This window comes from Prionailurus viverrinus, chromosome C1 (genome assembly GCF_022837055.1).
Source record: "Prionailurus viverrinus isolate Anna chromosome C1, UM_Priviv_1.0, whole genome shotgun sequence".
Lineage (NCBI taxonomy): Eukaryota > Metazoa > Chordata > Mammalia > Carnivora > Felidae > Prionailurus > Prionailurus viverrinus.
The window spans coordinates 197,140,407-197,201,478 of NC_062568.1; the positions used below are offsets into that span (position 1 = coordinate 197,140,407).

At 52.0% G+C, this 61,072-nt stretch overlaps 1 protein-coding gene across 1 annotated transcript; it reads left to right on the top strand.

Moving 5' to 3' along the window:
- The first annotated feature begins 10,211 nt into the window (after nt 1-10,211).
- On the top strand, nt 10,212-59,927 carry ASAP3 (ArfGAP with SH3 domain, ankyrin repeat and PH domain 3). The gene is given in 27 exon segments (XM_047870800.1): nt 10,212-10,532; nt 36,446-36,518; nt 36,618-36,763; nt 39,174-39,248; nt 40,658-40,707; nt 47,555-47,666; nt 47,868-47,953; nt 48,428-48,503; nt 48,685-48,771; nt 48,948-49,057; nt 49,982-50,051; nt 50,366-50,453; nt 51,609-51,657; nt 51,780-51,970; nt 52,073-52,206; nt 52,438-52,532; nt 52,757-52,934; nt 53,879-53,964; nt 54,120-54,235; nt 54,840-54,907; nt 55,002-55,109; nt 55,245-55,440; nt 56,512-56,740; nt 57,266-57,308; nt 57,310-57,357; nt 58,549-58,576; nt 58,579-59,927. Coding segments are annotated over 27 exon segments (2,715 nt in total). The 5' UTR covers nt 10,212-10,403; the 3' UTR covers nt 58,623-59,927.
- Nucleotides 59,928-61,072: the final 1,145 nt, after the last annotated feature.

Consider the following 61,072-nt stretch of genomic DNA (forward strand, 5'->3'; position numbering starts at 1 on the left):
AACTACTGAATCCAAAACCGTGGATGTTGGACCCAGCAGCCTGTGTCTTAGCAAGCCCTCCAGGTGATTCTGTGTGAATCTCAAGTGTGAGACCCACAGACCATTGCTATAGTGGTCCCTGAGCCTCACCTGCCCGCAGTCAGATGGGGACCAACCGGAGTGGGACAAGCCAAATAACTCCGGTCAAGACATTTTAGGATAGAGCCAGGGGGAGGGAGAGAGTTCTGGGGCTTCTGAAAAGGTTTCATGAAAGAGATGACATTTGAGCCTGGCCACGACGAATGGAAGGACTTTAAAGATTATAAATGGAAGAAACGGGGCACCTGGGCGGCTCAATCAGTTAAGCGTCCGACTTCGGCTCCGGTCATGATCTCACGGTTCGTGGGTCTAAGCCCCGCCTGTGTCGGGCTTTGCGGTGACAGCTCAGAGCCTGGAGCCTGCTTCGGATTCTGTGTCTCCTTCTCTCTCTCTCTGTCCCTCCCCCACTCGTGCTTTTTCTCTCAAAAATGAAGAAACATTGAAAAAAAAATTTTTTTTTTTTAAATTTTTTTTTTTTTTCAACGTTTATTTATTTTTGGGACAGAGAGAGACAGAGCATGAACGGGGGTGGGGCAGAGAGAGAGGGAGACACAGAATCGGAAACAGGCTCCAGGCTCTGAGCCAACAGCCCAGAGCCCGACGCGGGGCTCGAACTCCCGGACTGTGAGATCGTGACCTGGCTGAAGTCGGACGCTTAACCGACTGCGCCACCCAGGCGCCCCGAAAAAAATTTTTAAATAAATAAATAAATGGAAGAAAAAGCCTTTCAGGCAGAGCAGAGGCACGGAGGCCAGAGAGTGCCTGTTCGTAAGTGGGATAGAGGTCAGTTCATGAAAAGCTTTGCAGGCAAGGCTGAAGGGCCTGGCCCTTATCCTGGAGGCAGTGGGGGGCCGTGGTAGGTTTTTGAACAGAGGTACGCTCAGTGCAAAGTTCCAGTGTTTCGCAGTATTTTCCTGCTCACCCACTGTAGCAGGCAAAATAATGGTCCCCGAAGATGTCCATGTTCTAGTCCCCAGAGCCTGTGATTGTGTTATGTTACATGGCAGGGGGAAATGAAGATTGCAGGCCGAATTGAGGCTGATAATCAGCTGACCTTGAGATGGGGAGCTTGCTCTGGATTATCCAGGTGGGCCCAGTATAATCACAGGGTCCTAATAAGTGACAGAAGGAGGAAAGTCAGAGCCAGAGTGAGTGAGAGATTTCAAGATGTTGCACTGCTGCCTCTGGGGACGGAGGAAGGGGCCACGAGCCAGGAATGCGGGTGGCCTCTAGAAGCTGGAAAGGCAGGGCATCCAATGACCAGAGCCTCCAGAAGGAACCCAGTCTTGCCGACACCTTGATTTTAGCCCAGTGAGACCCATTTGAGGCTTCTGACCTCCAGAGCTATGGGATAAACCTTCAGAAGACTGCAGAAAACTGTCTTCTTTTTTTCAACCAAAGACAATAACATCCGTCACCATTTTCTGAGTGCTTACAGTGCGTACTTCACGAACATGCTCCCTTTAATCCTCACAACAGCCCCATGACATAGGCCTTATTATCTCCATTTTCCATGTGGGGAAACTGAGGCTCGCCGGAATGAATAAGGAGTACAGCCAGCACTGAAGCCCAGGCCTGTCTCCAAAGCTTGTACCCACCAGGCTGGAGAGGACTTTAGACCATGGTGACAGCTTTCACTTGGGGGTGCCTGGAAGGGCTTCGGCGAAAGGAGGGCCTTTCCTGGCTGGAGCAGGGGCACACTGTTGGAGGGCCCTGGACCCCTGGACATCCTCCCCTTCTAATGAGGAACTCGGCAAAGTCAAACTTGAACTTCTCGGCACAAACCCCCGCCCCCCTGCCTTGGATCTGCTTTCAACTAGGCCATGGAAGACTGACGCCCAGGTTCACAGCCAGATTGCTTGTGTTTGTCTCCTCGTCCCAGGTAAGTCCCTCACTTCTCTCGGTTTTATTTCCTACTCTGTAAAATGGGGATAATAATAGAACCTACTTTTGAGAGTGTTCTATGGGTTATGGCACGTATGTAACAGACTTAACTCATTACCTATACGAAGCAAGTCTAAACCTCGTTATCACTATTTTCTTTTTAAAAAAAAATTTTTTTTAACGTGTATTTATTTTTTTGGGGACAGAGAGAGACAGAGCATGAACGGGGGAGGGGCAGAGAGAGAGGGAGACACAGAATCGGAAGCAGGCTCCAGGCTCTGAGCCATCAGCCCAGAGCCCGACGTGGGGCTCGAACTCACGGACCGCGAGATCGTGACCTGAGCTGAAGTCGGACGCTTAACCAACTGAGCCACCCAGGTGCCCCACGTTATCACTATTTTCATTATCAGTTCATGTCGTGGGAGACCCGCCCCATCCCAAGACTCCTTCTCAGGCACAGTGGCGGTGATCGACTGTGCAGATGAATTCCCACACATACGCTTCTAATATGAATATTTTTACGTGCTCACAAAATATTTCTTTAGGAGCTTTCAACCTTTTGTGGGTTTTGTGGGGACCCTTTGGGACTCTAATGACAACTACAGACTTTTGTATGTGTGGTTAGTCCATACCCTTCTCTGAAAATTGCCCCTGGGTGCACAGGGATAGGTTCCTGCAGCTATGCTTGGACTCTGTGGGTGTTGGTGGGCCCCCACAGCTCGCAGGCAGCCTGGCTCACCCTAACGGGCATCCGGGGCTACTTTATCCAGCTTTCCAGCTGTGCAGGCTGTATACTGCCCCACTCTAAGGGGCGCCATGATGTAGACTACAATTCACAACCCTGGGGTTGTACAACATGGAGTCTTGTGAGCTTCTGATCCAGACTGGGGCTCCCCAACTCTCTCTCTCCCAAGGGAGTTTACGTGTTGAGAGTCTAAGATTAGTCTCTACTGGCAGCTCAAACTGAGGATACGTAAATGAAGACCATTTGGCCCTGGAGAGCAGCTGCTCTTGACTCTTGAGTGCTTTCCAGTCTCTCGTGGGACTCCTGGGTAAGAAAGATCTTGCACAACTTGAAACCACAGGCTCATGGAGCTCACAGTCTGGCAAAGGGTGGGAGTGGGTCCACACACACACACACACACACACACACGTGCACACGCGGGAAGTGAGAGGAAAACAAGGAAACATGAAACGTAATGAGAAAGCTCGGGAGCCTATGGGAAGGGCACCAAACCATCTCACAGCCTCAGGGAAGGTTTCCTAAGGCAGTGATATCTGTGACATCTGGGTCATGAGGATGAAGAGGAAATGGCCAGGCAAAGAATAGTGCAGGGAAAAGTAACAGCCAGAGCGTGAGCAGAGAGGTGGCGGTCTGCTGGCCTTAGGAATTGGGCAGAGGTCAGTTTTCTTCTCCTGAAAGAGAGGATTGAAGAAGCAGATGTGGCTAGAGGGGAAGGGGCTTGTGGTCTTGCAAAACAGTGCAGACTTGATCTTGAGGCGGGGGGCGGGGGGGAGTCCCTTTTGCATCCATTTTCCCTCGGCAATCCTCATTTTCACTTCTGGTCTTTGGTCTCATCCCATCCCACGACATGCGATGTGAATTCTCTACTCCCTGGAGCTCAGCCTCGAATCTTCAGAAGGTAGATTGTAGAGCAGTAGAAGAAACAGGGATTTTGACATTAGATAAACCTGGATTCTAATCCTCAGGAAACTGAGGCCCACAGAGATTAAACAATTTACCCAAGGTAGATAGCAAAGGCAGGATTCAAACCCAGGCAGTCTGGTTCCAAAGCCTGGGTACATAACCAAGCCCTAATAAGGAAAGGAAGTCCCCCCTTTCAGAGAACTTATATTCTAATGGAGGGAGCAAACAATAAAAAAATAAGACAAATAAGAAAAGCAAGCATGTTACAAGGCGTAAATGCTAAATAGGAAAAAATAGAGCAGGGTAAGGGTGACGGAGAGTATGGCAAGAGACCGGTGGTTGCAGTTTTAGATGAGATGATCAGGATAAGCATCATCAAGGTGGTGACAGTTGAGCTAAGACTGGAAAAAAGTGAAGGAGTTGACCACGTGCACATCTGTGGAAAGAGCACTCTAGGCAGGGGGCGCAGCCAGTGCAAAGGTCCTGTGGCAAGAGTGTGCCTAGTATATTCAAAGAACAAGGAAGTCAGTGTGCCTGGAACAGAGGTGGAGAACAAGGGGAAGAGTAAGGGTAGATGGAGTCAGAGTGAGACAGGCTTATACAGGGACTTGCAGGCCATGTGGAAACTTGGCTTTTAGTCTGAGTGAAATGGGGAGCCATTAGAGGGTTTTAAGCAGTGAAATTACATGACATTTTGTATTCTGACATGATATTTTAAAGGATCACTTGTTTCTCTGTTGAGGGTAGACTATAGAGGAGCAAGGGTGGAAGCTGAGAGACCAATCAGAAGGTTCCTGAAGTAATCCAGGCACGAGATGATATGGCTTAAATCAGGCTGGTAGCAGTGAAGTGATGAGGAGTGGTGGATTTGGAATCGATTTCGGGTATAGATCCAACAGATGTCTCGATGTGGGGAAGGAGGTTTGGGGGGGGAAATCTAAAGTTCAGCTTTAGATACGTTAAGTTCAAGATGCCCCAGCTGACTTCCAGGATCTTCAAGGAGGCAGATGGATAGAAGAGGCTGAAGTTCAGGAGAGAGGCCCAGGCTGGCGTTACAAGTTTGGGAATCATCAGGATCTGAATGGTATTTAAAGTCATGGGACGAGGTGGGATCATCAAGGGCCTAAGCACACATAGGAGAGGAGGTGACCAAGGACCAGGGTCCTCAGTGTTAAGAAACCAGAAAGAACAGGAAGAACTGACATACACAGGAGATCAAGAAGAAGTCACCAGTGAGGGAGGAAGAAAATCAAGACAGTGTGGTGTCCTGAAGGCCAAAGGAAGAAAGTAGCGTAAGAAGGCACAAGGAAGCTGCTGGAGGCCACGCAGGGTGAGAACTGAGCATTGACCACTGGGCTCAGCAATATAAGGGGTGTAGCAGTGACCTTGATGAGAGCAGCTGCAGTGGCTGGTGGGGGCAAGATTCTGATCAGAGGGAACGTAAGAGAATATTGAAGTTCAGGCCTCTTTCCAGAACTCCTACCTCTGTCCCCTGTGGCTCCGCGGCGCATGCTTCTGGGCCTCCCTGAGCTCGTCTCTCACCCTCCCCACCACTCAATCCCAGCAATATCCTGGGTTCTCCCGTTGATAGATGCAATTTGCCTGCGACCCGAAATCGATCGAAGTTATTTTACCGGAAAGAAAAATATTGGAGGAGAGGAATTGGGTACGGTGAATACAGCAGTGACTTTCAATCACTTCAGCTGCAAAGGGGAGCAGAGAAATGGGGCAGTGGCTGGGGGGAGAAGTCAAGAGGAAACGTTTTATCATGTGAGCTGTTGAGGCAAGTGTCTGTGCTGATGGGAGTGGTTTTTCTGTATTGTCTTCCTTCCCTGTCTTTGCTCATTCTGTCCCCAGCTCCCTCAGATCCTTCGGGGCTCAGCTCAGGTGCCCTTTCTTCTCTGAAGCCTCCCCAGCTTCCCTGAGCCACACGTGGAAAGTCTCTCTTTTCCCCTCCCCCACCCCTAATTCTCAGAGCACCTCTTTTTTTTTTTTTTTAATGTTTATTCATTTTTGAGAGACAGACAGAGCATGAGCAGGGAAGGGGCAGAGAGAGAGGGAGACGCAGAATCCGAAGCAGTCTCCAGGCTCTGAGCTGTCAGCACAGAGCCCGACGCGGGGCTCGAACTCACGAGCTGTGAGATCATGACCTGAGCCGAAGTCGGGCGCTCAACCGACTGAGCCACCCAGGCGCCCCTCAGAGCACCTCTTCAAGGGCCTTTACAAGTTGCATCTTCTGATTATTTGAGTACAAGTTCCTTGAGAACTGCTCCATATCTTGCCCATCATTGTAGCCACAGCTTCCCCATTCCTCATTTTCCACTCAGGAATACACCTAGAATTGCTTGATGAATGTTGAGTGAACGAGTAAATTCCGGAGAGTCAGATTTGCACAGGCTGGTCCAGGAACCTTGAGACAGCTACTTCATAAGGAGTGTGCCTCAAACGCTTCCCCTGAATAGTCCTAGTAAAGTGAGTGTTTATGTCAGGGTGGTCTGGTAAACAACTTGAAGCAACTGGAAATTTCCTTGAAGGCACATGTTTTCTCTGGAAATTCCCCCAAATTGTGTAATTTATGCTGACACAGCCCTGGGTTTGTCTTATTTCCCCCCAAATACTGTAATTTACCTAATGTTTGTTATTTCGTTTTCTCCCCAAAGTCTTGAAATAAAACTTATGCTTCAGAAAGGGGGCCACCATAGTAGCACGTGTCTCTCAGTTTGAGTATCTGATAGAGGGTTTGACATTTGAAGTAGTTGCTTCACAAAACAGGAAGGAATTTGTTAGCCTGAAAGATATTACGACAGTATTCTGTCGTATATTTTTAAGTTTTATTTATTTTGAGATAGCGCGAGAGAGCGCATGAGCATGGGAGGGACAGAGAGAGAGGGAGAGAGACCAACCCAAGCAGGCTCCATGCTGTCGGCATGGAGCCCCATGTAGGGCTCCATCTCACCAACCATGAGATCATGACCTGAGTCAAAACCAAGAGTCGGGCGCTTAATCGACTGAGCCACCCAAGCACCCCCAAGAGGCAATGTTTTCAAGTTAGGTAACATAGTTTGGTGATTAATAATAAAACAAAACAAAAAATAAACTCATGCAGACCTGGGTTGGGTTGGAATCTTGGTTATATTACTTGTTCATTCTGATTTTATACCAATTAACCTCTCTAAGCTTTAGCTTTCCCACCTGTAACACAGAGACAGCAAGAATAATGTTACCTGCCTCACTGGGTTGTTGGGAGTATTGAGTTAACTATTACTTGTATAGTCCTTGGCATTGTGACCGGTACATAGGAAGTTCTGGATAAATAAATAGGTAGGCCGGAGGCCCAGATCAGCAAACAGGTGGTTACAGTCCACAGTGAGAACTGCTGTAGCGGGGATACCAGGGTCTGTAGGAGTGCCTAGAAGGACATTGGGGAAGACTTCCTGAAGGCAGTGACATTGAATTTGGGCAGTTGAAAGGAGGTCAGGGGGTGTTATGGGTCAGCAGGAAGAATATCAAGAGGGCTCAGATCATATCAGGGATGGGGTGGTGAGAGATAAGGCAGGAGCAGCTAGCCATGCAAAAAAAAAAAAAAAAAAAAAAGCTGGACTTCATCCAGACAGCAATGGGACCATTGAAGAGCTCTAAGCAAGGCAGTATCAGATCAGACCTGTAAGACTGGGGGCAGGCAGACCCGTGAGGAGATAAGAGGTGGTATGGACTGGACTGGGGTTAGCCCAGAGAAGGTGGCCACATGTGTGAGACATTACGAGGCAGTGATAAGACTTGATTGAGTGGAAATTGGTGGAAGGAAACAGGGAGGATGACCCCGAGGGGGTGCATGGTGGTACCTTCCACTAAGACAGGGACAGAGAAGAAGCCAGATCTGAGGGCAGGTTCCAAGATGGCAAGTTCAGTTTTAGACATGTAGAGTTTGAGAGGTCTGCCTGTGATATAAGCATGTGAAACCATCCCATAGGCAGTTGGATGCATAGATCTTAAGCCAGAAAAGGGTCCAACGTGGAGAGAGAGCCTTGGAAGATGTGGTGGGCTCAATAATAGCCCCCAAAGATATCCAGGTCCTAATTCCCGGAACCTGTAAATGTTATCTCCTATGCCAGAAGGAATTTTGCAGACGTGATTAATTTAACGATCCTGAGCTGGAGAAATCATCCTGGATTATCTGGACGGGCCCTAAATATAATCACAAATGTGCTTATAAAATGGAGACTGAGGGAGATCTGACCATAGAAAAGAAAGCAATAGGATATGACACAGAGACAAGATGCCCTTGAAGATGGAGGAAGTCCGCTAGAGGCCAAAGGATGTGAGAAACGCAGTTCTAGAAACTGGGAAACGCAAAGAAATGGATGCCTACCTAGAGCCTCCGGAGGGAGTGCAGCCTTGCTGTACTTTGGTTTCAGCGCAACGAAACTCATTTCAGAGTTTTGACCTCCTGAGCTGTAGGAGAATAAATGTGTGTTGTTTGCAGCGATTTGTTACAGCAGCAGCAATAGGAAACTAACACAGAAGGCGTCAACATTAATGGTGTGAAGGAAGCTGGGAGGGATGGACAAAAGTGTCCAGGAAGCCTGGGTAGAGTGAGAAGAACAAAGGGTCTAGCAGAGAGCTCCCAAAGATCCCAGCAGTTAAGATACATGCAGAGGAAGACCATCTTAGAAAGGGCCCTGAGATGGAACAGCCAGAGAGGGAGAAAGACCACCATGGAAAATAATTGTCTCAGAATTCAAAAGAAAAAAGTGTTTCAAGAAGGACAGCGTGGCTAACAGTACAAAATGCTCCTAGAAGTTAAGAAAAGGGCCTGTTGCATTTTAAGAGAGAGATCCTAGTTGACCTTGAAATAACTCTGTAGGAGTTCTGGCTGAAAACCGACTGGAGTGAGTTGAGAGGTGACTGGGGGTGAATAAGAGTTGTATTTCACAGCATATTTGTCCTATCTCCTCCACCAGACTGTACACATTGTTTCAACTTTAAATTCTATTACACAAGTAGCATATGCTCCTTACAGAAAAGTTAGGATATACAGATTAGCCAAAGAAGAAAAATTACTCATAATGTCCTCAGCAGGTAATATCTTAGTGTATATCTTTGTAGTCCCCCCTCCCCCCAGGTAAAGCATGTAATACTTTCACTCGCCTTGTGGAGTAAAATATTATTAGACCATTTGAAGAGTAGAAAATTCAGGTTTAGAGAAGCAAGCCCTTTGCTCAGCTGCACACAGCTGGTCAACAGCAGCACCGGGATTGGAACTTAGATCTATCAAATTCCAAAGCCAATATTGCTTCCCCGATTTTTTAACTGAAGAAATCTTTTCCGTAGGACTTCAGGCTCCAGAACGAAACCTAAGTAGATTTCTGAACCTCCTCTCTCATCCACCCAAGGACATAGATGGTTTCTAACAGGCAAGGGTTAATAGTGGGGGAGGAGTGGCAGTCTTCAGCCTGGTCAGGACAGTGAGCTGGGTTCCGGAGTGGAAGGCACCATACTGAGCCCAGGAAGAATGAGGGTGCAGCGAGAGGATCGGGAAAGGGGGAGCGGGTTGCAGAGCGCTTACTGGGTACACGCAAGGGTTAGGCTCTTTCCTCGCAACATCACCGTTAAGTGGGCAGCAGGCTTCTCACCTTGCAGACAAGGAAACTGAGGTTCCAAGAAGGAATGTACTTTCCCCCAAATCACACAGCTACCCAAAGGCACCGAGCCACACAGACTCCGCAGGGGCCAAAAGCCAAGGCGGGAGGGGGGGGGGAGGGGGGGGGGAGGGGGGGGGAGGGGGGGAGGGGGGGGGAGGGAGGTGCGGCTCAGAGCCGAGGCTGAGAGCTGAGTGTACGAAACAAGGGAGGGATGGTGCAGTTGGGAGCGGAAGGGGGGCGCCGAGACCGGGTGGGCCTGGGGGGAGAGATGGGGGCCTGAGTCGGGGTAAGGCTGAAGGGGCGAGGTCAAGGGGGCTGGGAACGAACCCATAGGAGAGGAGAGGTAGATGAAAGGCTCACGAAGGGGGGGGCGCGGAGGGGGTGGGAGGGAGGCAACCTGGGAGGCCCAAGAGACGGATGAAAAGGGGAGTAGCTGCAGAGGGGCCGGGAGACAGATGCGGCTGAGCTTCCAGGGAGGCTGGGGCGGGGTTAGTGAGTTAGGGGCGGAGCTATCGGCCTGGGTGGCCTGGGGGCGGGGCCGAGGAGCCGGGCAAGGGGCGGAGCTCCTGGGCCCGGCGGCCTGGAGGCGGGGCTGGGGAGCCCGGCGGGGGGCCGGGGGCGGGGCAGTGAGTCAGGAACCGAGCTCTCAGGGGCTGTGAGGCCTGGGGGAGGGGCTAGGGAGCCCGGCTAGAGGCGGAGCTCTAGGGCTAATAGGCCTGGAGGCGGGGCTGTGGAGCCCGGCCAGGGGCCGGGGGCGGGGCAGTGAGCCAGGGGCGGAGCTCTGGATCTAGGAGGCCTGGGGGAGGGATTGGGGAGGCTAGTGAGGGGCCGGGGTAGGGGCTGGGGAGCCCAGCGAGGGGCTAGGGCCGCGCTGTCCTGGTTAAGGTCGGTGGGGAGAGGCTGGAAGGCCGGGGGCGGAGCCGAAAGGCGGGCGGGGTGGGAAAGCTCCGGGCTCCCAGGACGCGAGGCGAACCGGCGGTGCGGGTCGGAGGCAGTCGGGGGCGGGGCGGGGCGGGGCGGGGCGGAGGGGGCGGGGCGTGCGGAGGCCCCTACGGTGCTCGCGGCTGGCTGTGAGGTCGGCCAAGCGCGGTGCAGCGAGCGCCCCCCGCGCCCCGCTCCGGCAGTCCCGGCGCCCCCACCCCGCGCCCGCCATGCCCGAGCAGCTCAGCGTTGCGGAGTTCTTGGCCGTCACCGCGGAGGACCTCAGCTCCCCGGCCGGGGCCGCCGCCTTTACCGCCAAGATGCTCCGGTGCCGTGGGGCTGCACTGGCGCGGGAGGAGGTGAGGGGGCCCTGGGCGGGCGGGGTCGGGGGTCCCGGCAGGGCCTCTCCTTGACCTTCACCGACGTGACCGGCGCTTCGATGGCCCTTACCCCTCCCCGGAAACCTGACCCCTCTCTAGATCTGTGAGAATCGAGCGCATCTCAAACATCTGCGCCCTCCCCGTTGAGTCCGCGGGGGGGCCCGAGGGGCCGTTTGGGGGGCGGGGGGCTTGAGTTCAACTCGATGAAAGACTTCACAGGTCAGGGTCATAACCCCAGTGCTGTTGTTGGTCGGTCCGGTCTCGTGTTTGCTCAGCGCCTCACTGCATCTGTTTGCGTTTTCATCTTTGGAGCCCCACAGATTTGTTCCCCCAGTCACTCCCCTTCTGGGAAAGAGGCCTTCCCGCCTCAGTCCTGAACTTCTCCTCGGCTGCAGGGAGGCCACCTCCTCCTGGCTGCTGGTTCTGAGATTTGGCCGGCGCTTGTGGAATGAATGCGAATGAGAAGGCGCCAGGAGCCGGGGTTCACCTTGGCCAGGCTGTTGGCAAGTTTGTAGTCTCCCCTCCCCTCCCCTTTCCTCTTTGTCTTTCCCAGCAACGCGTCCCAGGCCTTTTCTTTCGCCCTTGCAGGCTGCCCCACCCCATTCCCGTCCTTCTGGAGTTCCTTCCTCTTTCTGGACCTGCTTGCTGCACTTTCCTGGGCCTCCTCTGCAGGGACTATTCTAGGGCAGACACCCTGTGGCTTTGGGCCAAGGGAGAATAATGTAGTTTTGCAGTTCCCTTTCAGAGGATGCCCCAAACTGGATGGCATTTTGGACCTCAGCAGGGGCTCTCATCTCCCATCCTTCACCTTAAGAGTATTGAGCACCTACTGTGTGGCAGATACAAAGCTCAATAGTTCATAATACCCTGGGCCAATGTCTTGAGGAATATCTCCTTCTCCTCCTCTCCCTGGCAGGCTGAACTCCTATCCCAGAATCTGCGTGCATCTCTTTGCAGGGGTGATAGAGGATTGTGGAAAGGGCACTGATTTTGCAGGAGGCAGACCTGCAAATTCTGGCCCTGCAGTTTGCCAGTTGTGCGAGCTTGGGTATGTGACCTGATCTCTTTGAGCCTCACTTTTGGCATCTATAAAATGGGATAATAATGTTTACCTCACAGGGCTCTGGTATTACATGAGTCAGTGTGTGTTAAGCATGCGTCTTGATGAATGGAATGGCTATCAGGTTAATTGATGGACCTTTTAGACAGTGACTGGGTCCCTTTTGTCCTCATTTCTCTCGCAGAGCCTCACCTAGTGCTCTGTACCTAGTAGGGTCACAGGCTTTAATTAAAATAAGAAGAAGCCAGTGACTTTTTGGCTTCTTTCCTTGGGCAGAGCCAGTAACTTAGAGTCCACTGCCTATGAATGTGGATTCTGTTTTTCTGGGAGGTTCACAGGGAAACTGTCATCTCGAGGGGAGAGACCTTCCTGAAGTTTGTCTTCACAGCCTCCCACGTCAAGACTTGGAAGACTTAGGTGCCATTGGTACCCTTAGGGCTTTCACAGCTCTCCCTCCTCTCTGGGTTCTTCATTAAAATGTTAAATCTGAGCTGGAGCAGGAGAAGGGGCTGTACTATGAACCTTTCTCCAGGGACAGAAATGCCCATTTATCCCTGTGCATCTGGCCTTGCCTGGCTCGGTGTGTGTCAGCACTTGTGTGTGCTGGGCCGGAGGTCGTGGGGGGTGGGGGGGAAACTCTTGGAAGGGGTCTGGAGGTTGTAATGGGCTCTGGTCAGAGCTCAGCTTTGCCCCGGTTCAGGCCGGACAAAAATCTGGGCTCCTTTGCCTTCAGGACTTTGGTTTGATGCATGCAAGCATTTTTTGTTTGTGCGTTTTTATTATTTATTTATTATTATTTTTTTTAACTATATAATTTATTGTCAAATTGGTTTCCTGCAAGCATTTTTTTTGCAGCAGGGAGGCTGGGGCACCCAAACACAGCTTTTCTCTTCAGCATTTCGGTGTCCAAAAAGGTTAGAATCTGACCTTTGGATTGGACTCTGCTGAGGTTTCCTGTTTGATTTTGCATTCATGTTTATAGTTACATGCAGTTTGATGCGGGCATCTGCCCACCTCCACCCTCCACTCCATCCTCCCCCCCCCCCCCCATTCCACCCCTACCCCCATCCTGGGCATGACTAACCCACACCCAGGCTTGAGGTTCCCTTTGGCTGAAATAAAATGCAACAGATTCTTAAAGCAAAGCTTCCAGTCCCCGCTGGTTTCCTGGGAGTAACTGGAGACTCTTTCCCGAAACTTGCAGCCCCTTTTTTTGCAGTCCAACTAGGAAGGACCCTGGGCAGGCCACTGAAAACTGGAATGTCAGCATTGAGCAACCCTTTAAGATAGAAATCGCCTAGGAACTCTCATTGAAGTTGGGGAAACTGATGTCCAGAGAGTACAAGAGACTCGTCTAAGCTCCCATATCTAGGTAATGAAAGAATTGGCATTGGCACCCAAATATTCTAACCCCTGCTCCGATTCTATTTCCTTCTAAAGCCCAACTGCCTGTCCTCCCTATGTAACTTCTCTGAGCCTCAGTTATCCCACCCTTAAAATGGGTTAATAATCCCTCCTTGTTTACCTCTCTAGGTTGTTTGGTTTTGTTTTTTAACGTTCATTTCTTTTTGAGAGAGAGAGCTCGAGCAGGAGCGGGGCAGAGAGAGAGGGGGACAGAGGATCCAAAGTGAGCTCTGCGCTGACCGTAGTGAGCCCGATACAGGGCTTGAGCTCATGAACCGTTAGATCATGACCTGAGCTGAAGTCAGATGTTCAACCGACTGAGCCACCCCGGCGCCCCAAAAGTTTTTTGTTTTTAATTGTGAAACACTATACAAATGTGAGGGAGTGTTAAGACAGATGATCATTCTGTCAACCACTTTCCTGTTCGGGGCCCCTTTACAGCCATCATCTTATTGGTGGTCACAATACCACAGGTGACAGTGGGCCCGAGAAGGTTAAGGCAGTTGTCTCGTGTCACATGGTGGGTCTGTGACTCTGAGTCTGTTCTCTGTCCCGTTCCCTGTGCCATCTCTGGGCTAGGCACCAGGGACATAAAGATGCTACCCTGGTTTGCTGGCTGATTGGGGAGATGTAGCCTATCTTAGGGAGGTCAGTAGGAATCCCAGGAGTCTATCCTGAATGCCCAGAGAAAGGTACAGAGAGGCCAGTGGGGTGGGGAGCGAGAGAACAGTGAGGACTGGTGTCGTCAGGGAGAGCTTCCTGGAGGAGGTGACTTCCAGATGGGTCTTGAAGGATGGAAGAACTCCATCATTCAGTGGAGAGCATAAGTGAGTGAATTTGGAGACTGGTGGAAAGAAAGCATATTCAGGAACCAAGTAAACTGTTTGACCAGTGCTGAGAACTCATGCTATATTGTGCATCTCAAACTACTAGTGAACTTATTTTTCCTATTAGATCTTGGATAAAGCAGTCTTCCGCAAATAGATCTGCCAAGACTTGTGTTTCATATGTTTATTTGAAGGTTAAGGGAGTTTCAGTTGCACAAAGGACATCATTTTTATGAAGTTAAAATTTTTAATTCCAGTATAGTTAACATATAGTGTTATAAGAACATAATCATTTTTAATTAAAAAATTTAGGGGCGCCTGGGTGGCGCAGTCGGTTAAACGTCCAACTTCAGCCAGGTCACGATCTCGCGGTCCGTGAGTTCGAGCCCCGCGTCGGGCTCTGGGCTGATGGCTCGGAGCCTGGAGCCTGTTTCCGATTCTGTGTCTCCCTCTCTCTCTGCCCCTCCTCCGTTCATGCTCTGTCTCTCTCTGTCCCAAAAATAAATAAAAACGTTGAAAAAAAAATTTAAAAAGAGGGGCGCCTGGGTGGCGCAGTTGGTTAAGCGTCCGACTTCAGCCAGGTCACGATCTCGAGGTCCGGGAGTTCGAGCCCCGCGTCGGGCTCTGGGCTGATGGCTCAGAGCCTGGAGCCTGTTTCCGATTCTGTGTCTCCCTCTCTCTCTGCCCCTCCCCCATTCATGCTCTGTCTCTCTCTGTCCCAAAAATAAATAAACGTTGAAAAAAAAAATTTTTAAAGATAACAGAAAAGGCAAAAGTCACCTCTGCCCACGCCTCACAATCCTTATACCCTCCCCGGAGGTAATTGCTGTGGAAATGTGTGTGCTTCCCAATGTACGTCCTCAGAGAAAACACATTATTGTAAGGGGATGGTGGTTACGAGGAATGTTTACCTCAATTAGTATCATGTCTTTTGTTTTGGTTTTTTTTTGAGAGAGAGAGGCAGAGCGTGAGTGGGGGAGAGAGAGGGAGACAGAATCCGAAGCAGGTGCCAAGTATCATGTCTTATATTACATAGTTTTCAGTTTTATTGGAGTCAGATCTGTCTTTTCCTTTGTGACTTTTGCTTTTTTGGAATCTTGTTCTAGAAAGAACATTGCTGATTCTTTTTTTTTTTTTCTTTTAATTTTTTTTTCATTTTATTTATTTGAGAGAGAGAGTGAGAGGATGGGGCAGGGGAGAGAGAGAGAGAGAGAGAGAGAGAGAGAGAGAGAGAGAGAGAGAGTCTTAAGCAGGCTCCATGATCAGTGCAGAGCCCGAAGCAGGGCTCGATCCCACGACCCTGGGATCATGACCTGAGCTGAAACCAAGTTGTACACTCAACCGACTGAGCCACCCAGGGGCCCCCTCATTGCTGATTCTTAATACCCTTGTGACTTTCACATGGTGCTCCATCACGTGTCTTTATTTGTTTGACAAAAAATAATTAGAATTATGCAATCTTAGCGATTGTTTGTTTGCAGGAAACATAAGGCCTCTCAAGCTGTTTCTGTTGAGGGGAAACTTGTTTTAAGGACTCAGAGGTGCCTCATGGGACTGAAGAGGTATAAGTAAACGTGGACCTCGCCAGGGCCTCACTGGAGGCCGGGAAGCTGTCAGAACATCACTTTGGTTCTCTTGCCTCTCTTTCTTTCTGCACATCTGAACACTGCTTTTGCTCCCTTGTCATCACACAGGCCCCGAAGGGTATCACACAGTCTTCTGGGGAAGACAGGTGGCTTCAGCCCCCACACCCATGTGACCTCAGTGGTCTAGCCTCTGAAGGTGACCAAGCCAGTCTTGTGTCCCACTTCCCCGTTCCTGGCGGAGAGCTTGACGGCCCAGCTCAGCTTCTGGATGGGTTCTAGAAGTGGGTTTCCACCCCTGGTTTCATCAGCAGAGGTCATGGAAAGAGAGACTCAGGCCGTGTATGCGTGTCTACAGAGACTTGTACTGAGGAAGGAACACTTCTCAGAGAAGAGGGGCAGAGCCTAGAGAGTCCCCACCCCCCAAGTATCCATGGCAATGGTGCTTCGTTTGGCACAATCGAAGATCCAGGGAGAGGCACTGTGCTCATCTTGTTTTCTGCCTACTTGGTTATCCAGGGGCAGATGAACCCCAGTTTGGAAAGCTCAGGTTTAGTGGACTTAAAAAGACAGAAGGCTAAAGGGTGTAGCATGACTCAGAAGGCCGTGAAGGCCAGTTCGTCACTTGGGCTTTTTGTTGGACAGTGGCGACCAATGCACCCAATCCTGTTGTCCAGGGAATGGATGAGGCCAGCCCTGCTGAGGGACACAGCGGCCAGTGAAGTACCTGGGGACTGCTCCATCGCGGGCCCCGTATTAGGCACTGGGTAGACACGTTGCTTATGAAAAGAGATGTAGGTCTTTGCCCTGTTGAGCTTACGGTCTTCTGGGGAAGACAGGTAGTCAGCGGATTAACAAACAAATAAATAATTGCACATTGTGATAAGTGGCATGGCGGCTCAGGTCCGAGGTCCTAGCCCCTCCCTAGCCCATCTCATCCACATCCATGGCTTCAGTCCTCTCTCATCTTTAGGCGACTCGCACATCTGTATATCCAGCCCAGACCCTCATGTTCAGGTGCCCACTGGGCTGTTTCACTTAGACATCTCAGTATGTCCAAAACCACACTCGTGACTTTCCCCGCCGGCTGGCCCTTCCGGTATCCCCTCCTCTGTGAGTGGTACCTCCCTCATAGGTATATTTTGTATTTATTTGTATAATCATTTATTAAAATCTGGTTTCTTGGGGCGCCTGGGTGGCTCAGTTGGTTAAGTGTCCAACTCTGATCTCGGCTCAGGTCATGATCTCACGGTTTCATGAGTTCAAGCCCCACATCAGGCTCTGTGCTGACAGCGTGGAGCCTGCTTGGGGTTCTCTCTCTCCCTCGCTCTCTGCCCCTCCCCCACTCACACACACTCTCTCTCTCTCTCTCTCTCTCTCTCAAAATAAACATTAAATTTTTTTTAATAAAAAAATAAAATCTGGTTTCTCACTAGATTTGGACTTCCATGAGAATAGAATCTAATCTCACCACTATACCCCTAGTATTTACCATAACACCATAGTAGGTGCTCAGAAAATATTGGTTGGCTAACAAATAAGTCAAAGAAGAAAACTAAAAAGGAGCATTAATAGAGAATAGTGGTGTGAGGGTGCTCCAGATGGAGGGAAGAGCTTAAGCAAAGGCCCTGAGGCAGGAAGGAACCTAAAGTATCTGTGACACTGAAGGAGGTCAGAGGGTAGAAGCATAGCGATGGGCAGATGGGAAGGGCAAGACCAGATGGGTCTGGGAAGGCAGGCAGGGGCTAGATCATACTCAAGCTTGTAGGCCCTGATAGCAAGTGTGGATTTTATCTCTTTTGCAGGCCAGCAGCATGATCCAATTTCTGTTCTAGAAAGATCATATCAGCTGCTGTGTAGACTAGACTGGAGGGAGCAGGGGAAGACCCAAGGAGGCTGTTGCGGCTGTTTGGGGAAGAGATGACGGCGGTGTGGATAGTGTCACGATTGGTGGAGGAAAAAAGTGGACAGATTTTAGAAGTATTTTATAAGTAGTAACACCAAGATTTGCTGATAGAGTGCGTGTAGGGGGTGGTCAAGAAAGGTTCCCGGGGTGCCTGGGTGGCTCAGTCAGTTGAGCGTCTGGCTTCGGCTCAGGGCATGATCTCACAGTTCGTGAGTTCGAGCCCCACAATGGGCTCTGTGCTGACAGCTCAGAGCCTGGAACCTGCTTCCGATTCTGTGTCTCTCTCTCTCTCTGACCCTCCCCTGCTTGCACTCTCTCTCTCTCCAAAATGAATAAACATTAAGAAAAATAGAAAAAAAAATAATAAAAAAAGAAAGGTTCCCAGATTCCCAATGGAAGAGTGCCATTTACTTTTTCCTAGGAAGGGGAGCTCTGGGAGAGAAACTGTTTTGGGGGGAAAGTCAGGAATTCTGTTTGTACATCTTACAGGTCTTTGAGACATCCAAGTGGAGATGTCAAGAAGGCGTTTTAGATATACGAGTTTGGAGATGAAAGGAGGAGGCTGAAGATACACACTGGAGATTGTCAGGGTTGAGAGAGCGAGTTTCAAGCTTGCATCTATGTGAGAACCACCCGATACCATTCCCAGAGGGTCCAATTCAGTAGCTGTGTCTTTCTTAGGCTTCTTATTACAAGTAACAGAAACCAACCTGAGCTGATTCACATAAAAAAGGAGTTCCCTGAAAGGGAATGCTCAGTAGTTTGCAGAATTTCTGGGAAGCTGGAGAACTGGGGTGAGGCGGCAGGCAGGATCTCCGCCAAAATCATTCCAATGAGCCAGTTTGGCGAGGACACTGTTGCCATGCGCTAAGTGCCACAGCTTGTTACTGCCACTGTCCCTGGAGACGGGGCTCCTTTGTTGCTGTTGCCACCAGCATAAGCGCGGATCTTCCACTCTCTCCTCCTGATTGGGATCCCAGTGCCTGCTTGGCCAAGACTAACTCATACACCTGTACCCTAGCTGCAAGGGAGTCTGGAAAAGCAAGAATTTCACCTGGTCAGCTTTTGTAGGACACAAGCTCTACCAAGACTTGCACCGCAAGTCGTTTTTCAGGTGGAGGAAGGAAATTCAGATGTCTCACTGGCAAAAACCTGGCAAATGCCCTCGGCAGGTTTGCCAAGCACGCAGGAGGGTGCCTGGGAATCTGCATTTTAACCACCACCCCAGGAGATGCTCGCACAGGCAGTCCACGGACCACATATGCGTACGTTACATTCGCTGGTGTTTAAAGCTGAGCAGTGGATAAAGTCACCCACGGAGAGGGATGAAGAGGGCCCAGGTCCAAGCTCTGGGGAGCTCCAAGGCCCAGAGATTGGGAGGGGAAGAGTAGTTAACGAAGGGGGCTGAAAAGGAACTGCCAGCGGGGAAGGAGGGAACTCAGGGCCCCAGAAGCCAGGAAAGGAAGATTTCAAGGAGGGACCAATGCTCAGCTCAGTCAGACGCCGCCTAGATGTCCAGAGGCAAAATAAGAAAATGGCAGATGCAACCCAAGGTTAGCAACACCGAGGTTGTTGATGAACAGGTTCCAAACAGGATTAGTGCTGTTTTCACCTCGACGCTGGCGTGGACTGATTTGAGGAGGGGGCAGATGAGAAGTTCTCCTGAGCTGGGGAACAGAAACATAGGATGATGGCTAGGGACCTGCATCCAGAGGGTCTTTCAAGATGGGCTTGGAACCCAACCTCTTGGTTGAACCCCACCTGAGCCCAACCTCTTTCTGTATCTGCCTCTGCACAAGAGCAGAAGGTCTTTCCCGGGGGTGTCAGCCTCACGCCCAGCTTTGTGGGGTCTCCTCCCCTCTCTAAATTTCGGTCTTCAGTGTTCACTTCCTTGCCTGGTGTTCAGCTGTTTTTGGCCACTGAGGTGACACAAGTAGGTTTGAGGACAGAAACTGGAACCGCAGATCATGGCAGAAGGAAAATTCTTTCCCCGAAGGCAACTTGGTAGTCTAGACCTCAGACAGGCATTGTTGCTAGAAGATCCTTTTTTTTTTTCCTTAACTTTTTAAACGCTTATTTATTTTTGAGAGAGAGAGAGAGAGCATGTGTGTGCGAGCGGGGGAAGGGCAGAGAAGGAGACAGGATTCGAAATGGGCTCCACGCCAGCAGCAGAGAGCCCAGTGTAGGGCTCGAACACATGGAACCACATGATCATGACCTGAGCTGGAGTCGGACGCATAACCAACTAAGCCACTCAGGTGCCTGGCTAGAAAATCCTTTTGATGGGCCTAGTGCCTGGGCTCAGAGCACCTGAGGCAGTGAGGCCCGTGGAGGCACAGTGAATGCCCCAGACTCAGAGGCAGGGCCCTGGGCTCCCTCTACCATGGGAACACTGTGCCTGGGCCTCGCTGGGGTCAGGGACGGGGCCTCACGGTGGAGGGTATAGGAGGCTGAGCTGGGAACAGTCGCTAAAGGTTCTCTAACTCAGCTGGCTTTTGACCTTAACTGAGCTTTTAAGAACTTTGGATGCTGTAGCCTCTACCCAGATGTACTTTTTTTTAAAAAATTTTTTAACGTTTATTTATTTTTGAGACAGAGAGAGACAGAGCATGAATGGGGGAGGGTCAGAGAGAGAGGGAGACACAGAATCTGAAACAGGCTCCAGGCTCTGAGCTGTCAGCACAGAGCCCGACGCGGGGCTCGAACTCACGGACCGCGAAATCATGACCTGAGCCGAAGTCGGCCGCTTAACCGACTGAGCCACCCAGGCGCCCCTCTACCCAGATATACTTTATGAAAATCTCCTCCCGGGGGGTGGGGCCTGGGCAAGTGAGCAGTTCAGAAATTCCCCGGGAGACTGATGAGCAGTGGGCAAAAACTGTTGTGGTAAGCTGTGACCTGCCCACTTAAGGTTATTGAACTTATCCAACACCTGCTGTGAGCACAGGCGGGATGGCAGGTTCTAGGGGCATGGAGATGACAAGACAAGGGCCCCGTCTGGAAAGGAGAAGGACTTACACCCATGAAAGGATGACTGACAACCCACGGCATACAGAGATGTGGCTGAGGTCTATGGAGAGAGTCCAGTGACTGAGGTCAGACAATCCTGGGTTTGAATTCCTGTTGGTTGTGTGACCTCAGGCAAATGAATTAACCTTTCTGAATCTCAGTTTCTCCCTCTGTAAATCATGCGTGATAATAACTCTCTTGTGGGGTTCTTTGAGGAGATTACATATAAAGCATCTAGCATATCCCGGGCACATAACAGATACTTAACATTTGAAAATTCTCTTGTACTAAAAACACAATATCACCCGCACATGGGATAGCTAAGGAGATCAGGAACCACACAGAGAAAATGGGATCATAGCAACAGGGGTGAAGCCATTACTATGAGTGAGTGTTAAAATTGTGCTGTCCTGACACCAGGATAAAAAGAGGAATCTCACGTCCCCCGCAGGTGTCCAGGAGTAAAGAGCTGAGCCCAGTTCTGGACAAGGCAGGTTCTCCCCTTAGCTCTGCCCTTTGCTGTCTCCCATCCGTTCATTTCATCATGAAATGTTTATTGAGAGCCAACCTGAGTCTCAGTCCTAACTGTACATTACAACCTGGGTTGCTTTTAGGTAGATGTTTTTAAAAATCTTTTGTTTTTAATTTTTTTTTAACATTTATTTATTTTTGAGAGAGAGAGGCAGACCATGAGCAGCGGAGGGAGAGAGAGAGATACACACAGAATCCGAAGCAGGGCTCCAGGCTGTATGTCAGCACAGAGCCCGACGCGGGGCTCGAACCCACGAACCGCGAGACCATGACCTGAGCCGAAGTCGGACGCTCAACCGACTGAGCCACCCAGGCGCCCCTAGGTAGATCTCTTGAAGTCGAGATGAAATTCACCATATGAACCATTTTAAAGCACTCAGGTTGGGACACCTGGGTGGCTCGGTTGGTTAAGTATCTGACTTCGGCTCAGGTCATGATCTCGAGGTTTGTTGAGTTCAGGCTCTCTGCTGTCAGCACGGAGCCCGCTTCGGATCCTCTCTCGCTCTCTGCTCCTCCCTTACTCGTGCTCTCTCTCTCTGTATCGGTGGAATCCTACAACATATGGCCCCGTGTCTGGCTTCTTTCAGCGTAATGTTTGCAAGGTTCTTCTGTGTCATCTGGGTTGCTTTAAAAGTTATGGAAATAGAAACAGACACCAGGCAGTGCTATAAGCATTTCCCGTGTATAATTTGTGTCATCCCCATAAGGAAACAAAGGCACAGGGAGGAAATAGCTTAGTAAACAGGATTGCCAAATAACATACAGGATCCCCGCGCAATATCTGGGACACACTTACGCCAAAAAGTTATTCCCTGATTATCTGAAATTCAAATATAACTGCATGTCCTGTATGTTTGCTGAGTCTGGTAACCCTACTAGCAGTAAGTGGCAAAGCCAGGATTTGGACTTGGCACTTGGGAGTGCTTGACCTCTTACTCCACGGGTCATGCCTGACTCTGATTTAACAGTTCTGAAGTGAGGCTCTGGTACCCTTCTTTTGTTTTAGGTTTATTTATTTTGAGAGAGAGAGAGAGAGAGAGAGAGAGAGAGCGAGCGAGCAGGGGAGGGGCAGAGAGAGAGAGAGAGAGGGAGAAGAGAATCCCAAGCGGATTCCGAGCTGTCCGTGTGGAGCCTGATGCGGGGCTCGAACCTACCAACCGTGAGATCGAGACCTGAGCTGAAATCCGAAGCCGGATGCTTAACGGACTGAGCTGCCCAGGCGCCCCTGGTACCCTTATTTTTTAAGTGCTGCAGGAGACTCCCCTGGCCAGCCTGGGGATTTGGGTCACAGGGCCCAGGAGCACAGAGAAGGTGTTCGCCGGGTCAGGATAGCTACCCTGCAGCCCTCCCTATATGCAGGGGGCTGGGCTAGGTGCTGGAATGCCTGACTGCATTCAATCCGGTGAAATAGATGCTGTTCTTATCCCATCTGACAGATGGAGAAATAGAGGCTCTGAGAAACTAAGTCACTTGCTCTAGGTCACACAGCTTAGACTTATTGGAAACAGAATTTGGACCTCAGAAGAGTGTGATGTAAAAGCTGGAGTCCTTAACCCCTGCTGCTTTTTCTGCATTCCCATAGGGCCTTGCTAATAGTCACCCATCCACTCATTCATCCTTTCCACAAACGTTTGTTGCTACTCATGTGCCGGGTCCTGTGCTGGGTGCTGTGGATGCGAAGGCAGATGAGCCAGTCCCTGCCCCTTTATAGAGTTTTGAGCCCCGTAGGGAAGTCAGATGTGCGTGGTACATAAGGGCCATGAGTGTCCTGATAAATACGTGTAGTGGGCATAGCGTGGCATAAAGGCAGGAGGGATGCGTTCTGGAAGGGCCGGTTCTGTTGAGGTAGGGAGGTGGTGACCTGTAAGTGGAGTCAGGAGGGACTAAGTGTTTACTCGATAGAATGGATTGGGGGTGGGGGACTCTCCAGGCGGCTGGAACAGCACGAGCAGAGAGGCCTGGCGGCTGGGAACAGCCTGGCGTGTTGAGGACAATGCAGAGCTGGGTAGGACTGGGGTTTACGGGATTAGTGACGGACATCCAGTCGGGCACAGGGAGGGATTCATCCAGGCCAGTAAGGGAACCCAGAAAATGGGAGGCAGGGGACCCTCTCCTCCTCTATCCAGGAGGGCAGGCCAGGCTGCCCGCAGAGTTGGGTGGAATTCAGGGCTTGGAGCCAGGAGCCAGACGGGAATCTAAGGCGGTCGGTCCGGCAGAGTTCTTGATCTCTTAGCTCATCACTGCCGAGCAGTCTCCCGAGGAAAATCCCAGCCAGGAAACTTGGGGTTTTCAGGGGCCTCGGCTTACGTCGAGGGTGCGGCTCCCTTCCTGCAGCTCCCCCCTCCCCACTTCCCAACACCCTGCAAGGGGCAGCCAGTGAGGCCTAGCAGCTTCCCTGGCTGGGGAGACATCTGCAGGGGCCCAACTGAGGGGGCCCACGGCTGGTCATGGGCTCCAGCAGCGCAGGAAGGAAAACAGCAAGAGGCCGAGGGACCCTGAAATAATAAATGTCAGAGCTGGCGGGAGCCTTCCGCATCCCGCCCAACCCCTTCATTCCAGACTCCAGATGAGAGTTGAGGAGTCAGCCTGGGAGGAAAGGAGACTGAACAAGGTCACACCAGGGGCAGGGGTAGACCGGGGGCTGGCCCCAGACTTTGCAGCTTAGCCAGTGCAGGAGCGCAGGCAGGCAGGGCTGGGGCCCCTCCACATGGGTGATGCAGGGGGAAGCTGGGAAGAGCCCTGCCCTGCTCTCTGGCACCTCCTTCTGACTGCCCCCTCCCCCCCCCCCCCCCACCGACTCTTGGGCCCTGGGGGGCGGTGGCCTTGCCTATCCAGATGAAAACCATTTGGAGATGTGCTCTTGCTGGTGGCTGAGGTTGGAGCGGCCTCGCGAGGTACGATTATTAACAGGACTCCGAGTCCCAGAGCACTGACCTGGAAGGGGATTTAGCAGCCGTGTCCGCCGGCTGTAAGGTGTACAGATGGGGAGACTGAGGCACAAGAGGAAGAAACTTGCTCAGAGGGGCTAGTGGCAGAGGCAGACCTAAAATTCAGTCCCTCTGCCTTCCCTCAGCATGTTTCTGTATCGCCTCTCAAGATGCCTGGCATCCACCGTTAGACAAAATATGGCCACAGTACTCCTTACAGAGAGAACAGGTTCCGCCAGCTGGGACTTCCCTCGTGGTTGGCCGTAGTGTGGGATAGTGGGAGAAGGTTCTGGAAGCTAAAGGCTCTACGCATCCTAGAGCTACCTACATGACCTTGAGCCAGCTGACCAACCTACCCCAGCCTCTGTTGCCTCATCTGTGTTGCTGGGAGGGATACATGAGGTAAAAATAAAGTGCGTGCCCCAAAGTGCTCACTCGGTAAGCGGGGCGGGGGGGGGGGGTTGGATTCATGTTAATAAGTAGACTCAATCTGGGACCTTGGAATCCAAGTCCTTCCCGTTGTGTGATCTGCTTTGCACTGGGTCAGGCCGTGTTCCCCATCACCCTGTCGTGCCTGGGGGACGCGTCTGTACCCCTTTCTTGCACTTGAGCACTGGTCTGCAGCCAAGTCCTAGAGCTGATCTTTCTACCGTGAGAATTTGCCAAGTCCCTCCTCTCTCGTCCAGAGCCCTGCAGGCGCTCCCCATTACTTGTGGGATAAAACCGAGGGCTTTGGTTAAAAGTTCGGACTCTGGAGGCGCCTGGGTGGCTCATTCGGTTGAGCGTCCGACTCCGGCTCAGGTCATGATCTCGCGGTTTGTGAGTTCGAGCCCCAGGTCGGGCTCTGCGCCGACAGCTCAGAGCCTGGAGCCCGCTTCGGATTCCGTGTTTCCCTCTCTCTCTGCCCCTCCCCGGCTCGCACTGTGTCTCTCTCTCAAAAATGAATGAACGTTAAAAAAAAAAAGTTTGGACTCTGGAGCCTGCCGCCCTTGGTGTACGTCTAGGTTCCTCTACTGACTAGTTGCGCGAGCCTGGGCAAAAGCCAGAACTTCCCGGGGCCTCACTTTTTCCTCATCCGTAAAACCTCCTGGGTTGTTGAGAGGACTACGTGAACTGGTGCAAAGTATGTCATGTAGTAGATCGTGCAACTCGTGAGCTTGGGGTCGTGAGTTTGAACCCCACGCTGGGGGTAGAGATTACTTAGTAAATAAAGTTAAAAAAAAACCCAAAGTCTGTCACAACAAGCCTGGCGTCCAGTAGTGATAGGAGCATCTGCTCAACTCTCACTGCAAGCGTGGCCTCCCAGTGGGTCACTCTGGGCCCTGCTCGGCCCTGGGCCTCACTGCTCACCACACCCCGGCCCTGGTAAGTGCTGCTTCGGGAAGCTCCTGGCTGGTCCCCGAATGTGGGAAGCGTGCCTTCCAGGGACTTTGCCAGGTACCTCCCGTCTGTTAGAATCGTCTTCCCCCCGCCTCTCTTTGTTCCACTGACGTCTCCTGGTTTTCGAGGCCCTGGTGAAGCATCACTTCATCTCAGTGTGCGGTGGCTGTGGCTGCTCCGTTCTGTGTCCCCACACGGACTCCTCTTCTGCTCTGCGTTCGCCAAGCGCCTCTTCAGCTGTTAGCGATCGTGGCGTATCTCCCACACCGGGGACCTCGAGGGCAGGGCCTGAGCTGATGTCCCTCTCTCCCCAGCACCCACACAGGGCTTTGGGTACAGGCAGGTAGGTGCTCGGTGTGTGCGAACGAGCTCCTTCTATGTGCCAGTGACCGTGAGAGACCTCATCGCAGCTGCTCCCTCTGCCCCGCTGGGTGGAGAGGGCGGGTTTGTAGATTTGAGCGTCCAGAGCGTGGGGCTGAGCGGGGCTTGCCCGGAGGTGGGGACGCTGCAAATACTTCTCAACCCCACCCTTTCCCTTCCTTGCAGACCACCCAGGAAGGGCCCAGTGGGGCCCCCCTCCTTTCTCTGGATCTGGTGGTTGGGCAGGTGGATGAGAAAAAGCAAACCATCAGAGCCTGACATGAAGAGGACCGCTCACGTTTGCATGGGCTATAAACTTCCCCGGTCTTTATGACTCCATTCTCAGTGGGAGGGGACTGGAGCAGCAGTGACTGTCGTTCCCGCTTTGCAGGTGGAGAGCCTACTCCCGAAGCCGCCGGGGACTTGCTCAGGGTCTCGGAGCGGGTGAGAAATTGGGTCTGGAATAGAACCCAGGCCTCCTCCCTTCACATCATGCGCTTTTTCCACGGTGTGCCCTTTTGTAATCAGGCCATGGAGTGTGGAGGCTGCCTCGAGCCAGAAGGTCAGCCTTTACCCCTTCCTGCCTGCCTCTCAAAGACCCTTCTGCCTGATCCTTGCCCTCCATTGGCCCTGGGCCCCAGGCCCCTGGCCTCCCTCAGGCCAACGTCTCCAAACCCACTCTCGCATCCCATCTCCCTTGTTGAAAGCTATGCCCAGACAGCTGTCCGTTGAAAGGGGTCAGTTCTGCGCACCTAGGGTGTCAAAGGCTAGTTTCAGTAACTTAGTGCAGTGGTCCCCTACCTTTCTGAATATAAGAACCCCTTGTCTTTTTTTTTTTTAATGGTTATTTGCTTATTTTGAGAGAGAGAGAGGGAGAGAGAGAGAGCGCGTGTGCACGCTCAGGAGATCACGGGAGGGGCAGAGAAAGATGGAGAGAGAGAGAATCCCAAGCAGGCTCAGCGCTGTCTGTGCAGAGTCTGATGTGGGGCTTGAACTCACGAACCCTAAGATCATAGACTGAGCCATTCAGGCGCCTCGAACCCCTTGTCTTCTTGTATTAACTCAGTACTGTAGAAATCTTCAAACATGCCCAAAAGTAGACTCGCCCAGTTTCAACAACTATGAATATTTTGCCGATCTTGTTTTTTTCATCTACTAGCTCTCACTGTTTCCTGATTATGGAGAATTTAGAATTGTCACGGAGACAGAACACGATGGTGAACGGCCTCCATTTACCTGTGACCCGGTCCTGCCCCGACCTCACCCCCACCTGCTTCCCCGGCTCTCAGTGTTGAAGCAAATGCCGAGCATTTGCTGAAATTCTAAAGAAGTTTAAAAAGCAAAGTAAGGTCCAAGTATTGCCTTTGGTCAGTGTGTGTTTTGAGCCTCTTACGATTTCTCCTCCATCATTTGTGGTTTCGTTTTCTACGATCCCCTTGTTAGAGAAGCCAGCGGCTTGTTCTGTAGTTTCACGCGCTCTGTGCTCACTGCTGCATTCCCCAGGTGTGGGGTCATGAATGTCTCCATCTGTGTTTCCTGTACATTGGTAGGTGGATGTAGAAATGAGAAGCCCTAAGGCCTTTTCGGGGTTTTTCAGTGGCTTTTGTTTTTTTGCATCTTATTTATCATTTCATAAATATTATAAGTGTAACTTGGCTTGCTCATTAAAACATAGTATTTTCATTTTCACATTTAATATGTAGCACATACAATTTAATCTTCTTTGTGGACATCAAGGCTTAAAGGAGCCAAGATTCTGCCCCCTCACAGGGGGACCCCTTTTGTAAGACATTTTTTTTATTAAGTTTATTTACTTACTTAGAACAAGCAGAGTAGGGGCAGAGAAAGAGGGAGAGAGAGAATCCCAAGCGGGCTCCACACTGTCAGCGCAGAGCCTGACATGGGGCTCAATCCCACCAGCCGTGAGATCATGACCTGAGCTGAAACCAAGAGTCGGATGCTTAACTGTTGATTTGAGTGATCCCTTTTTTTAAAATTTTTTTTAAATTTTTTTCAACGTTTATTTATTTTTGGGACAGAGAGAGACAGAGCATGAACGGGGGAGGGGCAGAGAGAGAGGGAGACACAGAATCGGAAACAGGCTCCAGGCTCCGAGCCATCAGCCCAGAGCCTGACGCGGGGCTCGAACTCACGGACCGCGAGATCGTGACCTGGCTGAAGTCGGACGCTTAACCGACTGCGCCACCCAGGCGCCCCGAGTGATCCCTTTTTAATGTCAAAGTTTCATCGACCTTCCCACAAAGTCATACTTTTAGTATTGCTTGAGAAATTTGGAAAAGGACCGAAAGTTACCATGAATTCAAGAATGTTTTTCTGTTATGTTATGTTATGTTATGTTATGTTATGTTATGTTATGTTAATGTTTTATTTATTTATTTATTTAGAGAGAGAGAGCAGGGATGGGGCAGAGAGAGAGGGAGAGAGAGAATCCCAAGCAGGCTCTGTGCTGCCAGTGCGGCCCGATGCAGGGCTCTGACTCACCAATTGTGAGATCACGACCTGAGCTGAAATCAAGAGTTGGACCCTTAACCAACTGAGCTGGTCCAGCCCACCCTCAAGAGTGCTTTTAAAGCTTTTTTGTGTCTTATTGATCATAACAGCTGCATGCAGGTGTGGAATGTGGTCGTGCTAATCTGTGAGACTGTTTTTATCGGTCTAGGGTGCTTCTTGGACGTGTGGCTTCGTAGGGCCCCGGTACTGACTCTGTGGATGTCACGGGTCTGGGGTCCAGAGACTAGACATGAACAAGGGGGTTAGAGTCTAATGATTTGGGTGCCAGGTTCATTTCTTCTCCTTTGTGGCTGTGTGAGCCCAGGCCACTTCCTTCACCTCCCTGAGCTTCACTGACTCTTCAGCCAGATGGGAACAATGCCCCGCTGGGAAGCTGGGAATCGTAGAGGATGGACGTCAAACTGCTTTATAAACTGTAAAGCCCCGTGAAAGTGTTGGTTTGCGTGCTTTCCTCAGTTCGTTTGCATTTCTGGTGAGACCCGGGGCAAGAAACTCATCCGAGTCTTCGCTGTGCAGTCTGTAAGATGAGAAGGTAATGTTAGATTATCTCTAATATTCCATGACTTAGTCCTCTGGGGGACAAGGTCATGGCCCAAAGCAAAGATGGAAAATGGTTTTCATCTCCTGTGCTAACTCTAGTTTCATTGTTACCTAAAGAGCCGTCTTAAAACAAAGCAAAACAAACAAACAAAAAAGAGCAGTCTTAACAGAATGATAAACTGAATCCAGGTTTTCCAGTGGGAAAAACACTGTGATTAATGGTGCCACAAAAGTGGTGCCTATGTCCCATATTAGAATAGTCCAAAGGAGTGAATGTCTAATGGTGAAATTTAACCGGCAGCTCCCAAGGCCTGAGCTTTTGCTGCTCTGCTCCCTTGGCTGAGTCGTCATGGTTACCACAGCTGGCTCTGGGAAATCACAGGAATGAAGAATGGGTCCTATTGATGAATCCTGACCCAGGAGGGGGGCAAGCAGAAGGCCCTTCCAAGCAGGGCAGCTGGGCATGGCCCTAGTGCTGCCATCTGTGGTCTTTTGCCTGCAGAGAACACGGATCAGCGAGCCAGAGCACTGTGTGTGTGTGTGTGTGTGTGTGTGTGTGTGTGTGTGCGCGTGCGCGCGCACGCACGGTGGGAGCAGTGGCACTGGGGGAAGTAGGGGCACAAAGGGCAGGGCCACCAGCTGGAATTCAGGCTTTGTCTCGGGCCAGCCAGGCAAGGCTGACCAAAGGACTCTAGTCGGTTTTCCAAGTTTAGTCACGTCCCTGATGGTCTTGTGTCTCGTCTCCCCTGCCTCTGCCCGATGCCTGCCCAGGCTTTGGAGCCATTTCAGAGAAATCTAAATAGCCATCACTGCTGATCCCAAATCCAGTGCCCGAGTCATGCTCTGCCACCTGAAGTCCTTGCATACTTCAAGTGGTGGGGAGCTCACCGCTTAGTCTTCCTGAGGAACGCCTTCCTCTGTTTGAGCTGAAATTTGTTTCTGTCTCCTTAAACTCCACCGCTCAGTCCTGGGAACCCTCAGGTCCAATTTGAACAAGTCTCTATTCTCTTCAGTAGGATAGCCCTTGGGATATTTGTAGTTGGAGCACCACCGTCAACCTTATTTTCTTGGCACAGGTCTCTCCCTGCCCCATCCCTGTTTGGGGGATGGTGAGAGGATATGGCAGAGGTTCTTGAGTTGGGGTTCAGATTCAGAGGCAGATCTGGTCTTGATATCAAAGGGGCCATGTCCCTTAACCTCTGCGGGGCAGCTTGGTGGTGTGGAAGGAACATGAGCCCTGGATTTGGCCAGACCTGGTTTTAAATTACAGCTCTACCACCGTTCAGAATTATGGGACCAGAACATACCTGGACTTGTGCCTTCCTCCAGCAGCTTCATCTATAAAATGCCAGTGGCGATGCCTGCCTCAAAGGGTGGCTGGGAAGGTGACAAGAAATGTGTATTCAGAACATGTGGCATCTTGTTGTATATGACTGCCCCGTGGCAGAGGCTCCACTGTGGCCCCTCTGCACCTGTCATTCCCACATCTTGTTGAGCAGGATCATGGCAGGGTGGGGAGAAGACCTTTAATTAGCTCAAGGAAGATTGAGAAACTCCAAACCAATTCAGGTTCATTTTGGAATAAGTAACGTTATTAGCTATGAAATAATAATAGGTTCTGAGCACTTTACTATGTGGATTCATTTCATCTCTCCCAACAACCTTATGCAGGAGAAACTATTATCAACCTCATTTCATGAATGGGGACACGGAGGCATGGAGAAGTCACACAGCAGGTGCCTAGTGGAGCTGGAATTCAAAGCTAGATAGTTTGGGGCCAGCCTCATACTTTTAGCAGTGATGATTTACTGTGTCTCTGATAGAATCTGATTCCCAAACTTTAGCATGCACCAGATTCACCTGGAGGGCTTGTTAAAGCATAAATCGCTGAGCCCCTCCCCTAGATTTCCTGATTCAGCCGAAGAATTTGCATCTCTTCCAAGGTCCCAGGTGGTGCTGCTGCTGCTGGTTCAGAGACCCCACTTTGAGGATTAAATGGACCCACCTGAATCCAGAGGCTGATTTTTGTTTTTTCTAACCTAGCCAGTCTTCGACACAGAGAAGGAGGGCTGACCTCATACAGAGGCAGAAAGCAAACCACAGTAAGGATCGTACTCATATTTTCCAGATGCCTCAGGGCTTGGCACGTGCTGCCATGTCTGCGATCTCATACAAGCCTCACCAGTGACTCTGTGAGTGAAGGAGAGGATGGATTTTCTCCCCGTATGATACCATTTTCCTACTTTAAAGAAGAGGACGTTTGGAGCACTGCTGTTCTAGTATTGCCCAGGGAGATAGTTTTAAGGAGAATGGGGTTAGAATCTCAGCTTGCGACTCATTGTGCTATGGTAGGGTCCTTACAGGAGGTCTGGAAACCTCTGTGCCTTTCCCCAGATAGCTTCCCATCCCCAGGCTATGATCAGAATTTCCTCCTTAAAACTATAGTTCTAGGGGTGCCTGAGTGGCCCAGTCGGTTAAGTGTCCAACTCTTGATTTAGGCTTAGGTCATGATCTCAGGAGCAAGAGACTGAGCCCCGTGTCGGGCTCTGTGCTGAGTGTGGAGCACGCTTGGGATACTCTCTCTCTCTCTCTCTCTCTCTCTCTGCCTCTCCACCCGTTCTCCCTCTCAAAAAAATAAACACAACTGTATTTCTTTAGCTTAAGTCTTTGCCCCATTATATCATAGAGGGTAGTTGTTAATCAGCCGTTGATACCCTAGTATGAGTGGTGTGCAAATATTTTCTTGGGAAAAGGGTGATCAGAACTCTCCCGTCTTTGTGCCCACTTCAGGCACTTGCGTGGTTATGTGTCTGGGAGCCTCTTGAAGGAAAGGGCCATGCCTGGCTAAAATAGGCACCAGTAGGTGCTTGTTGGAACGAACGAATGAATGAATGAACAATGTTCCTCTCCTTTCCCATTCTCCCCAGGGCAAGCCCTCCTCCTTCAGCAACCCTACCATTTATATCACGCACTCCCCACAGCACCTCACCGTGCAGTCTTAGTCTCTTTCCTGCCTGTCCCGGGCCCATAGCCAAGCATCACCGAATAAGACTTTCTCTGTTCTTCCTAAGCAGACACGGCTGTCCTTCTCCTGGGCTCCCGAGTGCCTTGTCCACCTTACATTATAGCCATAGTCACATTGCAGGTGTCTGTTTACTTGGCTCTTTGCCCCTTAGATGGTGATGTCCCTGAGAGCTGAGTCTGTCTTTTTTTTTTTTTTTAATGTTGATTTATTTTTGAGAGAGAGACAGAGCGTGAGAGGTGGAGGGGCAGAGAGAGAAGGAGTCACAGAATCCGAAGCAGGCTCCAGGCTCTGAGCTGTCAGCACGGACCCCGACACAGGGCTTGAACTCACGGACTGTGAGATCATGACCTGAGCTGAAGTCGGACGCTTAACCAACTGACCCACCCAGGCGCCCCAAAGTCTGTGTCTTTTACACAGAGTGTGAATGCAGGCACACAGTAACTAGTGAGTGAGTGAGTGAATGAATGAATGAATGAATAGCTATGTGGACCTTGGTTGCTAAGAGCAGTAGGGGCAGAAATGGTATCTTGCCAGGAAGCCATTTCCTGAGATATGTCTGACAAGGGCATCAAGTGATAGTTTATTGGTCCTTAGGGTGGCTTGCCTACCCGTAGGCAAGTGGGAGCTAGCTTCAGTCACGAATGACAACATACCCCGCATAACGTGGCTAAAATAAGATAGACATTTATTTCTTTTATAAATGTTTACAAATAAGTGGCCCAGGGCTGATAGGGTGGTTCCTCAATCACCAGGACAAGGCTACTACTTTCTTGCTCCATCGTCCATAACAGGTGGCTTCTACGTCGTGGTCCAAGATGGCTGCCTGAGCTCCAGACATCACCAATGCATTCCAGCCAAGAGAAAGTTATGACAGAGGGTACCCCTCCCTCTCTTCCTTTTATCCTTTTCTTTTTTTCCCCCTCTTTGTTTAAAAAAACACTTTATTTTTTAGAGCACTGTTAGCTTCCCAGCAAAATTGAGTAGAAAGTACAGAGTTCCTATATACCTTCTACTCCACAAGTAACCTCCCACACTATCACTATCCCACACCGGAGTGGCATATTTGTTATAATCAGTGAGCCTACACTGACACGTCGTTATCACCCCAAATCCATAGTTTATGTTAAGGTTCACTCTCGGTATTGTACATTTTATGAGTTTTGACAAATGCATAGTGACCGTATCCACGAGCAGGCCCATGCAGAATCGTTTCACTGCTCTAAAAGTCCCTTGTGCTCCACCTGTTTATCCCTTCTTCCCCTGGCAACCACTGATCTTTTGATCGTTTCCACACTTTGGCCTATTCCAGAACGTCCCATAGTTGGAATCACTATGCAATTTTTTCAGATTGGCTTTTTTCACTCAGTAATATACATACATCTTTTAAAAACAATTTAGTTTTAAGTCATCTCTACACCCATCATGGGACTCGAACTCACAACCCTGAGATCCATAGTCACGTGCTCCACCAACTGAGCCAGCCAGAAATATATATTTAAGGTTCTTTTGTGTCCTTTGTGACTTGGGAGCTCCTTTTTAGTGCTAAACAATATGCCATTGTCTGCAAGTTTTAGCAGTTATGGATAAAGCTGCTGTAAACATCCATGTGCAAGTTTTTATGTGGCAATAGACTTTCAGTTCATTTGGGTAAATACCAAGGAGTGCAGTTGCTGGGTTGTATGGTAAGAGTATGTTTAGTTGGGTAACAAACTGCCAAGCTGTCTACCAAAGTGGCTGTAACGTTTTGCCTTTCCACCAGCAGTGAAAGAGAGTTCTGTTTCTCCACATCCTCATCAGCATTTGATGTTGTCATTGTTTTGGGTTTGGGCCATTTTAATAGGTGTGTAGTCCTTCCCTTCCTTTTTTTAATCTATTCGTTTTGAGGGGGCGAGGCGCAGAGAGAGGGAGAGAGAGAGAATCATAAGTAGGCTCTGTGCTGTCAGCACAGAGTCCGATGTGGGACTCGATCCCACAACCCCAGGATCATGACCTGAGCCGAGATCAAGAGTCAGACACTCAACCAACTGAGCCACCCAGGGGCTCCCCCTTCCTTTTAAGAATACTTTCTGAAAGCTAACAAATGAAATCTCCGTTGTATTACATAGGTCAGCACTTTGTCATATGACCATATTCACCTGCAAGGTAGGCTGGGAAATGTCTCTATTGCGAGTGGCCGAGTGGCCGTCGGAAAAGCCAGGGTTCTTTTTGCTAAGGAAGAAGAGAGAATGGACGCTGGGAGCCAACCAGCAGTCTCTGTAGGGAAGAGAGATCCTCTCAAACCAGCTTAAGCACTTAGGGGAATTTGTTGGATGGATTCGGGGATATTTCATGAAGACCCAAGGACAGGAAGTGTAGAGGAGCCTCTCAGGGTGCGGGATCGGGAGAGGTGCCAGAAACCAGAGCAGCATTTTTCTAGTGCTTTTCTGTGGCCGCATGGGTCTCGTTTGCTTCTTTTGTACGTCTGCTTTGTTCTTTTCCCTTTGCACACGGTGGGAAAGATGTCCCAGCTTCAGTACTTCAGATCAGTTAGCTAACTTCCCAGAGCCTGATTCCGAATTCCTTGGAGAGAGAAGCTGGTTGGGCCAGCTTGGGTCAAGTGTCCACCCTAGTCCAGTCACCTGTGGCTAAAACAAACAAGGTGACAAGGGCCCACCGCTAGAGGGGAGGAGGGCAGTTTTCAGAGAATCTGTGTCGTGGGATGGGGAGACTCTCCGAAAAGTATCGCGGACACAGACTTCTCAGGTGCATGTCCCAGGACTTTGCAAAACGTCATTCATTTAGGTAAACAATTATTGGGTATTTTCTGTATGCTAAGCACACGGATCTGCCTTCTAGGGAGTTTTCTAAATCTCTTTGGAATTTGTTCATATCTTTAACCTACGCTGTCGTTTGGAGTAAAGTCACAGCTCCTTAAATTAATCATCTCTTAGCTTTCCCTTTCAAGTCTCGAGGTGGGGATCGAGGGCTTTGGCGAACGCATATTCCCTCACCTAGGTCTTTGGGAACTGTGGTGATGTCCCTGTCCTCCCCCTCGTCTTTGTTTCTCCAGTAGAATGTCTTAGTTCTTTAGCTGATTCAAATATGGCCTCCTCTCCCCCCATCTCCCTAAATCCTTGACTCTTTTCTTCATCCCTGGGATGAGCCTCCATTAGTCCCACACATGATGTTCATACTCAGGATTTCCTCCATTTCCCAGATAGCTAATCAGGAAGCTCAGAGCAAATAGGCAACTTGCTCGAGGTCACAGAGCACCTGGGCAGGGGAGCTGAGCTTCAAACCCAGACCCCCCTCCCTCTAGAGGCTCCCTACATGCCAGAGGCTTCGGAGAACACCCCACATTGCCCGTGAGGTCGGCCCTGTGCGTGTCCTCCTGTGAGTATCACTTAGAATCTTTGGAGATACTATGCCAAATGTGTTTGCTAACCCTGGTCACGTTGAAGGTAACTCTTTGAAAATAAACTCTGATCCCTTTTTTGGTCACGGGACAAAAGAGGTGGGGCTGGGGTCAGGGCGGGGCTGTGGCGTGTGGTTGGGTGTGTGAGTGAAGCACGGTACTGGAGCAGCCCCTGGAAACCCAGCTCTGCTCCTGCCCCGCTGTTGGACTCCGGGCAAGGCGCTCCCCTCTCTTGGCCTCAGTTTCTTCATCTGTGGTTCTATCAGCCCTTCTCAGCCCTAACATTCTATAATTTCCAGCTTAACGAAGCATTTCATAAGGGCTCCATGGGGTTGGGGCTTCTGTACCCCAACTGAAAGAGGAGTGTGTCTGGGAGGTTTTGATCTGAGCTGAGCCGAGCCCCCCCGTGCCCAAGGCACGCGAGTCCTGCTTCTCACCATCACATCTCCTGGCCTTCCCCACAGTCTGCTGTCTGTTCCGCAACCCGCAGAGATGGTTGTCCCACCAGTTCTTTCCAGTTGGGGTCGAGTGCGGCCCCTTCTGCTTCCTGAGCCTGGGATTTGTCTTCGAGAATAGAGATATCCACATTCTCTCCTCTGGTCTTTTGCTAAGCGTTTTGCGTGTACAACACAGAGCCCGATGTGGGACTCCATCCCACGAACCACGAGATCCTGACCTGAGCCGAAATCAAGAGTCGGATGCTAAGCCAACTGAGCCACCCAGGCGCCCCAGGCGTTTTGTATATATCTGTAAAACCAATCCATTTGCTCAGCACCTCCAGGAGTCTATAGTATCGTCTCCATTTTGCAGACAAGGTACCCAAGGCTCAGAGAAGTTAACAGGTGTGTCTAGATTGACGCAGTAGGTAGTGCCAGAGTCGGGGTTCCAATCCAGGTCTGGCTGTCCCCACTGTGCCACGTGCCTTGCAATCGCTGTGTTTAGCTGGCCTGCACTGGAGTTGGGGAGAAAAGTCTGTGGTCTTCTGGAGTGGTGTGACCGATCTATGTTTCCCATGTGGTCTGGGTGGAAGACGGTGGTCTATTTATGTTTGGTGGGGGGTGCAGGGGGGCCCCGGGGAAGAAACGTTATACGTGTGTTTCTTTTTTTTTTTTTAATTTTTTTTTTCAACGTTTATTTATTTTTGGGACAGAGAGAGACAGAGTATGAACGGGGGAGGGGCAGAGAGAGAGGGAGACATAGAATCGGAAACAGGCTCCAGGCTCTGAGCCATCAGCCCATAGCCTGACGCGGGGCTCGAACCCACGGACCGCGAGATCGTGACCTGGCTGAAGTCGGACGCTTAACCGACTGCGCCACCCAGGCGCCCCTATACGTGTGTTTCGAGGGTGGGATCATGGAGTCCGGCACTCCTCCCAGCTGGGCATCCCTGAACTCTATCCACATTTGCTTCCAGATCCTAGAAGGAGACCAGGCCATCCTGCAGAGAATAAAGAAAGCTGTGCGGGCGATCCACAGCTCCGGCCTTGGTGAGTGAGCCTGCTTGACGCCCAGCCTGGCCAAGGAGCCCCTTCCCCAGCCCCAGGCCTAGCATGGAACGAACTCTGCCTTTCTCTCTGCCTCCACAGGCCACGTGGAGAATGAGGAGCAGTACCGAGAGGCTGTAGAGTCCTTGGGCAACAGCCACTTGTCCCAAAACAGTCATGAGCTGTCCACCGGCTTCCTGAACTTGGCCGTGTTCACCCGCGAGGTGGCTGCGCTCTTCAAGAACCTGGTGAGGCCCTGTTCCTTTCTCACCCAGCCCTTAGCCTAGGCTCAGGGTACATCAAGTGGGCTTAAGAACCTGACTGAGAAAGGTTCCACCCTTCTCTGGGGTTGCTCTTGACCTCCAGTCTCCCCTGACCCTGACCAGAGACCCAGTTCCCTTTCCGGTTCTGACCTACCATTTGCGTTCCTCTTCTCCTCTGACTTTCCCCCCATGTCTTCTCTTTCCCGCCTTCCCTCTGACCCTGCCCTCCTCTTTCTCTTCTGTGCGAGTACCCAGCAGCAGATGGGCCTCACAGAGGGGAAGAGCCCCACGAAGAGAGGGCTTCCTGGAGGAGGTTCGGGAGAAGGGAGGGCAGAGCCTGGGGTTCCTGCCTTTGTACCACTGCCTCCCCGTAACCCTCTTTGCCCTCTGCTTTCCCAACTGCCTCTGCTGTGTCCACAAAGCCTGGGAACGACCTCCCCTCAACAAGCCTCTCGGCTCCTGCACGTGGTCCAAGACAGAAGCTGTTCCCCTGAAAGGCACGGTTCTCGGTGCCTCACGTGGGTTAACTCATCCAATCCTGGAGCACAGCTCTGTGGGTTTGGTTTCACTGTCTTCCGCGCTTTACGGGCTAGGAAACTAGGGCACGAGGTTAAGCACCTGGCCCGAGTTCACGCTGCCGGAGTTGAACCCAGGTTGTCCGGCTCCAGTGTCTGAACTCAAGCCTGGCTGTAGCACCTCAGGAAAGCCCGTCGCTCCCCAGGCCCCATGGCTTTGGGACTGGCTGTCATGGCTCCAGTCCCTCCCTTGCCCAGGCCCTGGCTGCATCATCTCTGAGACGCAGTTTGCTCGGTGGCTGAGCCCCCAGACCTCAGGCTTAGACTCGGACCCTGCTCTGCGGCTCTCTGGGTGGGTGTCCCTGGCCAAGCCACTCACTCTGCCTGGGCCCCGTCTGTAAAATTGTGCTCATAATGGTACCCACCTCACAGAGTTATAATGAGGTTATGCAAGTTAAGTGCCTACCCCAGAGTAGGCGCGCAGTTAGTGATAGATAATATTGCCACCTGTCATGATTGTACCTCTCTGCGTAGCACTGCCTCACACACTGTCCCGTATGTAGGGCTTCAGTGTTTGAGTTCAACTGAATTAGCGACCTCTTTTGTCTTGACCTCTCCTCCTGCTGTTTTCAGTCAAACTAAGCTTTGCTGAGGGTCTACTCTGTGCTGGGCATCGTATGAGGGGCTGGTGACACAGGGAAGAGGCTAATGCCTTAGAGAGCCATAGTCTAGTGGGAGAGACAGGAGCTGAGACGTGGGACGACACCAAGCATTACCAGTAGCTTGGCACAAACTCAAGGGCCCAGCGAGTTGGGTCAGAGGCTGCCATGGTTCAGAAAGGGGAAGGTCAGCGTAGACCATGGGGAGGAGCAATCAGGAAGGCTTCCTGGAGGAGGGGAGACCCAAGCTATACTTTGAAAGGTGAACTAAAATATCAGACAGGCAATTTGGGTTGCCAAATGATAGAAACTCAATTCAAACCAGGATTTTTTAGGGGCGCCTGGGTGGCTCAGTCGGCTAAGTGTCTGACTTCGGCTCAGGTCATGATCTCGCAGTTCGTGAGTTCGAGCCCCGTGTCGGGCTCTGTGCTGACAGTTCAGAGCCTGGAGCCTGCTTCAGAGTCTGTGTCTCCCTCTCTTTCTGCCCCTCCCCTGCTCATACTTTGTCTTTCTCTCTCTCTCTCAAAAATAAAAAATAAAAAAATAAACATTAAAAAATTTTTTTCAAACTAGGATTTGTTATAAAGAGAATTCATTGGCCCCCGTAATGGGAAATCCAGGTATGCAACTGGCTTTAGGCTTCTTCTCTTTCTCTTAGCTAGTTTCTCTCTGTGTCTGCTCAGTGGGCAGGATGGCCCAGCAGACCCAGATTCACAGTCTCACCAGAAGAATGACCCAGTGTTTCTCCCAGGACTCTGGCAGAAAGTTCCAGGAAGGATCCTGATTGGCCAGCTCGAATTGCGCACCTGAGCCAATCCCTATTGCCCGAGGATGGGGTGCTCTGGTCAGCCCTGACTCCTGTGTTTACCTCACGTGACCACAGGGGAAAGGGTTCCCCACACGATAGGGGGAGAGGAGCTGGCCAGACACAAACAGCAGATGGCCACTTCAGAGTCAGAGGGGCGAGGGGAGGGTGCTCGTGGCAGAGGAATGGAGATGGGCTGACCGTGGATATTCCTGGAGCTGTGAGGCGATGAGGCCGGGGTTAGTCAGGAGAAGGGGAAACAGCGCTTTCAGGGGCCGGCTCTGCCACCCCTTCTGCCCCCCACCCTCACCCCAGGGTCCTCCTTTGCCCTCTGACCCTTCCTTGTGCCCTGTAGCCCCTTGGAGCTCGACAGATGGTCACCCAAGATGGGGGATGGGGGTCTCTGCTCTTTCCAGGTTCAGAATCTGAACAACATTGTCTCATTCCCCCTGGACAGTCTATTGAAGGGGCAACTGAGGGACGGGCGACAGGTGAGTTTCCATTCGGGGAGTGGAGGTGCCCAGAGGTGATGGGATGGAGTAAGAAAGAGGTGGGCAGGGGACCGAAGGGCAGACAGGGCTGGGCTGAAGCCGGAGGTCAGGTGAGGCTGTCACAGTGGGAGTGCTGACCCTCGGAGGGGCGGGAAGACCTGGCTTGGGGTCAGTCTGAGAGGGCTGAACTGTTGTCTGCCGGGGCCCTTACGGGAAACGGGTCAGGCAATTCTTACAACAACCCTACGAGGTGGGTTCTGTGGGTACTACCGTCCCTGTTGTGCAGTTGAGGAGATCGAGGCCCAGGGAGTTTGGTAACCTGTTGACTGGTAACCTGTTGACAGGTCACCTGGCTCGTCCAGGAGCCAGGGTGGGATCTGGGGCTGCCGACTCCAGTGTTGGCTGCTCTCTGCACCTGGCAGCTCTAGCCTCCAGGCAGAGCAGAACTCAAAGAAAGCGACAGAATAATCTCCCCGAGAAGTCTGCCCCAGAAGGCCCGGGGGAGAAGCTGTCCTCCTTCCAGAGACTTCCCTCTTGCCTTAGGCCGGCCACCAGCCTGGGAACCGCCCAAACCAGCCAGGCAGCTTTTTCACTTGGCTGACGGGGACAGTTCTGGAGGGTGTGAGCACTCCAGCTGGATGAGGCTCAGGCAAACCAGGCCAGAGATCAGCCGGGTCTCACCGGCTTGCTGTGTGGCCCTGAGTAGACTCCTCAGCCTCTCTGTGCGTGTGTCCCTCTACGTGTACCCCTCCTGTGGAGAGGATGATCTGGTTCCAGGCACAAGCAAGGGTGGGATAAAGTTAGGGGAGGAGTCTGACTTCCAACTTCCTCATTCTCAGGGCGATCTCTGCCTTCTGAGAAAGAGGACTCAAAATTCTTCCCCTACCTCAGGCCAAGGCCCACCAAACCCAGCTGATTCTTAGCAGCTGTAGGAAGAGGTCAGGTGGGAGAAGGGGCTCAGTCCTGAGAAATGGTGCTGGTCGGGTCTCGTTTCGGGGGGTGAGGTTTACAGTAGGGGCTATGGGGGCAGGGGTTGGTTGGAGTATGGCTCTGAGCAGCAGAGGGGAGCATGAAAACACAGGGTCCCCCTAAAGGTAGCAAAGCGTACTGTTGATTCCAGCCCCCAAGTGCCCCTTTGGGCAAATTGTTCTTTTTGTTTGTTTGTTTGTTTTGTTTTTTATTTTGAGAGCGAGAGAGAGAGAGAGTGTGTGTGTGTGTGTGCGCACACACACTCCCATGTGTAAGCGGGGGAGGGGCAGTGAGAGAGCATTCCAAGCAGGCTCCCCCACACGGGGCTCCAACTCACAAACCGTGAGATCGTGACCTGAGCTGAAATCGAGAAGAGTCAGTCGCTTAACTGACTGCGCCACCCAGGCGCCCCTGGGCAAATTGTTCTTTTTAAACCACAGGATTCCAAAAAGCAGCTGGAGAAGGCGTGGAAGGACTACGAAGCCAAAATGTAAGTGGCTGCGGTCAGGGTGGTTTGCCCAGGGGAGCGAATCTTGCGTTGCAGAAGGAGGCTGGACAGGGGGAGAACCTCAGTGCTGCCAGGACATGTCACCCAAAAGCGCATGGCCTCTCACTCTCTAACATTTTTTTTTTTTTAATGTCTATTTATTTTTGAGATAGAGAGAGTGTGAGCCAGGGAGGGTCAGAGAGAGAGGGAGACACAGAATCTGCAGCAGGCCCCAGGCTCTGAGCCTGGACACACGAGGCCCGACGCGGGGTTCGAACTCACGAACTGTGAGATCGTGACCTGAACCGAAGTTGGTTCAGCTTAACTGACTGAGCCACCCAGGCACCCGCCATCTCACTCTCTGGAGGCATTTACAGAAGGTGATCTATGCCCCGGCCTGACAGGAGTCTGGGGGCTGGACTGCAGGACCACCAAAGGGGGGCAGTGGTGAAGGGTCCTCGAGATCCTGCTCTCAGAGACCCATCTGCTCAGGGTACTAGAAGTGGGCAGAGAGAGGGAAAGGCTGCATGCCAGTAAGTCTCCACAACCACCCAGCCTGTGCGGGGGGTGTTAGCATCCCAAGCGTCAGGAGGAATGGGAGGCTCAGACAGGTTAAGTCGCCTGCCTAAGGCCACACGGTGAGGCGGAGGCGGAGCTGGGGTTCCCGCCCCTTCATCCTCTTTCTGCAACACCAGGTGGTTATTTGTAAGCGTTTAGTCGGACATAGAGGAGGAAAGGGAGTCAGTGTCAGACCCACGCCTCTTGTGCGCGCCTCACGATGCTCCAGACCTCTCACTGGCTACTGGCCCATCATGGGGACAGAGGGAGCCAATCCCCCCAGAGCAGAGACTCCTCGGGCCCTGTCTATAGGACTCTGCCAGGGCCCGGCCAGGCCCGCCGTACCTCAGAGCTCTGTTTACTATTTGTAAACTGTTGTCTTCTCTTGCATTTTGCAAAAGCAGTATGCGTCCATTGTGAATAACTCAGGAAATGAGGAGGAAAGAAGAAAAAACTTTAATTATCCTTAGGAGAGGATGAGAGCCCTGTGGGGAACAGCTAGTACTTCTGTTATTTGAGTGTTTTTACACAGTATGGGCGGATGCTCTGGTTTTGTCACTTAAAAAAGTGGGAGGAGGGGAAGCTACCAAAGACCAAGAGGAAAATTCTTTAAAAAAAAAAAAAAAGCTTATTTATTTTGAGAGGGAGAGAGAATCCCAAGCAGGTTCTGTGCTGTCAGCACAGAGCCAGACAAGGGGGTCAGACTCACAAACCATGAGATCATGACCTGATGGAGATCAGGAGTTGGATGCTTAACGGACTGAGCCACTAAGAGCCCCGGAAAAGCTTAATTTCCAAGACCAAAGTATTAACAACTTTCTAGTCATTTTCCTATATATAAAGAAATATTTTTTACAAGACTGAGAACATAATAATCATATTGAGTTTTCTTTACTTAAAAATACATTGTGACCCGGGCGCCTGGGTAGCTCAGTCATTAAGCCTCTGACTTCCGCTCAGGTCATGATCTCACGGCCTATGAGTTCCGTCCCGCATCAGGCTCTGTCTGCACCGACGGTGCGGAGCCTGCTTGGGATTCTCTCTCGCTTCCTCTCTCTTTGCCCCACCCCTACGCATGCTTTCTCTCTCTCTCTGTCTCTCTCAAAATAAATAAGAGAATAAAAATAAAACTTAAAATACATCATGACCGTCTTTCCACCTCATTGCATATTCATATACATCGTCACTTAAATGGGCACACTGTGTTTCAACATACGCATGATCCGTAATGTATTTCTTCCGCCCCTGTCTTTGGGGAAGCATCCTTGGAACTAAATGTTTGCTCTCTCCCAGAATCATTACTTCTGTAGGTTCAATTCTAAGAAGGAGATCCTGGAGCTTTATTGTTCCTCCAGCCCCAGGGAGGCTGAAGGAAGGCCAGGACTCCCCGCTCCAGCAGCGCTCAGGTCTCTACTGCTGTTGTGCCTGTAGAACCCCCCCCCCCCGCCCCCGCCACGTCCCCCCCCCCGCCACGTTCCCCCCCCCCCCGCCACGTTCCCCCCCCCCCCGCCACGTTCCCCCCCCCCCCGCCACGTTCCCCCCCCCGCCACGTTCCCCCACCCCCCCCCCCCCGCCACTCCCCCGGGGGGGGGGTGGGAGCTGTGGTGGGCGTGGCCATCTGCTCTCTTTAGAGGCCCAGAGAGGGGCGTGGCCACACAGGCAGTCTTCCTAGCAATTTGATGTGGGGCCACCACATGGTCTGCGTCTTCCTGAGTTCCCTTGACTAAGCCCTCAGCCTTGCAGGGCATCACCTACCAAGTGGAAGGAATAAGCCCCACCCTGCTGACCATCTCCAACCAGCTCTGCTTTTACCAGATTTACATATACATACATATACATATGTTTTTGTATATGATTTTGTTTGTAAGTAATCTCTACACCTCACATGGGGCTCAAACTCACAACCCTGAGATCAAGAGTCGCATGCTCCACTGACTGAGCCACAGTCAGGCTCCCCGTACCAGATTTACGTATCGATCTTGCCTGCAAGGTTTCGTTTAAAGAAAAGACTGTGTAATTGATAGGGAGAGGGGCTTGGTGAGGGTTGTTCAGTGAGTAATCAACAGGGCCTGGACTAGAACTCAGTGCTCTTTCTGCCCTGCTCCGCGGTCTCCTGGCTCCTGCCAGGCACGTTACATAGGCTGAGCTACCCGTCCTGGCACAGGCGTCTGTTACGCTCCTTTTTATGAGGGCTTCAGGTATAGCTAGATATTGGTGCGCTGTGAGTTACTGTAATTTCCACCTCATGCTTACCAAACCAGTCTGGGCAGCAGCTGGAAGGGCCCAGAATGGCGTCTGTTGGATACCACCAGGAGCCTCACTTCCTGGTTGTTCATATAGGAGGAGAGCTCCCCTGTCCACCTGGAGCGGCGAAGAAAGGCATCCCTTGGGCAGGGACCTAGTTTTTCTAGGGTGTTCCCCGTGCAAGTCTCTTTCCTCATCTGAGAAATGGGGCCAGTGATACCCTTGCAGGGTTGGTGTGGAGATGAAATAAACACAGTGCATATGAAGCACCTGGTGCTGTGGCTCCACAAGTATTTATCTGAGCCAGATAAATCTTTCTGAGCCAGAACTGCGATCAGAGTAACACAGCAAGGGGCTGACAGGCAGGATCCCAGGCCTCTGCTCCTAGCATTTCCCCTGGCCAGCTTGGGTTCTTGGACAGTCCCTTCCCTCCTCTGGGTCTCAGCTTCATCTTCTGTGAAACAGTCTCTGACTGTGGCCTATCAGAAAAGACAGCGTGGGCGTGGGTGAACTAGGTGATGGGGCTTAATGAGTGCACTTACCGTGATGAGCAGAGAGTAATGTCTAGAACTGTCGAACACTGTATTACACACCTGAAACTAATAGAACACCATGCGTTAACCATACTGGAATTAAAATTTTAAAGTTAATAAAATAAATACAATTTTTTTAAAGAAGAAAAAAAAAAAAAAAAACAGAGACACTGTGCCTGTCACCAGCAGGGGGAACCAGACAGGGAAGGAGGGATGGGGCAAATCTGGGACACAGCGTTGGTTACCAGTGCCGTCCCCAAGCCTCGAGCATCCGACAGACTGGATGGTGGCTTGAATCCAGATGCTGGATTCAAATCCTAGCTCCGGCAGTGACGAGCTGAGAGATTTGGACATGTGACTTGTCTCGGCCTCAGGCTCCTCACCTATAAAATGGGGTGATGATTCCTGCCTCCTGGGGTTATCACTTTAGCATGTGAAGAGTCTAGCAGAGTGCCCAACACAATATCAGTGCTTAAAAATAATAATTAGTAATAATAGCAGCTGGTACTTATACTTACTTATAAGCTTCTTTTACCTTAGGTACCATGATAAGCTCTTTACATCTGTTATCTGATGTATTTATTCCCCTTGGCAGGGAAAGGGGCTGTTATTATCCCCAATTTATAGGTGAGAAATAAGGAAGAGAGTGCCACCCCAATCCCTGCCCTAGTGGATCCCACTGGTTCGTAAGCAAGAAGAGAGGTGGGTGGATAAATAATGAAGATACAAAGCGACGGTGCCGTAAGAATAGTGTCGGCATTGAGGCGGCAGACAAGACAGGTGGTTTCGATCGGGTGGAGGGAAGGGTGGTAGGGGGAGGCATCACAGGAGAGGCGATTCCAAGGCATCAGGTCAGCGGGTGCATGGTTCGTTTTGATTCCTTTCCTCTCCTCCATCCTCCTCACTGACCCCCTCACTCCACCGGGAGTGCCTGCTCCCCGTCTGAATGCTACACTGCTCCCCGAAGTCCCCTTCTCCAGTTCCCTTGGTCTTCTCAGTAACTAGCATTTCACTGCTTTTCACTCAATATTCATTTCACTCCTTCTGCTGCAACTCCATTCAAAGGAAATAAAATATTCCCAGCATGGGAAATGTTTCTACAACATTGGTGATCCTTTGAGGACAGGGAGGGAATAGGAGTTGCTCTTTTCTGGGAAGGGTGTGGTGGAATAAAAAGCAAGTCCCCAGCTAGTAGTCTGAGGTCATCTCAGACCTGGTAGGGTATGGCTCTGTAGATTACCTTAGCTGAGGCAGGGACAGAGCTGTGGTAATTCGTGAAGCCATTTACACTTTACAGCTTGTCTCTATCCTGAGCTAACTAGCTTCTGTCCTTTAATCTCCACTAGAGCCTGTACGAAAAATATTAAATAAATAAGGAAGTACCCCATGCTAAAAACAAACAAATAAAACATTATCTAAAGGAATCACCAGTAGTTACTAGTCATCAATATCATTAGCATCATCATAATCTTGACGGCTTACCGTATGCCAGGGACTACTGTACCGTGCATTATGCCATCTGAGAACAGGCGGCATTTGTTTCATTTTGGAAATGGGAGACATTGAAGCTTAGATTTATAAAGGTTAAGTGAGAGAGCTGCTATTCAAATCTAGAACACACATTTCTAGCCACTGTCCCATGTTGTGCTTCCTTTTTGCCCATTTACTCTTGAGCAGACGTCTTTCCAGTACCAATAGATCTTCCTTATCCTTTTTAATGGCTGCATAGTATTCCTACAGATGGCCAGAGCATAATGTATCTATTTCCCACTGATAGCCATCTAGCTTATTTTTCACTTTTACTAGTGAAAGATGAGGTTAGCAGTGTGCATGGGAGATGCCCCCACCACTCCCAGCCGCTCTGCCTGCTTTGTCTCCTGCCCTCTTAGCAAGCTGCCAGGCTCACTGTGGGCACACCACAGCCTTAGCCATTGCCCCTCCCTGCTGCTCATCTTCTGATCCCCTGAAATAGCATCTGCCATGACCCCCCCCCCCCCCCCGCCCCGGCCCAGCTCACAGGGTCAGTCCCCACCCTAACTCCACCAGCCTGCCACAGACTCCCTCTCGGGGTATCATAAAGCTTTAGGGGAAGGAAAAATAACCACTCCTGAGAAAAAAATTTTTTAACCCTACAGACCCCCACTCTAGAGCAGTGGGGCTCACTCAGGGGCACCCCCTCCCCCCAGTAGACAATTCTGGCTGTCACAACTGGGAGATGCTACTGACATCTAGTGGGTGGAGGTCAGGGGTGCCGCTAAACATCCTACATCTACTGAACGGCTCCATATCAAGGAATTATCTGGTCAGAACATCCGTAGTTCCACGGTCGAGGAATGGCCCAACAGGTCTCCAGGGACAGATCCTGCGTGTAAACACTGACCTCAGTAGGGCCTGGAACTTTAAGGCCAGAATGGACCTGAGGACTCTGCCTAGGCCTTTGCTTCCCTAGTTTACAGACAGGAAAACCGAGGCCTGGAGGGACCTATGATAATAATAGCTGTAGGGTCGTCCGTGTGCTAAGTCTTCTGCATACTTTGTCTCCTCTGGGTACAGATAAGGATCCCCATTTCCCAGCTGAGGAGACTGAGGCTTGGGGAGGGGTAGTGATACTTGTAATGTATCCCACAGTTGTCATCTTTGCTCAGGGCTGGTACCTACTTGGAAGCAAAACTGATAAGCAAGACATCTCCTTTACAGAGGGTTTGTGGTTACATGTGCCCAGCCCCAGATGTGGAAACACTCTCCCGGCTGAGAGTGGGTGGTCTGATGGGCGTGGGATTTCCAGGAAATCATTTACAAACAGATCCAGCCACCCCCAAAGAGGGAAAACAGCCAACCCTCGAGATCTGTAGGGGGAAGGCCCAGGTTACTCTTAGCTACAAGCTGTCTTTGCTCACAAAGAAAAAGACAAAGGTTTTCTAAGCTTTAGGTGGGAAGCTCCATGGTTCAGAAGTATGAAGGTACCTACTGATCCTCTGAGCCACTGATCCTTCCAGCAAAATCAGACTGGTCACCCCAAACCCCACCTGGCCCTAATCTAAGCCTGTCGCCTTCCTGCATAAAAGCCTTCAGCTTCTTCCCATCGCTCTTGGGAGCGATGATCTGAATTAGGCCCTGCGTGATCTGGCCCCTCTGTGCCTCACCTGGAGCCCCTTCCTCTCCATCTCCGTCCCTGAGCCCTGATGCCCCCTGCCTCCGGCTACCACGTGGTCTGATGCTCCTAGCTTCCTCCAAGGCAACCTCTCAGCCTTTCAGATCTCACCTCAAACAGCACTCCCTGAGCAGCCGGGCGAGGTCGGATCCCCCATTTTAGTCTTCGCGGCTGCGATTTGATTCACGTCTTTCTCCCCCACCTGGGTCCTCCTTGTTCACCATTGTACCCCAGCCCTACCACACAGCTGGCACCCCGGAGGGCCCCCTCACTCTCGTGTGCCCGTGGCAGAGAGGGGCATGTGGAGGTGGTGGGTCGTGAAAGGCCCAAGAGTTGTTCGGGCCTCTCTTTCCTTGGGGCCTAGGGCCAGGCTGGAGAAGGAAAGGGACCGGGCCAGAGTGACAGGAGGGAGCCCTGGGGAGGTGGCCCAGGACACACAGAGAGAACGGCGCGTCTTCCAGCTGCACATGTGTGAGGTAAGGGGCGCTGCAGGGGTGTGGGGAGGTTGGGATGTGCCTCTTCGCCTCCTGAACCCCCGGGGTCCTATCCAGATGGCACTTGAGATATCACCGAGGTTCAGTCATGGCCAAGGTTAGCCCGGGGTGGGGACAGCAGCCCCTTGCCCCCAGGATTCAGCTTCTGCACACGCTGCACACTTAGCCCTGCTCTTTCCCCAGTATCTGCTGAGAGCCGGGGAGAGCCAGATGAAGCAGGGTCCTGATTTCCTGCAGAGCCTCATCAAGTTCTTCCACGCCCAGCACAAGTAGGTTTCTTCTCCCTTGTCCCCACCCCCACCCCCACCCCCACCCCGTGGCCCTCACCGTTAACCCTTCAGACAACACAAAACAAGGCCCATCCCCAGGATCTGGCACGCCCTCGAGGACTCCGCCTGTGCCTTTCTAGGGAATGCTTTCTAGGGCTCCTCTTTACTGGGGGCTCCCCATGTATCAGGCACTAGGTACTTTTACACGTTTGCGCTCACTCAGTCCCCCAACAGCCCCGCGAGCCTGGAGAAACCCCCATTCGTCCTCAGAAAACTGCAGCTCAGATTTACTAACATCACGCAGCTGGGACGCGGGATCTGGACCCAGACAACTTTGACTCCAGAGAGCTTGCTCGTGAGGGGCAGGCTGTACTGCCCCCAGGGGCCCTGTGATCCTTGGAGCACCTTCTCTCACCCTTCCTGCCTCCCTCATTCTCCTCTTTCTTGTGCCCCGTTTGGCCTCACGCCTCTTAGCTTTTTCCAAGATGGCTGGAAGGCCGCTCAGAGCCTGTCCCCCTTCATCGAGAAGCTGGCAGCCTCTGTACATGCAGTAAGTCGGGCCTCACCCTTGGGCACACGGTCAAGTCCTCTGTCTTCCCGGGAGAATCTGGGGGTGTGGAAGAGCTGGCCCCTGCCCAGAGAGCAAGGCTGCTGCCCTGCAAGTCTTGGTCCGGGCTGTGCACCCGGCACATCTGTGGGCTGACAGCGGGGTCCTGCCTTCTGTCCCATAGCTGCGTCAAGCCCAGGAGGAGGAGCTACAGAAGCTGACCCAGCTCCGGGACTCCCTCCGAGGGACACTGCAGCTTGAGAGCAGAGAGGTCAGCCCCTCAGTCATGCCCACATGAATGCCTTCTCCCAAGGCCGGCCGTGGAGGGAGGGAGAGAAGGAAGACCCCGCTTCAAGGGGCCCTTGAGAAGTCTCCCTGAGTGAGACCCCTGCGCAGCGAGGCTCTTCCCAGACGCCCTAAGGTGTCCTTTGCGTGTCCGAGGAACAGGAGAATCTGAGCCGGAAGAACTCAGGAGGTGGCTACAGCATCCATCAGCACCAAGGCAACAAGCAGTTTGGGACGGAGAAGGTGGGCTTTCTGTACAAGAAAAGTGACGGGTAAGTCACTCAGCTCAAGTAACTTGCCCAAAGCCACACGGCCAGTAAACAATGGTTGGGAGAGCTGCCCCGGGGGACTGTTCTCATCATTTGCATAGACTCTGAGGGTTCCAGCACCCTCCGTTCTAGCAGTGCAATATCTTCAGAATCCTAGGCACATGAACTCCTGCTGGAACTTACTGGTTGTTCTTAACTTGAAAAAGAATAATAGTAGCAGCTAGCCCTTACTGAACACTTATTATGCCCTACGCTGTCCCCGTGCCTTCACCCTTAACCGCTCTAATATACGGAATATGCCTGGAAATGAAAGCGTTGACTGTGCCTTGCTCCCTGGTGTAAAAAAAAAAAAAAAAAAAAAAAAAAAAAAAAATCAGTCTGTGAAATGCAAAGGCTCCGGGGGATGTATTCATGTTTCTGTTTACTAATCAGCTTTTATCAGAGAAGAATAGCTTTGTTATACCAATTAATATTCACCTCTTAAAGAAGTACTAAGTAGCTTTGGATTGTGGGTTTGCTAATTTCTGTTTTGGGGGTCTCAATATCTATCTTGCTTTATCCTTAATCATAATGCATCGGTGTGGTCAAGGGCCTGATAAGGGTTGGGAGCAGTGTCTCCTTCATCAGACTAGAAGCTCTCAGAGGGCCAGGGTCACATGTTCCCCTTTAGAATAAGGATTCCCAGAGAGTGGGGGCTGTGTTTCCCCCATCAGACTGGGAGCTTCCTCAGGGCAGGACTAGGTCTCCTCCATCAGAAGGGAGCCTCAGAAAGTGAGGGGTGTAGGAGTCAGGGGATGGAAGAGGTGAAGAGGTGTGGCTGGGGTCATACAGGTGAGGCTGGAGACCTGGTCCAGGGCTGTGTTTTCTGATACGGGGGAGTTGGGCGTGAGCCTTGGGTCAGTGTCTCTCTGTCCCTCTGGGCTCTAGAATTCGAAGAGTCTGGCAGAAAAGGAAGTGTGGAGTCAAGTACGGCTGCCTGACCATCTCACACAGCACGGTGAGGCCTGGAGGAGAGGGGGTCTCAGGGCTCAATAGGTCCTCTCTTCACTGGTCAGAACAAGCCCTCCCTCTAGCACTGGCCCCCAAACCTGGATCCAGGTGGCTGGAGACCCCCTGTGGGAGGAAGGATGGGATTGAAAGCTCCCAACGTAGTCTTGGCCCACACTCCACAATCCATGAGGTGCTGGGAGAGAGGAGATGTGAACTGGAACAGGACTATTATAGCCATTTAGCAGATTGGGAAATAGAGGCCTAAGGATTTGGGAGGCACAGAGGGTAACATGTAAATCCTCTGTCCCCCAATTCCCACAGATAAACAGGCCCCCCGTGAAGCTGACCCTGCTGACGTGCCAAGTGAGGCCAAATGCTGAGGAGAAAAAGTGCTTTGACCTGGTGACCCGTGAGTAGTCCCTGTCTCCTCTCCAACAACTGCCTAGGGCTTCTCGAAGAGACCTGTCAGCTCCCAGGAGGCTTCAGTTAGGGGTCTCTGTCCAATCCCACATGTGTTTATCAAATAGCTGCTGCTGCAGCCATCAGACTCCTTAGGCCCTGGATGCTCTTTTTAGAGGGTACACCCCACATCCCATTAAACATTAAAATGTACCCACATCCCACATTAAATACGATTATTTCTGTAAAGTATATTTGAATGGATTGGGGTAATTGGGCTTTCAAAATTATCATTTCTTTAGAAGTTTCAGTCTCCATCCTTTGGAGGCTTTGATGCCAGGCTTTACATGGGGACCAGTGCAGGCTGAGAAAGACCCAGATCTCATCCTAGGGAGCTCTCTCTGGCAGGGATGTATCCAGAAGAGAGGTGCAGATACAGCACTGTCAAAGATTAGGGAGTGGAAGCCCTGCCCTGCTGTGAGGAATCAGGAAAGGCTGTTTGGGCCAGAGAGCATTTGAGTGCAGCCTTGAAGAACACACAACACAGAGTTTGGGGGCAGACATTTCAGGGGACGGGATCGGCATGATGAAAGACATGGGGGCAGGACAATGGGTCTGACCAGTCTGGCCAGAGTGTAGGGTTCACAGAGGAGAGCGATGGGAGATGAGACCTGGGAAATGCCTCTTAAAGGTTTCGGCCTGATTTCCTGGTAATAGGGAGCCACGGGGTGTCCTGGAGCAGGGGGTGTCATGATTAGATTGGAACCTTGGGCACAACAATCTGGCAGCCGGTACAGGTTGGGGGAAGGGGGAGTTGGGGAGCAAGGAGACCAGACAGGAGGAGGCTGAGGGCCCAAGTGGGGTGATGGCAGTAGGTTCGGAGGATACTCTGCCTCTGAGCTGGGTGGGGTCTTGTTCCCTGGACCCTGTAACTGGGGTTTCACACAGAGGCTTCTTGTTGTGACTTCTGAGAAACTGCCTGTGCTACTGGCCACTGTCATTACCCTCCCCACCCCAGCTCTGCAGAGCCTGGCTCCTCAGGGACAAAAGCACCCCCCCCCCCCCGTCCCCCCACCCGGGCCCAGCTGTTTGGTTGAGGACTCCCTGGGCCCAGGGAAGGTCCACAGGATTTCTGTGGACCAGACACACGTCGGTCTCCCCACAGACAACAGGACATACCACTTCCAGGCAGAGGATGAACATGAGTGTGAGGCGTGAGTGACTCCCCACGGCCAGCCTGGGGGTGGGGTCCGGGGAGCCCTAGCTACCTCCCAGCCTCTGGGGACCCCACCCCCGCGGGTGTCACTCCCGGGCCCCCCCGGCATGCTCTCCGCAGGTGGGTGTCAGTGCTACAGAACAGCAAGGACGAGGCCTTGAGCAGTGCCTTCCTCGGGGAGCCCAGCGGCGGCCCGGGGCCCTGGGGGGGCGCTGGGCTGGATGGGGAGCCCCAGGACCTCACGAAGCTGCTCATCGCGGAAGTGAAGAGCAGGCCCGGAAATGGCCAGTGCTGCGACTGCGGAGCTGCAGGTCAGCCAGTGGACGTGGAGGGGAGGGGGGGAGGGGGGGAGGGGGGAAGAGTCCCCCACCCCCCACCCCCCACCCCCAGGCTCAAGCTTCTCCACCTTGCAGACCCCACGTGGCTCAGCACCAACCTGGGCGTGCTCACCTGCATCCAGTGCTCCGGCGTCCACCGCGAGCTGGGTGTGCGCTTCTCGCGCATGCAGTCCCTCACCTTGGACCTGCTGGGCCCCTCCGAGCTGCTGGTGAGGGTGGGGCGGGGCCAGCGGTGACATTGGGGGCGGGGCCTGGTCGGAGGCTGGACTGGGTCCACTGGCTCAACCTGCGATTGCGGGCCCTGGATAGGTGGGGCAGGATCCTGACGCGCTGGGAAGGGAGTGATGTGGGGCGGGGAGGGGGGCTTCCGGAGGCTCAGTCCTCCAGGGGGCGCTGTCCTAACCGCCGGTCTTACCCCCACCACTTTCCTGCGACCCCAGCTGGCCTTGAACATCGGAAACACTCGCTTCAATGAGGTTATGGAGGCCCAGCTGCCCTCACATGGAGGCCCTAAGCCCTCCGCTGAGAGTGACATGTAAGGGGATTATCCGGTGGAGGGGGGGCGTCCTGGCTGGGGATTCTGCTTTTCCAGCTCCCGTGGTCTCAGGAGGGTCTTGGACCAGAAGTCTGGGGAGAAGGGAGCCTCAGATCTGGAAGGTCTAGGACGTGGTTCTGGGGAACAGGAGATCCGTATCTCCTGTGGGAGGGTTCCAGGGGTGGAAACGGCCCTTGCTCTGAGATTGTGGTTGACTTCGGCAGGAGCTCGCGCAGGGACTATATTGTGGCCAAGTATGTGGAACACAGGTTTGCCCGCCGGTCCGCACCCGAGCCTCAGAGACTGCGGACGGCCATTTGCAACCGGGACCTCCTGTCAGTACTGGAGGCCTTCGCTAACGGGCAGGACTTTGGACAGCTGCTGCCTGGGCCTGACGGCCAGGTGAGAGCCACCTCCAAGGGCCACTTAGACCCCACCCGCTCTCTCATACTCCCCAGCCTTTCTCCAGGATCAGCTATTCCCCTCACCCCCTGCCCCGCCTCTGACATCTGCTCAAATCCCACCCGGCAGAGGGGTAAATGGGACCGAGCACTTCAGTCGAGCAGACCTGGGCCAGACTCCTGGCTCTCTGGCTTTTCCAAGCTGTGTGATCTAGAGCAGGTTACTTAACTTCTCTGAGTCTCGTTTTCTCATTTGTAAAATGCGTGGATGATAGCACCCACAGGGTAGAAGTGAGAATTAAGTTATGTGTATATAAAGGGCCAGGCATATAGTATGTGTGCAGTGAATATTAGTATCTTTCTGTTTCCTCGACTAGCCTTGGAAATGGGTAAGGGTGCGTCCGAGTAGATCAGGGAAGGCTATTGCATTGGCGACTCCAGTGAGCCGGGAGGGGGTGAGTCAGAGGGGAAGGGTATCAGAGACATGTGAATGGATACATTGACAGGAGTTGCTGACTGTACATGAAAAAAATCGAATGTCATGTCTCTGTGGGTGGGGCTTCCCGGTGGGCAGCGAGGGTGCAGCACTGAGGTGAGGTAAGAATTTGGAACAGCCTACACATGAGTGATACAGCTGAAAGTATGAGGTTAGCTGAGGTCTCAAGGGGCCAGTGAGAGAGAGGAGCAGAGAGAGCCCAGGGCTAAGAACCAAGGCTGGGAAGCACCTGTTATGGGGGGTAAGAGGAGGCAGAGCCAATGAAGGAAGCAGTGAACGAATGGTCTCTCACCTCCCTCCCAAGCACGTTCCATCCCTGTGGTCTCCTCTCTCAGGGTCCTGGCAGCTTTATGTCGGGAGGTGTCCAGGGCAGCGAGAGTTCAGGAGGGTGATACTGGATTGGGGGCAGGTGAACTGGGGGAAACTCAGAGGTGTGGCTGTGTACCCAGGCACCTGGAGAGCTTGCCCTGCACTTGGCTATCAGAGTCGCCACCCAGGCCTCCCTGCCCCTGGTGGATTTCATCATCCAAAATGGGTGAGAACCTCCCTGCCCATCTGCCCACCTCCTCATACTCCCCCTTGTTCCTTTCTCTTCTCCGTTCCCCTTCCCCCTTCCCTCTTTTTCCCCCCTGACTTTGACCCCTTTGCCTGTCTGTTCCCCTTCCTTCCTCCCCGGCCCCCCACCCCCAGAGGTCACCTGGACACCAAGGCTGCTGACGGGAACAGTCCCGTGCACTGCGCTGCTCTCTACAATCAGCCCGACTGCCTCAAGCTGCTGCTGAAAGGGAGAGCTTCGGTTGGCACAGGTGGGGCCCCGACGCCTCCTCTACCAGACTTCCGGTTCCTTACTACCCCTCGTGTGGCACTTCCTGCCTTCTTCCCAGATGGAGAGCACTGGTAACAAGCATGGGCTTTGCAGACAGACTTGGGTCCTAATCCCAGCTTGCCTCTGACCACCTCTGTGACCTTGGGATCTGTCCATTCATCTGTTGAACCTCAGCTTCCTCATGTGCAAAATGGGTATAATACCACAGACCAAGTAGAACTGCTGAGAAGATAAAAAAAAAAAGAGAATGTGTCTGAAAGTATTTAAGCAAATGACTATTAGCTGAGTTCAAATAATAGTGATTATAGTAGCCACTATTTATTTACTGTTTAACATGTGCCTGGTAAGGTGCCAAGTGCTCTTGGCACAAGAGCCTCACAACAACCTCATCAGAAAGGTATGAGTATTATACTCATTTTGTATATGAGCAAATGAAGGCCCAGAGAGGCTAAGTGACTTGCCCAAGATCACACAGCCAGGAAGTAGCAGAGCCGAGATTCAAGCGCAGTCTGATTCCAGAGGCCCATCTTAACCTCTGATCTATAATGTCTTTTGACCCTGACCCCTAACTTTACCCCTCACAGTGAACGAGGCAGGAGAGACAGCTCTGGACATAGCCAGGAAGAAGCAGCACAAGGAGTGTGAGGAGCTGGTGAGGTCTAGGAAAGGAGGGGAAGCCCCTGACCCTTCCTCTTTCTCTGCTGAGCCCCTGACCCTCTGAACTGCCAAGGCTTTGTTTTTGGCAGCTGGAGAAGGCCCAGGCGGGGACTCTCGCCTTCCCTCTGCACGTGGACTACTCCTGGGGACTCTCCACAGAGCCTGGCTCCGACAGTGACGAGGAGGAAGAAGAGAAGGTGGGTCCTCACCCCATCTCTCGGGCCTTCGTGAGAGAGCAGATGGAAAGAGCCAGATCGGACCTGCTGTGGGGAGGGGCAGGGCTGAACTGGAGGAACCACACCATCCTTTCTCCCATACCTTTGCCCCTGCAGCGCTGCCCTCTGAAGCCCCCAGCCCAGGCCCGCTGGGCCAGTGGGAGGGTCGACCTCAGCAACAAGACGTACGAGGCCATCGCCACCCTGGGACCAGCTGCCCCTCAGAGCGAGAGTGAGGCCTGCCCCCCGCCCTTGCCGGTCAAAAACCCTTCTCGGACCATGGTCCAAGGGCGTGTGGGACATACCAGTGGAGGTATGACTGGCTGCCCAGGAAAATGCTCATCATACCATTCACTGTCACCAGCGCATTGAGTCAAGGGTGCGTGTGTGAGCTCATGTCACCCTCACAGTCTCTTGTCAGGCAGAGATGTGGAGGAACATCCCCCAAATCCCACAGCTAATACGTCCCCGATGTGGGATTCAAACCCAGGTCTGTCTTATTCCAAATTCTTCAATGCTTTCCTTAAATAAAAAGAGAGAGAAGCATTTATTGACCATCCACTGTGTCTCCAGTATTTGGGGAGCTACACTGAGACGCAGTCTAGTGGGGGAGATAGAAGCTGGCATGCAGTTCATTACAATAATAGACACAACGAGGGGCGCCTGGATGGCGCAGTCGGTTGAGCGTCCGACTTCAGCCAGGTCACGATCTCGCGGTCCGTGAGTTCGAGCCCCGCGTCGGGCTCTGGGCTGATGGCTCGGAGCCTGGAGCCTGTTTCCGATTCTGTGTCTCCCTCTCTCTCTGCCCCTCCCCTGTTCATGCTCTGTCTCTCTCTGTCCCAAAATAAATAAAAAACGTTGAAAAAAAAATTAAAAAAAAATAATAGACACAATGGTATAGAATGTAAATCCCCGCCCCCCCCCCCCAAAGAATGTAAATCTCAAGAGGACAGAAGTGTTCCGTTGACTAGTATTTCTCCTGCGCCTAGCACAGCACCTGGCTCTTCTCAAGAACTGTTTGTTGAAAGAACGAACAGCCTTGTTCTGGGAGCTCAGGGGAGGGAGGGAGCGTGTGCTGTTGGGACTGGGGAGTGGTTGAGGAAGGCATCCTGTCTGGGTAGCATCTGCGTTGAGCCTGGGGAATGAGCAGGAGAGTCCAGACTGAGACTGAGGGGCAGGAGGGGTAGAAGCCAAAACTGCATCAGTGTGGCCTGGACATCAAAGCAAATGAGACTGGGCATGGAGGGGAGGAGCTGAAGGGGACCACCGGGGAGGTGGATGGCATCCGGGAGTGGGGACAGCCATAGATCCTTGAGGCCAAGGACTGCTTTGAATTGAGAACAGAGTAAGTGATAAAGACAGGCTTTATCATTTCTGATTCTAGATCATTCCGAAGTCCCCAGCCTGAGCTTAGAGCCTTCTGGGGCCCCTGAGAGCCTGGGCAGTCCAGCCTCCACCCCTTCCAGCCTCACAAGCCCTGGGGAAGCTGGAGGTCCCAGCCAAACCCCCCCACCGAGCTCTGAGGAGGGCCTCTGGGAGCCCCCGGGCCCCTCCCGCCCCAGCCTGACATCTGGAACCACCCCCACGGAGATGTATCCCCCGGTCAAGTTCAGGTGAGGGCCCAGCTGGGCAAGTCTCCCCCATCCCTCTGCACATCATGTATTTCCCCACCTGTCAGTGGTGCCTATCTAAGGCCTGGGATACCTCCCTGCTCTGAGGCCCATGACTAACACAGAATGCTAGCCCTTGAGTGGAGGGTGAGTGGGCCCCCTGCCCCTCACACACCTGCTCCTGAGTCTGGGAAGGAGCCTGAGACCCAGACTGCTGGAGGCCAAGTGAAGGCTTAGTCCCTCCTGCCTAGAGGCCGGAGTCTAGAGGCTCTCAGTGGGATCTCTGCCGTGTTCCCACCTCCAGCGCAGGATCCAGTCCTCCCTTGCCTGGAAACAAGCCCTTTCAGTTTGCAGTTTGGGGGATAGATACAGGGAAATCTCCAGAGCCCTCGGGAGTCAGTTCTAAGCCTGGGGGCCTCGAGGGGTTCTCTACCCACCTGCTTAGGCCCCAGCCTATACCTGAGCTCTTTTCCCCCACACTAAGGGGCTCTCGGTGTGAGGTCACATTGGCCTTTCCCTGCCTTCCAGCTCCGAGAGCACCCGCTCCTACCGGCGGGGTGGGCCAGAGCCTGGAAGACTGTCCCTCAGCCAGACAGCCTCTGTGCAGAAGGAACACGCTGGTATGAGCTCTGGGACCACGGTTTGAGGGGCGGTGGCGGGACACGTGGGAGGCAGAGGGGTCAACGGGAGGCGGTTGGGGTGGGGGACCTCTCCCCATGACTGGGGTACATATGAGAGCAGGTGGCCGCAGTTTGGTCAGTGCCTGCCCTTCCCACCACAGCCCAGGACACATGCAGCTGGGGAGAGCCCAGGCCTTGAGGGATGGCAGAGGTGGTGATGCCCAAGCCCTGGTTTCTCTCCGGGGAGGCTGAGCAAACCCCTGTCAACCAGGCTGGAGGCTCAGAGAAGGTCTCACCTCCCTGCAGATGAGGCAGGATTAGGGTGGCTGTGTACCAGTCTTTAGTGTGCCCGACTGTCCCCTTGTAGGAATCTGCTGAGACTGCCAACTCCCAGGCACAGAGGCATGTGACAGGGACCAGGCAGGGGCTCTCATCCTTAATCCGACTTCTCTCTGCTGGATCACGAAGCCTCTCACAGCTACCCATAGTTAGTTGAGGAACTGGGAGTGGGCACAGGACAGAGCCAGTTGGGCTGAGAATAAAACTGCTCGCTTCTTGTTCCCCCGGGGATTCCTCAGGGGTGGTCGTGGGTGTCAGTGCTGGGAGCGGGAGGCAGCAGGGGCAGGATCCGGGTCTCTCTGAGGAATTGCCACCCTCACTGTATCAAAGTCAGGCACCAGACACAAATCTGTGTCCACAACCAGGTATCTGTCACCCAGCATTTAGCCGATACTTGTTGAGACGTGCATGCTAAGAAGAGGCCGGGCTTCAGAGTGTGGAGGCCTGGGAAAAGTGGCTTCACTTCCTTAAGCCTCAGTTTCGTTGTCTGTTAAATGGGGATAATTTCATCTATCCATGACAGGACAGTGGTGAAACTGAGTGAGATAAACAGCTGGTGTATAATAAAAGTACTTAGACGGGGCGCCTGGGCGACTCAGTTGGTTAAGTGTCCGACTTCAGCAAAGGTTATGATCTTGCGGTTCATGAGTTCGAGCCCTGCGGCAGGCTCTGTGCTGATACTCAGAGCCCGGAGCCTGCCTAGGATTCTGTGTCTCCCTCTGCCCCTGCCGCTGCCCCACTTGCATGCTCTCTCGCTCTCTGTCTCTCAAAAATACATAAACATTAAAAAATTTTTTTAAATATATAATATAGGTACTTAGAAACTATCAATTTTCATTCTTCTACCCCCAGGTTGGCTTCACTGAAGGAGAGGGCTCAAGAAGGGGGGTTCTCCTGGAAACTCTGCGCAGCTTTTGCAAGACTAGCTCCTTGCTGGCCTTTGCATGCCTGAACTACCCCCGTGTTTGGGCCCCAATGTTCAGAGCTAGGACTTGAACCCGCAAGACTGGGGAACTGAGGCGTCCGTTCCCTTGGGTCTTGCTGTCTCTGTCCCTTGTGCCTCCGTGGCTGGCCTTCCTCCCTGCCGTGGACCCATACCCCTTGCCCAGGACACTGGGCCCTTCCATGTTAGGGCTAATGGTGGCTCCTTCCCCTCTATGCCATCACTGCCCAGAGGCCAGGGAGCCAGAGGGCTGGGTCTGAGATTCTTGAGCTACTCTCCATCTTGAGAATTCTCAGTCTCTCATCAGACCAGAACTCTGCTTCTTCTATCAGTCTGGGGGCTCCGTAAAATTAAGACCGGCCTACCCTCATGCTTCATGTCCAGACCAGGGATTCTACCAGACAAAGGGCTGCCTTCTTGGACATTCATTAGTCTAGGACTCCTTTCCTGAGTTTCTCTCTATGTCCAGATGTCACACAAGTAAGACAAGGGTCTTGCAGATGTGGTCCCTTGCTAGGAAGCTGGTCCCCAAGGCTGGGCTTGGGAATGGGCAGGGCTAGATCCCAGGGGATGGTCCTCGGCCCAGGGGCAGACAGTCAGCTGGCTTACACCGATGAGACCCTGCAGTTGTCTGTAGCTTGGGTGCCTTCTGCTTGGCCAGTGCTCATGCTGAACTGGCTGTTAAGTAAATAATCTGAAGAGTACTCCTTTCAAGGGACAGCGCAGCCTTCCCGGGCACCTCTGTTATATACCCCAGCCGGGAGGTAGACTAGGAGTAACCCCCATTTGCCTACTCTCCTTGATTTAGCAGGAAGAAAAGGAACGGTCAGAGATGATCGATCTTCACTTCTCTCCTTTTTCTTCGGTCAACTCAGGAGCCTTCCAGTCTTGGGGGAGGAAAGAGCTAAGAAAGGAGGAAGGAAAATAATAGGAAGGGAGGCAGGAAATAAAGTTTCTCCTTCCCCTTGCCAGAAATTCCACCATGACTTTCAGCCCCATGTTAGAAAACAGGTACACTTAAGCCATCATCAATCTCTAACAGCTTTATGGGCACTGGGCATGCGGCCCTGGCAAGGATGGGCCAGGCCAAACAGAAGAGGCTGGAGGGTGCCAATGGCCAACGAAGCAGTCTGGCCCAGGAGGCTGAACTGTTTACCCTGGATGGAGACCTGATTGGTCTGGGATCCCACAGGAACAGGGTTGTCTTCTGAGCCTCCAGTGTCTGGTTTTGTTCATCTCAGACTTGTTATTTCACTCATCTCTAATAAAAGATTTTTGTTTTATTAAATTCCAGTGGTTTCATTTATGTGATCTGAAGAGCATTAGGGAAGGGGGTGGGAATACTAGGACCTGGAACTCTTTCTCTGGACCTGCTAAGGGAGCTGGGCCTGGTATAGAACAGGGATGATTTTGCCCCAAGGGACGTTTGGCAATGCAGAGACTTTTTTTTTTTTTTTTTTTTGACTGTTCCCAACTGGAAGGCGCTGCTGGCATCTAGTGGCTAGAGGTCAGAGATACTGGTCACCATCCTGCAATACACAGGTCAGCCCCACAACAATGTATTATCCCATCCAGAATGCTAGTGGTGCCCAGGTTAAGAAACACTGGTGCAGGGGCGCCTGGGTGGCGCAGTCGGTTAAGCGTCCGACTTCAGCCAGGTCACGATCTCGCGGTCCATGAGTTCGAGCCCCGCGTCGGGCTCTGGGCTGATGGCTCAGAGCCTGGAGCCCGTTTCCGATTCTGTGTCTCCCTCTCTCTCTGCCCCTCCCCCGTTCATGCTCTGTCTCTCTCTGTCCCAAAAATAAATAAACGTTGAAAAAAAAATTTTTTTAATAAAAAAAATAAAAATAAAAATAAAAAATAAAAATAAATAAAAATAAATAAAAAAAAAAGAAACACTGGTGCAGAGAAAGCCTGTTGGACGGGGAGTCAGGAGACCCGTAGTTGAGGTCTGCCACAGCCCTTGTCTCAGTTTGACTTTCCCTGAGACAAAGCTTTGGGGACCAATAGTTTATTGTGACGTGACCCCAGGAAACATAATAAGGAAGTAGGGAGTGGAACCGTAGGTCAAACGCAGTAGAAGTTGTATTAATGAGGGGCTACCACCGGGAACAACCAGGACTTATCTTGGGGACTGTGTTGATTAGAACATATCTTCAGGCTCCTGGCTGGCTCGATCAGTGGAGTGTGCGACTCTTGATCTCAGGGCCGAGAGTTCGAGGCCCGTGTTGGGCATGGAGATTACTTACAAAGTAAATAAATATATAAGAACATGTCTTCAAGTTGTCCCACTGAAAGTGAAAACATTGGTGTGTTTACCATCAAGTCTGGTCTCCCACTGGTTGCGGGGTCCTTCCTGGGGGGTGTCCATTCCCAAGCCTGCTCTGAACCCTCATTCAGGACACGTGGGAAGGTGTTGGATGTGCGTCCAGG